General features: G+C 48.8%; 1 protein-coding gene across 1 annotated transcript; it reads left to right on the top strand.

Annotated features, from left to right (window-relative positions):
* Positions 1–26,224: 26,224 nt before the first annotated feature.
* On the top strand, positions 26,225–49,904 carry LOC146198607 (uncharacterized). The gene is made up of 8 exons (XM_084591941.1): positions 26,225–26,236; positions 26,908–27,084; positions 27,590–27,766; positions 32,217–32,372; positions 36,994–37,170; positions 42,090–42,215; positions 42,734–42,901; positions 49,580–49,904. Exons 1-8 carry the CDS (start codon positions 26,225–26,227, stop codon positions 49,847–49,849), a joined length of 1,263 nt encoding a protein of 420 aa, XP_084448067.1. The 3' UTR covers positions 49,850–49,904.
* Positions 49,905–72,089: the final 22,185 nt, after the last annotated feature.

Raw genomic sequence — 72,089 nt, 5'->3', positions numbered from 1 at the left:
TCCTCAAAATGAAAAGGCAATACTTGATAATGCTAATTAAGAAAATTTAATGTGTGTAATTGATCGATTATTAATTGAAATGATTGAAACGAAATGCAAAATGCGTTCGAAGGCGTAAAACTGCTCAGAATGGAAAGCTAGGCTTCGCTGATGCTTAGTATCGGTGTATAAAGTATTAAAAGAAAGTGAAGAAATATAATCTGCGCGTGTAAAGCGCCAGCGCGTCATACCCTTAACGGTGTAGCTTGTGTCCCCCTACTTTTTCTCAGTTACTAGTTTATCCTCTTCGTGCTTAGAGTGGTTGGTTTTGGTTTTGCAATGAGGGAGGGGCTCAGTAACTCTCACATCTGAGGTGCACTCGTCTGTCGGTGCTCTGCTGAGGTGTAGGAGGCGTTCTACCTGAAGACAGGAGGGAACTAAACAAATGAGCAGTGTTTCAACCAAGGTTAAACTGAGTTGAAGTTGTGAAAGCATGATTTAATTCGCTTTAGCTGCTGATCGGTATTTGCTTTTTTTTTTAACTCTTTTTTGCTACTTTGTGGGATGGGCAAACATTGGGCAATGTGTTCACTTTTACGGCGTTTTTCTCGCTGCAACTCAGCCCGCCAGACATGGCATGTTTCTTCGGCTGAGGCAGTAGAAGAACCTGCGGCACTCGCCACCCTGGCGTGTTCTAACGTGCTGTAGTGATTCACGTGACGTCATTGTAGCTTCACTGGCAACTGATTAAAAAAAAAACTGATTTATTTATAGGAAGGGAAAGGCGAGGTAACTGTCTCACTTGTTTTCTGTGGACACCGCAACCACGCCGTAAGTGAAGGGAGGAAGGTGGGAGTGAAAGTGGAAAGAGAGAAAGAGGAGCCGTAGTGGAGGGCTACGGAGTAATTTCGACCACCTGGGGATCGTGCGCTGACATCGCACAGCACACGGACGCCTCTTCGTTTCGCCTCCATCGAAACGCAGCCGCCGAGGTCGGGTTCGAACCCGGGTACTCCGGCACAGTAGTCGGGCGTCTTACCACTGCACCACCCCGGCGGGGCTCACTGGTTGGTTGGTTCATAGGAAGGGAAAGGCGCAGTATCTGTCACACTTGCTCTGTGGACACCTGAACCGCGCCGTAAGGGAAAGGATGAAGGTGGGAGTGAAAGTGGATAGAGAGAAAGGGGAGCCGTAGTGGAGGGCTACGGAGTAATTTCGACCACCTGGGGATCTTTAACGTGCGCTGACATCGCACAGCACACGGACGCCACTTCGTTTCGCCTCCATCGAAACGCAGCCGCCGAGGCCGGGATTCGATCCCGGGAACTCCGGCACAGTAGTCGGGCGTCTTACCACTGCACCACCCCGGCGGGGCGGGCTCACTGGCAACCGTTGCATGCACAACGCAACTTTGGAGAGGGGGAAAGAAAGAGAGAGAGGGTCTACGGCGAATCATGGCACGGCGTCTGTGAAATCCGAGCTCTGGTTGGACGGCGTTGAAAACGGCGTCTCAAGTGTTCGACAAATGAACGGCGCGCAGCGGAGAGGACGCCGGTAGACCGGCGCCGACGCGTCGGAAACATTTTTTGTGTGCTTTTAGTTTCAATATGGCGTCTCCACAATACAGGGTTGCCACAACTTCCGCCTGCTAAACCTCATAGTGAATAGGGTCTATGGAGCTTATTCACGTGATGTCATTGCAGCTATACTGGCAACCATATTACGCACAACGCAACGGCGGAGAGGGAAAAAGAAAGAGAGAGAGAGGGTCTACGGCGAATCATGACCCGACGTATGTGAAATCCGAGCTTTGGTTGGACGGCGTTGCAAACGGCGTCTCAAGTGTCCGACAAATGAACGGCGCGCAGCAGGGAGGACGCCGGTAGACCGGCGCCGAAACGCGTCCGAAACATTTTTTCTGTGCTTTTTAGTCTCGAACCTCCCAACGTTATGGCGTCTCCACATTTACAGGGTTGCCACAACTGCCGCCTGCTAAACCTGATTGGGAATAGGGTCTATAACTTTCAAGAAAAGAAATCTGGGGTCTAAGCATGTGTCATGTACTCTGTGTGTTCCTCCAAGCACCAGGAGTACGAACGATCGGTTTTTGTGTGTTTGTGTATGCCGTACGCCCCGCTAAGCATTGGCGGAGCTAACACATTCCCGAAAGCAGATCAGCGACGCGGCGGTGGGGACCGGAGAATCGGCGCCGAGAGGACGGCGATAATAAATAATTGGTTCGCAGAAGGGAAAGGACACCTTAGCACCAAGGCGGCTTGGAGTCTTCTTAGATGTTTGATAGAGCCTTCCAAGACCGTTTTATTCGCAACAACCCGCAAGACCAGCGACAGCTGTTCTGGCGGGCCTGCAGGATTGAGGCAGCACATGGAGCCCTGGACTGAGGGCTCCACTCAGGAAGAAAAGGAAGTTTATATAATAAATGTTTTTCCTCCTCCTCCTCTTCCAAGTCGCGTGAGGATCAACAACGTAACCTCAAGAGAGCCCTACATGGCTTCGCAGCCACGGACCAGTAACTGGTTGCAGCCCTGGCCATGAGGAGGGGCAGGTACCAGGGAACGACAGGGTGACGGTGGGATTGCTTGTCAGTCCCAATCGGCAAGCGCTTCAACATCTCACGCAGTACATCAACGAGTGTTGGAAAAGTGGACAGTTACCCGACGCGTGGAAGACGGCTGATGTCAGCTTTATTCCCAAGCTTAGAAAGGAGGGGAACATCAATAACCTGAGGCCAATTTCGCTTACGTCGTGCACAGGGAAACTGATGGAGGAGGCGGTACAAATACGGTTTTCGACGTATATAGAAGACCAAGATATTATGCCTCATACGATGTTTGGGTTCAGGGCACACTTGTCAACCCAAAACGTGCTACTGCAGCTGAAGATGGAGGTTGTGTGTATGCGTACTGAGGCGGTTCGTCAGAGCGCTGGTGGACGCGCTGTGCCGATGGGGTGAGTGCGGCAGAGATAGCAGCACTCACTTAATGGCCTGCCGTCATAAAGGGAGTTTCCCGGCCGCGGCGGTAGCTTTTCGATTGAGACGAAAAGCAAGGTGCCCGTGTGGTGCGCGATATCAGTGCATGTTAAAGAACTCCAGGTTCTCGAAGTTTCCGGAGCCCTCCACTTCGGCCTCTTTCATATCCTGAGTCGCATTGGGAGGTTAAACCCCCCAAACTTAACAAACTAATATATTCCTACTAGCACCTGTCTGACCTCACAGCGCGTTTGATGCGTCCACCAGGAACAGATTAAATCTCTAACAAGTCTCTCAGTAACCTGGACGCCTCATCCGTGAAAGCCACTACTGACCTCTTTGATAAACATTGGCACGAAGGCAATATGCCTTCAGAGTGGGCCCACACTAAGGTAACATTTATCCCAAAGCCTGGTAAACTCACAGACATCCAAAATCTCCACACCCTATTTCCCATCGCTTGCAGAACTTTCTCCAGGACAACCATCTTTTCCCCGATTGATGCACGATTTTCGCCCATTCCTATCTACCGAGGACGTCATGCTACAGCTCTTCGAAGAGGTCCTTCATCCTCCACGCCACGCGCACTCGTGCGATCTACTATAGTCGCCGCCTGCTGCAGGCTGGCCTCAATGTCTCCAAGTGAGCCCTGTGTAGCCCACAGGGTGATGTCGTCGGCGTACAGAGCATGCTGCACGCTCTCGACAGCACCCAGCTGGGCCGGCAGGCGCATCATGGCCAAATTGAATAGCAGGGGAGAAAGCACTGCGCCTTGCGGCGTTCCCCTGGTACCTAGGGGGAAGGGGCCGTGTTCGTTATCCTGAATGCGGATGTAAGATTGGCGGTCTGTGAGGAATTGGCGGATATATTGGAAGGCACGGTGGTCACAGTTGGTTTGACTTAAATGAATGAGAATAATATCATGCGTTACATTGTCGAAAGCCCCCTTAAGATCCAGGGCGAGTACCCACTGGGGTCCCGAACTAGGGACCTCCACCTAGTGTTTGTGAGGGTTGGCCCCTTCAGGGTCAGCTCACGCATAACCTCCTGTATTTGTCCTATATAAATGTTTTCTACCACCACCACCACCACCACTCGTGCGATCATGGCACTGGACTTGACGAAAGCCTTTGGCAACGTCTTCTAACCGCCATCCTAGACGCCCTTTCCATCCTTAACATGGGTTCCCTGCACCATGGTTACATCACGGCTTTAATTGCCCGTCGCACGGCTGAGATCTCATTCGCCCCCCTCCCCTTCTCCCGTTTTGTCCCTCTTGGAAATAAATCGAGGTACTCCACAAGGTTCTGTTCTCTTTCCCCTTCTCTTCAACATTGCCCTTTTCCTATGGCACCTGCTTTAGCTACCATCCCTAACCTCTCCTATGCTTTTCGCGCTGATGATGTCACCCTCTTGGTGACTACCGGCATCCTTGGAGAGATGGCGCTGATGATGTCACCCTCTGGGTGACTGCCGGCATCCTTGGAGAGATGGAAGCCATCCTCCAGGCGGGCGCGGACGCAGTCGCCGACCATGCTCGCGCAGTTGGGCTGGTGTGCTCCAAGTCGGAGCTCCTGCTCCTCCTTGCTTGAGGAATGGCTCCCACCTCATCCCCACCCTTAACGTCACTATGGACACAAATCCCGTCCCCTCTGTATTCTGCATCCGTATTCTCGGTCTCCTTCTATAGTCCGATGGCAAATATACTGCTGTCACTACCACCGTTCAGCAGACCGTGCGACTGATCCGGCGGGTCCCTAACAGGCACCACGGCATGCTCGAGCACGACCTCCGTCGTGGAAAAAAAGCCCTTATTGTACCGTTCTTGAAGCCTGGCAAACCGCCAACTTCGGCCAGCAGTTATAGGCCAATATCATTATCTAGCTGTCTGGCTAAATCATTTGAGAGTATTCTTAATATTAGATTATTGTTTATCCTAGAATCCCAAGAGCTTCTTGACATTCATCAGTGTGGTTTTAAGAAGGCACGTTGTACAAATGACCATCTTGTTTGTCTGCAAAATACCGTCAGAGAAGCATTCATACACAGACAGCACTGTCTAGTGGTCTTCTTCATCTTGAAAAGGCATACGACACAACTTGGAGGTTCGGAATATTGCGTGACCTTGCAGACTTTTGAGTGACTTCCTCTCTAACCGTTCATTTAATGTTCGTCTAGGCACAACTATGTCAAAACATTTATCCAAGAGAATGGCGTACCACAGAGATGTATTTTAAGCACTACATTGTTTGTTGTAAAAATGAATAGTATAGGTAAAACAATCCCAAAGTCTGTTAGGTATTCACTTTACGTTGATGACTTGCAAATTGCCTGTACATCATCCAGCATATCATCCTGTGAGAGGCAAATACAGATAACATTGAATAAGTTAGCTAGATGGGCAGACAAGAATGGGTTTAAATTCTCCCCTCAAAAAACAGTAGCTGTTCTTTTTTCACTTAAAAGAGGCCTACAGACGGATCCAAGTTTATACCTAAACGAGGCTGAACTGCCAGTGAAAACTGAACATAAATTTTTAGGTATAACTTTTGATAAAAAATTAACATTCCTGCCTCACATAACTAACCTTAAAAAGAAAGCTTCTAAGTCCCTCAACATACTCAAAGCTCTCTCAAAGAAGCATTGGGGATCCGATCGAACATGCCTTTTACACATCTACCGCTCTGTTGTACGCTGCAGCTTAGATTACGGTTGTATTGTGTCTCTGCGAGGTCATCATATCTAAAGCGATTAGACCCAATACATAACCTCGGCTTACGGCTTTCTAGTGGTGCATATAGAACATCCCCCATTAAAAGCATCTATGTAGAAACAAATGAACCACCCCTTACCGACAGGAGGAGCATGCTTACATGTGCATACATACTCAGGATAAGATCTTTACCAAAATATCTCTGTTTCCCCTTAGTTACAAAGTGCTCTTCCAGAACACTGTTCATAAACAATCCCCATTCTATCAAGCCTTTACTACTACGCTTCGAAGAAATATGCCAAGATTTAGGAATACTGGATGCACTTCCAATTGTAGCCCAGAAACAGTATCCATTTCCGCCCTGGTACAGCCTTCCCTCTACATGTGACCTCACACTGACAGTCTTCCGAAAAAAAAAATCAAATAGCACAGAAACACATATTACAAGAATACCTAGCATACGAGAGAAGTACATGAACTTCACCAAATTTTTTACAGATGGATCAAAAACAGCAAATTATGTTGAATGTGCTGTTGTGCAAGGCAACCGAGAAAAAGTAGTAAGGCTACCTAACAGTGCCTCAATATTTACTGAAGAATGTTCCGCTGTCTATGTAGCTGTAAATAAAATTATGCAACATAACTGTAAAAAGAGCATAATCTATACCGATTCTTTAAGTGTGCTTACGGCATTACATTCTAAAAATGCAGTTGAGCCTACAGTAGGAAACATCATTCACGGCATAAAAAAAAATCACAACGCAAGGCCAAACCATATTATTTTGCTGGGTTCCTAGCCATGTCGGGATAGATGGTAACGAAATAGCCGACTCATGTGCTGCACAAGCTCGAAATAAGGAAATATAGAAAATGCAAATCCCTTACAAGGATTGTATCAGGTTAGTACAAAGAAGCCTGATAGATTAAATGGCAGAAAAAAAAAATGGAATAATGAAGAGTGAAATAAGCTACACACAGTAAAACCCATAGTAGGATAATGGAAATCATGTACACAGAAGGAACGCTTCACTGAGGTGATTTTGTGCCGTCTTCGAATTGGACATACACACTTGACACACAATTTCTTACTGAGAAAATAGCAAAACCATTATGCGAAAAATGTGGAGGTGAGCTCACCGTGAACCACATTTTGATCTCGTGCACAGAACTTGAACAGTTAAGAAAAAAATATTTTACTCCATTCTATAATGAACGCATCCCATTCCACCCCTGTTTACTATTAGGAGACAACCCACTTGTTGAAATTTCATCTGTTTTTAGTTTTCTTAAAGAGTTAGGGAATCTAAATAAGCTGTAATTTTATATTCACTCATAAAGAAGCTCAGAAACCTCGTGTTTGGCGCATGGTGGCCTTAGTTGCTTATGTGCCAAAAAACCCAACACAACACAACACAAATCGTCTTGTGCAGGCCTTTGTCCCCAGCCGCTTGTCTACTCCCTCCCCTATCTCTATCTCCTGCCGAGGAAAGTAAGGTGAATCGCTTTATCCGCCAAGCTTACAAGTCGGCTCTCGGGTTCTCCACTTCCACCTCTACTTCTCGTCTGCTGGAAATGGGCGTCCATAATAAATACTCTTTCAGAACTTGTGGAGGCCAATCGCATGGCACACAACGATTGTCTATTTCGTACGACCCCTTACTGACTCCTTCTTGCTTCACTTCGTTTGACCCCTGCCTCCCCATGTCTGCGTCACCCATCTCTTACCCTTCTCTATCTTCTCTATGCTCACTGTCAACCCCCTTCACAAGAACATGCATCCTGAGCATCACGCGCCGTTCGCCGATTTTCCCGCGCCTGCACCCTCTGGTGCGAGCATGGTACACGGTCCGACGCTGTGTATGTTGATGCGGCACTATACCTGTGGCACCCCGCCTATACCGTGGCCACTGTTCTTAATACACGATCCCCCCTCTCCGTCGCCACTATCCCTGCTCTCACTCTAGTGCCGCAGAGGAAGCAGCCATCGCCCACGCCATTGCCAACACACAGCCTTTTCGATCGAACATAAATCGTGGCACCATTTACAGGCCCACAATTTCCTCTCCCTAGCTCGCCTTGCCCTTATTCACCCCGGTGACTTCTCGCCCAAATGCACGCTATGCACCTCTTCCCGAGCAGACTATGCTTGCATTCTGTACACATGTCCGGCGCACTTTCCGCTCGTCTGCTGGCGATTAAACAGCCCGCAGCTTGGGAGGCTTCTTTGGCCAGCTCGGAGCCGCCAGACGTGACATGAAGGCCATGACAGCAGAGCCCACCCATGGATCGGCGGCAAATTAATTTTTTTGGCCTTCACTAAATAAAGTTTTCACCACCGCCAACGCCTTAACCACTGAGCCACCGCGGCGGGGGTTTGATCCCGACCGCCGGCGGCTGCGTTTCGATGGAGGCGAAACGGAGAGGCGTCCGGGTTCTGTGCGATGTCAGTGCACATTAAAGATCCCCGGGTGGTCGAAATTACTTTAGAAACTCCTCCATACCCCGAGTATGAGATAGTTTTGCGCCTTACAGCATTGTGCCTCGAAATAATGGCTTCACAGTAAGGGAAAGCGCAGTATCTGTCACACTTGTTTCTGTGGACACCTGAACCGCGCCGTAAGGGAGGAAGGTGGGATTGAAAGAGGAGCCGTAGTGGAGGGCTGCGGAGTTATTTTAGACCCCCTGGTGATCTTTAACGTGCGCTGACATCGCACAACACTCGGGCGCCTCTTTGGTTCGCCTCCATCGAAACGCAGCCGCCGAGGTCGGGTTCGAACCCGAGTACTCCGGCACAGTAGTCGGGCACTGCACCACCCTGGCGGAGCTAAGTATAACCTTTTTGAGCCAGAGTTTCTAAGCCGGAGATCCTTCATCCGCTGGTATAGAAATCCTAGGAGGCAGTTTGGACCACTAAACTGCAATAATGAGGCGAAAGCCGCTATTGCGTGGTGGTCCGAAGCCCTCCTTTACGGCCCCTCTTTTCTCTTGATTTTTTTTTCACTCCCACCCCATCCATTTCCTAACGGCTCCGTTAAGGTGTTCACAGAGAATCGACAGATACTACTACTACTAATAACAATTGGTTCACAGGAAGGGAAAGGCGCAGTATCTGTCACACTTGTGTCTGTGGACACCTGAACCGCGCCGTAAGGGAAGGGAGGAAGGTGGGAGTTAAAGTGGAAAGAGAGAAAGAGGAGCCGTAGTGGAGGGTTGTAGAGTAATTTCGACCACCTGGGGACCTTTAACGGGCGCTGACATCGCACAGCACACGGACGCCTCTTCGTTTCGCCTCCATCGAAACGCAGCCGCCGAGGTCGGGTTCGAACCGGACCGCGGCGGCTGCGTTTCTGTAATGGCTTTCGCCTCATCGCACTATAGTGGTCCAAAGCAACGTTGGTCCAAGTGCCCTTTAGATACGTTTTTTTCAGACCGATTACCTCTCTTTTTGCACACTTTCTAACCATTCTCACCAATTTGTGCACGCAAATCAGACCCTTTCCCGCTTGTTCACATTCAAACGTTTCAAATTTCCGGCCACCGAACTTAGGCATACATCACCAAAAGTCGAGTACCACGTAGCGAACGCCATCTAGAATTTTCGTTTCGGTGCACTGATGTTCATGTTTCGGTGCCCGGATGAAGGAGAACTATGTCCGTCAATTGACTGAAAATCAGGGTCCAGATCTAGGCTGTCGGTATTATTTCCGCCTTCTCTTATAGTGGGAAACTATGGATTAGGCAACACCTAGCTTTGTATGCTGGTCCGGTCGAATTTTGAAAGAGCGAGCACTTGTTAAATCGCGTTTGATGCCCGGATGAGTGGAAAACGGTTCCGGTATCATCAGGCCTATTTCGACGTCGCCAATGTCGCGACACGAGAGGTAAACTTATTTCTTTGCAAAAATGGCAGCAGTCCGGCAGCCCGCAAAATTTAGCGTCGACTGTCCGCACGCACAGTGTGGCTAGCTGGCCCACCTAATCTGGCGATCACCTGCGCTTCCCTCTTCTTATTTGAATTTAAGCAGCCTAAAAAGGACTACTTTATAAAAGCTTATTGCTACCGACAGTCACTACTGCGTTTTCTGCGGTGTTTTCTTTGAGACGAAAGGTCTCCGATGTCGCACACCCGCCACTTGCTATCAACACATGTGCATATATGTACATTACCTATGTGGCACTGTTTGGTACGTGTGCAGCCGTGCATGGCAGCTCACAACGAGATTCTTATGTAATCGCACTTCCATAGCTAGCGATAGTTAGGTGTGCGCCATGTTTGTTCTTATATAGCGCAGAACTACTGTGAACACTGGTATGTGCATTATGTTGCACCATAGCCTACTAGATTTTCCATGCCTGATCGCTCAGGTTCTCCCACAAGTGGAGCGGCCGTCATGTCTAGTTCGTATACTCTTTCTGCACAGAGTGCCACATTCTCAGGGTAGTTGCAGAACACCTTCTCATCAAGGAGTCAAAGCTTCAGCACTTTTCGCGAAATTGTTTTTGATGAAACAAAAAAAATCTTTACGTCGTCATTTGTATTCGTTTTTTATCGTAACGAAATTCACGAAAACAAGGCGAAGAAACTGTAGGTCCATCATCTTCTAGCGGTTGGTGCAGTTCAGATCGCATCAGCACCTCACGTTCTGACAGCTCTTCAGTTGCGTTGCTCACGGCCGTTTTGAACGTACGTAATATTCCTTTGCTTTTCCAAGACCACCTCGATTACTTTTAAAACAGTACATCAAATGTAGCATGTGGCTGGATGGGTAACATGACTCCTGCCTATCCTGGTATCTGATAATCGCGTCTGATGCGAAAGGCACCTTGTCTTGCATCCTTTTCATAACCGTGTATATTTAAATGTCGACTGCACACCGCTGTGCAGATGGACGTGAAATTTCAGGGTCAGATTGTGCCTCGAAATTGTTTGAAACGACTTTTCACATGTCTCTCAATCGCAACGAATGTTATGGAGGCATATAATAAATAACAACAATGCCGTTTTGAGAATGGTGCCTTTTCTTCCCCCTTGTTCTGACCACTCAAGCTATACAGAGATGAACGACGTACTTCTAGAGGTTTCAGCGACGCCAGCTTAGCAAAATAAGGGATTGGGGAAAAATCCACGGGATGCTGAAGAGTAGGCGACGCGAATATTTCCCTGCTTTATTCGGGGTGGAGAAAAAAACGCCTTGTTTTGAGTTGCCATGAGGTCCAGGATGCCGCACTTCCCTGCTGCCATCGTGGCTCGGCGTACGAGAAATCATTAACACTTCTTTTTGGGCGAGTTGGTTCATTTTTGGAAAACTTTGAAAGAGCGCAAACACACACGACCATTAAGGACAAGAGACAGCCTCTCGTCTCTTGTCCTTATTGGTCGTGTGTGTTTGCGCTCTTTCAAAGTTTTCAAAAAAAAAAGAGAAATCATTGCGGTTCCTCGTCCTCGTTGACCAGCAAGGGCTCCCACTGCGTCACATTCGGGTTGTCTATGCAGGTGTAGGAGCATGTGAGGTGCTGTAATGCTGGCTTATGCTAACACCACGTACTAATTCGTCTGATATTGCATAGGGAAAATCTTGTGTAGTGTGTGTAGGTAGCGACTTATCTTCGGGGCAGGGCGGCGTTTCCGTTGGCCCGCGTAGCATATCTGAGTACGTGAGTGTAACAGGCTCAAAGGTGTCCGTGCTGCAGAGTATTGAGTCCTTCTCGGTAGACTCATACTATATAGTACGCTCAGTGTTATATTTTTTCTCCTCGTTTGTAGAATACGATTGGCGATTTTGTCGATCCTGTCCCTTGTGTAGTTTCTGCACGCTTAAGAGTCCGCCACTTTAGTGAGATTTTTTGCTGTTGCGTTGCCATGCGCTATTGCCCGAGCGACAGCAGGCTCCTTCAGCTGCCTCCGTATGCTTTTGTTGTTTATCGTTGCGCTGTTCACCTATTTCCCTACCTCATCCTTAGCCACCGCAATCGTTTTGTTTTAGTATCTGTACTCTGCTGCGTCCGTGTAGGCTACACTGGTGCAGTTCCTGAATTCCGTTTTGAGTGCTCGGACTCTGGCTTGTCTTCTCTCACGGTGCATCATGTCTTTGGGCATGAGTCCTGCCCAAATGTTTTTCGTCATCCTTAATTTACTACTTGTGACTTGGTGCGCCAACTGGTATCCTTGAATTCGCCACCAGGTGCTTTCTCGTTGTTGTTTGCATCAGTGTGCGCAATTGCGCGCCACGTTGCGCTTTTCGTAGTTCGTCGAAGCTTTCCGATGTACACAGTGCCATTTCCTTTTCGGTTGCTGCTGACATGGGAAGTCTGAGCGTCGTTTCATATGTTTTGCGTAGTGCAGTGCTGATTTGCAGGATCTGTTGCTTGTTCCATTCACTCTAAACACAAATAAGCCTATAAGGAAGTAAGAAGGGAGTATCATGTCATGTAGTGCACTATATCAGAATCGGTGTAGGCTGGCCAAGGCCTGGCGTACGTTTCCACCACCAAAAATGCGAAAAGGCTATGATATTTAGATCTCCCGTGATTGCTAACCTCAAGATTTCTAGTGCTGAATAATAATATGAAAGTAATAATTGGTTCACAGGAAGGGAAAGGCGCAGTATCTGTCACACTTGTTTTTTTTTTTTGGACACCTGAACCACTCTGTAAGGGAAGGGAGAAAGGTGGGAGTGAAAGTGGAAAGAGAGAAAGAGGAGCCGTAGTGGAGGGCTACGGAGTAATTTCGACCACCAGCGGATCTTTAACGTGCGCTGACATCGCACAGCACACGGACGCCTCATTGTTTCGCCTCCATCGAAACGCAGCCGCCGCTGTCGTGATCGAACCCATTAGATGAAACGGCAGCTCCCAAATAATAACCCGGCTGTGTAAAACGACCACACGTTTCTGCTGCTGCCTAATCGTTTTTTCATACAACTATCCTTAGACACCGCTAATAAATTGGAGGATAATAAATTAGCGGTATACCAATACCCGCGTACTCCGGCACAGTAGTCGGAGATCTTACCACAGCACCACCGCAGCGGGGTTAAATGTCTTGGGATCCGAGGAGGTGAAGGGTGGCTGTTCCTGGCCCTACGGGGATGGGACGGTGGGTCAACGCCGCTTGCGGCGGAGCTAGCCAACCACCAAACTTTCATCTTTTATAGGCCGTCATTGCACCCGCCACCGCTTCGGTATAGCGCGCTTCGGTCGTGGACGACGGTTGTTGTTGCGGCGCGCGTCTTTCACTCCCTCTTCTTTTCCTTTCTTCTCTATTTTCTCTTCTGTCCACACAAGGCAGCGGAGGAGGCTCAGCTACAGAGCCAGTAGCAGGCCCGTGCACTTTTTATGCGAAGCATACTAGCCGCACAACCGAGCTCTTCCTTGCTGCGCCGGGCGCGGCCGCGTAGCTACCACTTGACCTATGCGGCTCGCCAGACCGCAAAGCGCAAGTTACAAACAGCCACGGAAACGGGAGAAGAACGAGAAGTACGGCTTGCCAAGCGACGTGCACAGTATGCAGCTAGACGGCAGCGTTCGACAACCGATGCCGAGGTGAAGGATGAAGCTTCGAGTACTACTACTCGGTTCGAGCGGCGAAATGCTACCAAACGGAAAATGCGCGCTGAAGACTGATCATCATAGTGTATTTATTGGTTTGAGAAAAATAAAGGAAGAAGCAGAGTAACACATGAGTTGTTCTTGTCTATGAAATGGCTAACCAGGTATAGCCAGGTAATGTCTTGTCTATGAATGGCTAACCAGGTATAGCCAGGTAATGTTTAATTTTTTAGGCTAGTATGCTTCGCATCCTAGGCCTAACCATAAGCTAAGCCAGACCAATCTTTTTTTCCTTCTTCCTACAGCCACAACAACAACAACTTTCTTCTGTAATGGCTAATTACATCAAATTAATGTTATTTATGGTGGGAATATGCCTCTGTTCCAACAGTATATAATTGTGTAGATTTGGTGTGCGAAAATCTACTTCGAGATTTGAAAAGAATACCTTGCTTCTACACGGAGCTTGCATGAAGCGATGCATGCTGGATAATCTGCCATGATGTTTTCGTTGGCAGCAGAGGACGCAGCACGGCGCTGCCACATAGCCTCGTCTACATGGTCGCGTAGTGCGCGCAGACGATGCTGGCGCGATCGGACAGACCTACTGTGGGCTCTTCACGATTCAGAAAATACGTCTGCTCTAGGGCGAGTCGGCAAGGGATTCCTCTAGCGACGCCGACGCGAATGGCTCGCACGGGCCAACACACGTGAGACCGATGCCAATCCGGGCAAGTATCATACTTGCCCTCAGGAACCTTTATGAAGGGCAAGAGGCCACAGTCAGAACTGGGCATGGTCTTACTGATTGGTTTCCGATTGAGAAAGGGGTGAGGCAAGGCTGCATACTGTCGCCCTGCCTATTTAACCTATATGCAGAGTGCATCATGAGGAAGGCCAGTCTGGACGAGTCTTCAGCTGGAGTGAAGATTGCTGGAAAACGTATCAACAACCTTAGATATGCGGATGATACCACTTTAATGGCAGAAAGTGAAGTGGAACTCAAGAGACTTCTGATGCGCGTACAAGAAGAGAGTGAGAAGTTTGGGCTTAAACTGAACATTAAAAAGACGAAGATCATGGCGTCTTGCCCTATCAAGTCCTGGAGCATCAATGGACAAGAAGTGGAAGCTGTGACAGATTTTCTGTTCTTGGGCACCAAGATTACCTCGGAAGGAGACTGCAGCCATGAAATTAGGAGACGCCTGCTTCTGGGAAAGAGAGCAATGGTTAGCCTTGACCGCCTAGTAAAGAGCAGAGACATTAGTCTGCCAACCAAGATCCGTATAACCCGTGCTATGGTCTTTCCAGTTGTGATGTATGGATGCGAGAGTTGGACTGTGAAAAAGGCTGACCGCCGAAGAATTGACGCGTTTGAATTGTGGTGCTGGCGAAGACTCTTAAGAGTCCCTTGGACTGCCAGAAGATCAAATCAGTCGATATTGTCGACCATAAACCCTGACTGCTCATTGGAGGGTCAAATTCTAAAGTTAAAGCTCAGCTACTTTGGTCATCTGATGAGAAGAGAGGAGTCGCTGGAGAAAGATTTGATGTTGGGAAAGGTTGAGGGTCGCCGGAGAAGGGGTAGGCAGCGAACGCGATGGTTAGATGGCATTCTCGAGGCATTGCAGATGAAGCTATGTGATGTTAAGAAGATAGTGAGAGACCGGAAAGCGTGGCGTGACATGGTCCATAGGGTCACGAAGAGTCGGACACGACTGAACGCCTGAACTGAACTGATCATACTTGCCAGAACTAGATGATGATGCTGATGCGGCCATTCCCCTTTGTATCGGGGGATCACAAAGTTCTGGATCAGGCCAGGAGAAACGGGTGGAAAAAATTGAGGAGTGAGAGAAAATTCTATGCTAAATGTTCAGTCAAATAGTCCGAAGAAGTAAGAAAGAGAGAGAAAGAAGAAATTTAACAGGCTTCTCTGTTGCGCACCAGTCCTCGAGGCGGCGTTTTGTCATCTCCACTGCCCTCATGTTGGCGATGTCGATGGGCGGCCAGGTCCAGACGCATAGTGCAGTTTGTCGCTCTCGCGTAGCTTGAACAGGTCCCCGTCGCACTGATTTGCACTTATTCATAGCGCGCCCGATTTTGCGGGCACAGCGTCGACGCGTGTGTTCTTCAGGAATCTGCCGACAATTGCACGCACGTAAGGGCACCGCACGAAAAGCCGCGTATTTACTCGGTAGACCGTCAAAAACGACTTGCTCAATTCAGTCTGGCTGCGCTGCCCACCATCTGCTGCCAGCGGCATCATCATTGCGGATTACCCAGCATGCATCGCTTCATGCAAGCTCCCTATATATAGGGAGTGCGCTAGAGAACATGTTACTCTATTTTTACTTCCTTATATGGGTATTAATGCTTAAAATGTTAGTAAGAACAAAGCAACATGTCTGCATACCTCTGGATGTATTCCTCTGTGTGTGACCAGAGCTGATATCATTATCATGAGCATGATTCATGCACGTCCTACTCGATGGACACTCACGGTAACTTGAGATTTCACTAACAAGGCTGCGATGCCGTATCCCACCTTTAAATTTCTATCTTTACAGGTCTGGTTTGGCACTGTCTCCCGTCTGCGCATTTTGCGGTGAACAAGAAACATTAGATCACTTTTTATTGTTTTGCCGCCGCTTTACTACGCTGAGAAAGCAGTTGATGGAAAGGCCATTGCAACAGCTTGGCCTTAGTTTAAGCAGCCCGACATTGTTATCATTTGGCGCCACCATCCTTGGGCACAGTCACAGGTCTGTGTTTACCGCCATGCAAAATTTTTTACTGGACTCAAATCGTTTGCCTTGCTAAATATTTAAACATCACTTGTTCTACAATTGTAGTGTCAATCTCCCGTGAGTGTTACCACTTTTCATTTTATATTTCACTTATTCCCCGTTTTGTTTCCTTTGCTCTACCCCTCAAATCATTTTTTTTATGCAAGTATATTAAAAAAAAAAAATCTTTGCTACCCAATTCTTGGCCGATCCCCCTCTGTGGGTATGTGCCATAAGTTATTTGGACAACAACAACAACAACAACGACGGCCAGGAGTGGCACTTCGAATTACAATCATGCGCATATCTACATTTTCGTTTCCGATTGCGCCATTGTACGCGACGTTAACAACAAGCGAGAGATAGGAGGTTTGCGACATAGATGTTAATCGGAAATTATTGCTGCTCTTTGCGGAGTGAGATAGTTTCAGTGCGAACTCGGTGCCACCTCTGCGAAAATGTTTTTTTTTTTTTTTTTTTTTTTTTTTTTTTTTTTTTTTTTTTAAGCGCATTTGTGAGGAGAGACCGAATTCGCGGAGTGCATAATAAGAACATGCATATAGTTGCCGCTGGCGCACCTGGATATAGCACCAACTTCTCTCTCCCCGCAGTGCCAGACCTGGTGGCGAAGATTCAAGAGCTGCGCGACCAATATGCCATGGAAATCAAAAAGAAAAAACGGAGACATTCCAAGCGGCACTTTGTGTACACCTGGGTGCATCTGAGGAGCATGCAATTTCTGCGAAGAGTCGTAGGTGCAGACGAGCGTATGCAGGCTCCTGTCACCGTGCCGCAACGGGTGAGTAGTGTAAGCCATGTCGGACACCTTGCTTGTTAGCGTATTTTATTGCAAGTGAGAGAGAAAGAGAGAGAGAGAGAGAGAGAGAGATGAGACGCGTGAAAATCGACTAGGTAATTATTCGCAGTTATCGTCATTGCTACATGTTATGTTTGCGTTTCATGGCCCTCTTGCCTGAGCCACTTGGGCCTGCAGAACTGTGAAATGAATGAATGAATGAATGAATGAATGAATGAATGAATGAATGAATGAATGAATGAATGAATGAATGAATGAATGAATGAATGTCCGATTGGCTGTACCCTACCTTTGGGAAGGGGAAACAAAGGAGCGAGGAAAAGAGCACACTGCTTCGTTCTGCAATGGAGAAGCTTTTTGGCCTCTTGTGGCCAGTAGAAACACAATGTACTCAGTGTGCCTGTGTATTCATGCATGCAGTCCTTAAAAGCCCATAATAATGGTGTAACGGTTACGCTGCGCTAGATGAGCAAGGTAAAAAATCAGGGGCACAGTTCGAGCACCCGTCCCACGCCCTTGCTTTGTTGGGGTCTTTTTGCCGCATTATGTACTCCTTACTGCTTTTGATTGGCCTGCTTTTGATTGGCAAGACCTAACCTCTGGCACCTGGTTGGCACCTAGAATGTATTATGTGTCGAATGCCATGGCGATGGCCCCAGAAAATTTGCCTATGTTAGGGGACGGGGGATTTTGTAGGCGAAGACTTGTAAACGCCTGCAGCACGTTTCTTTGCAACAAATCCATGCGGCCATGCATGCGTTTTTACCTGCATGCATGCGTGAAAGAACTGTTCTAGCCGCTTCCTTGAAGCGTTTGGAAAGGGGCCTCTGTCGGAGGAACTGCTGCTGGGCGCTTAGCAGGACAAGGGGAAGGGTGTCCAGGCAGTGCGGGCTCTGCCGTTTTATTTATTTTTTTTTTTGTGCGCCACCGGACTCGATTCGCGCTTGTAAAGCGAACTGTCGTGCCTGTATATATATATATATTTTTCATATGCCTTCTCCTACATTGTCACCCATCATGATCTTCCGGGCAGGATAAAAGAATGTGGGCAAGGGTGGCCTTGGAGTGGGAGCACAAAGTGCGTATGGAGGATCTTCTTCCCTTCCCCAGTGCAGAGTAGCAGGCTAGATTTTAATTATTCTGGCCAACCTCTCTGCCTTCCCTTTCAATAAATCCATTTACCTCACTAAGTCCGGTCCCTATATCAGGGCCCCATCCATTTGGGTCTGCACTCTCATTTTTTTCTATTAAGAACTTCCACCCCCCCCCCCCCCCATCACCATTACCACCATACCTCTACTACTACTACTACTGCTACTACTACTACTACCAGAAAAGAAAAAGAAAAAAAAATTATTGCTTGGGAAGTCGCGACAATACACTCACTGCGCTCTTAGAACGATCGCGCATCTCACAAAACTACACCTCGACTAAAGAAAGTGCTCTACAAAGTAGTGCTTCAAGGCAGTTTTGATGGAATCTAACGTTGGAATAGAGTGTAGTCAAGAAATTGGCGTTTTTGCATTTTATACCTCTATAAACGGGTCCCTTTCGCTGCCCAGGTCAACTTTACCATCTTCATGATGCACAGCAAATGACATTAAACTTAGGAAAGTGATCTTGCTTCACCTCGTCTGCTCTGCCTTATGCGCTAGCAGGGTATAGAGAACCCAAGCTCAAGTTTCGCCGCACGACGGCAGCGCCGCATTCCTGGCGTGGTGGCGAAATGTGAAACGGTGGGGCTTAGCCGGAGCAGACGCTCCGGTAGCTTCCTGTGCACGCGCGGCGATCGCGTTGCGCCTGACGGTTATTTGGCGATACAAAAACGCTTCCGCTGATGCGAAACGGATGTACTAAGTAGCATTATTGTGTCATGGGAAGCCACAATAGTAGGCGAAGCGCCAAAAGACGAGGCTCACGTGTGAAACTTTGCAGATTCCTTTGGAAGCGTGTCCGCAAGACCTGGGCCGGCTTGCACGATAAAGTCCGAGCTAAGTCCAGACTTAAATGGTGTCTTTAGAAAGACCAAGCTTATTTAAGACGGCTCGTGTTCCGAACGTCGAACGCTTCGGGTTCATGTTCACCAGAGTGGCTTCCCAGAACGGCCTCAGCAACCACTTGGGGCATTTTTCCTCGTAACACAATCTTAAGCCGCAAAAAGCAATGGCACGGATTTTACACAACGCAAAATTGACGGAATGTGTACATCTTACAGCAGGGACAGTGCCAGCGCATCCCTGTATTTCCCTAATTTCTCTACTTAGACACCTGGCGTCCTTGTGTCTTAACCAAGACAGCACTAGAGTCGTAATCATACAAGCGACTTATTCAAGTCAGGACTGAAGCCCAGTACTACTCCAGTCTTAAGCCGCCATGCTAGTGGCCTATTCTTTAGACTCCAGTTAAGTCTGGACTTAGCTAAGACAGTTTTAAGATTGTTTTGTGCAAGCGGGCCCTGTTTTCCAACCGCATGACAGCGTTCTGAGAAGTCTCGCGTTCTTTGTGGAAACGAAAAGAGCCAATTTCCCCTTTCTTCGTAAACTCAGAAATGTTGACAGTTGACAAAGACGCCGCTTGGAGAGGCATCAAAAACGTACAGTGCTTTAACACCATACATAAAAAGTGAAGAGGATGGAAGATTATCCTACTCTCAGCTCCCCGCGTGTCTAGTTTTGCCGAATTTTTGTGCTCTCTCCCTGCTTTGTGAGCGCACTGAAACCAACCAAATCAACAGATGCGACGTCTGCGATCGAGACTGATGTGTGAATGTGCCCTAACTGTCCAAAGCTGCCTTTTCATTTTTAGATTGACCAAGAAAATATCTAGGAACGAGGCCTTTTCTTTTTCGGGGGTGGGGGCGGGGTTGGAAAACATGCCTTGCTGAGGTGCTTTTTACATATTTACAAATTGACCAATAAGTGAACCAATTATTATTATTATTATTATTATTATTATTATTATTATTATTATTATTATTATTATTGTTATTATTATTATTATTATTATTATTATTATTATTATTATTATTATTATTATTATTATTATTATTATTATTATTATTATTATTATTATTATTATATAACGAAGATATGTCGGAAGTGCAGTACAAAAGGGATCTAGCTATGGCTCGACTGACACTACTCGCACGGAGCACCCCATTCGCGTCACAGGGTTCGGGACTGCAAACCAAATATTATCATAAATGAAGCAAAACCATTTAATAAGAACCGAAATAAAACACTATGTAGTACAAGCTTGGATTTCACCTGCCTTTCGAGCCAGCGAGCCGGTTATGTCGCGTGCAGCGCACGAAGCACGCATGATATTGCTAGCGTTCTTGTCTTTGAAGAAACACCTCCTTCGGACTATATACTTATTCTTGTACTGCAAGATTTCCTTTGGTAACGCCGTAATAATAAAAAAACAAATCCGTATATAGATCACATGCTACATGCCAAAACGACGGTCAAAGAGCGGGCCACTTTATTTCACAGTACTGATGATACTTTAGCAGTTTTTAAACATATAATGTATGCGACAATACATTTACATAGCGGACTTACCTCGAGATGCACTTCGTACGTTTTGCTAACGTGGGACGCATTCACAATCAATATTTACTCATCCCCGTCTGTTGCCTGCTCTACAATGCAGACGTGAATAAAAAGTTTCCCGCCTATGATTAAGTATCCTTCATGAAAATACGCGTCAGGTTGCCCAATCAAGACGGAATGCAGGTGGCATGTCGCGGGGCGCCTGCTGGGGCGCGTCAAGGCGCGTGCTGGTGCGAGAGAAAGCACACGGCGCACGCCGTGAAGGCAAGCGAGCTGAGCCGGCGGCGTCCAGTGTGTGCTTTTCTGTCCGCGCGACAAAGCAGCGCGAGACGTCTGCACGTGCGCGGAAGCGAGCGAGCGAAAGGATAAAACTTGCGGTGCCGCCGCGCGTATCCCCAGTTTCTATTAGCAGCGCCGCTCGACGGTGCTTTGGAAGCAGTGCGCCAAACTGTCACTTCAGGACAGGCTCAGCGCGAGGAATTGGGGTTAATAATTATTTGGTCCTTGAGATGGAAAGCTTAAGAACCGTAGGCAAACTGAAAACATCGCGGACAAACCTGGATGGAATTGCAGGCGGGAGACAAGGACAATGTTGACTGAAAATTGGCGCTTGTTCTCGTCTCTCATCACTCGTCCTGTCTTCGCTTCCGCGCTGTTCCGGCGTTGTCGACGTCGGCGTTTTCAGAGAGAGCTTACGACCATGCCTTTTACAGAGGCAGGCACTGATTGGTCGGCGAGTTATTTGACGTCATGAGATCACATGACAAAGGAGCTGCAAACTTGGGCGGCTCTTTGAGATAGGGTATGAGATGGGAATAGAACCCGACTAGTATACACTAACCACTACGCTGCGCAGGTACATTCATATATGACCTGGTCGATGCGGGCATTATAAACCAATACCGATCTGCGGCATAAGCAACGTACTGCGGCGCTGCTGTCACCAGGTTGGGCCGACGGGGGGTGAAAAGAAGGCTTAGCGCCTACATGAAACCAAACAAATTCAAAGCAGTTTTCCAATTTCACAGTGCGCCTGTGATGTCATTCGATGCATAGCAACTATGAATATTGTTTAACATGTTGTGCAACTATAGGCAAAATATTTTGTAGCCTCCTCGTCGCCACTCCGAACGCCAAGATGCGGAGCAGCCTAGATGCCCGAACAAAAAGATAGGATAGGATAGGATAAACTTTATTGCTCGACTTTACAGATATTGCCGAAAGAGTTCCCCATCTTCATTGCGTCGATGGCGTGGCTCCGTCTTACAGGGTTGGCGCCCCTATTCCAGGGCTCCACTGAGTTTTGCTGCTCGCTGGGAATGGATGACCATCTCTTCTTTGGAGGATTGGGTTGCCGCTGGAGAGCATACTCTCCCACTGTTCCGCACTCAGATTTTCTAGTTTGTGGAAAGCTTTCTTTCTATCGCATTCCCAATTGTGATGTGATATAGGGTGGGTATAGCACCACACCATGGAAAAACGTCCCTGTAATGGTTCGGGAACATTTTGATTGGAAGGTTCCAGTTTGCAGTTTCCGCAAGTAGACTGCTTTTTGTTGATTTAAGATGCTGTGGGTAGGAGCATATTTTATTCTCGTCACCTTATAATAATTTAGGATATCAGAATACGTCGGTATTACCCTCATGAAGATATCCGGGTCCGCGTTGTGAAGCGCTCGGTTCGTGTGCTCGCGAGCTACTTCGTCGGCCCTTTGGTTATTCTCAGTCTCGCTGTGTCCCGGTATCCAGAAAATGGTGCGTGTAATTGGCTCTCTAGGTAGGCCCGTTCGAAGGAGAATTTGGAGCGCTTGTGGCCTATTCTGCCGTTGGTGAAGTTACTGTAGGCCTCTCTCGAATCTGTGAGAACAGTCGAGGCTTTGTATGCCCGGTAGCGCTCCGCGGCTGTTAGAACAGCCATTTCTTCTCCTTCGGTTACCGTGCAGTCCCGTAATAACGCGCTAGTGATTTCCTCGAGGTCCGAGCCTACAACTGTCTCTACGGCTTTGTATGTATCTGTCTACATTGTTTTGTATGGGTTGTTGCTAAGTATTTTTCTACGTATTTTGATCGGGCCTACAGCCTGGCCACATGTAAGCTTGGATCCATGTTCCTTTGAGGAACTCAAACAAGCGCAACTGGAAGCGCAAAAAGCGAGACTCCAGCAGACTACAACCGGCCGATCGCTCCTCAAAAGAGTGGGGTATCGGGAAGTTAAAGAGCTAGAACAGAAAACGGCGAGGATACCTGACAATAACCGAAGAACACCTTGCCAAGCGGAGAGACCAAGATACAGAGCGCAACAGCAATATTTGCGGCGCAATTGATGAGCACTTACAGATCAGATATTCCTAAGTCTCATCTGGATGTCCGCACCTTATGTATACCTTGCAGTTGGTCTTATTTCGATTGCAGGATGAAGGACAAGGCGAGTCTAGCGAATGCCCGGAGGTTCTCAGTGATGAACCGAACACCAGAACCCCTCAGCCGCCGAACGTCTCGCCGCGAGTCGGTGAATCCAACCATTCGCCGCAGCGGTACCTCTCAACGCCTCAGCTGATCTCAAGCACGGTGAAGCAGGAGCTTGAGGAGGTAAGTCCTCATGCCGGACGCGCTGAAAATGTTTGCGATAATTTGTGTTTTCATGTGCTGCAATGGGTTGCCCTCCCAAATCACAGTTCCATTACGTTTAGCGGTGTCTTAAAGATACTGCGCCCTTGAAATGGCGTTTCATGCTTGCATATTCTGTTCTAGGATGTTCATGTTTGCCTTGAACCAACATACTTCATATGCGCCTCGTGAAATGAGAAACCTGCTCTGAAACTTTCGCTTCCATGTATTCCTACAGGCAATAAGCCTGCGTTTCACCCCAAGTCTGCTTCGGCACCACGAGCGCCCTCTTTGTAGCCCGATGTTGGTCTATCCAAGTCGAGCACTTTTTAACATAACCTGCCAGCATAAGACTGCATGCGACAGAGTAGGTGCGGCACAATAAAGGTGCAAATTTAAGCGCATTGCAAACTGTATAGATCCGCAAAAGGAACGGCAGACTGGAGCCTTTAACGTTTACCATTGCAGTTGGTCTTATCTCGAATGCAGGATGAAGGACAAGGCGAGTATAGAGAAAGCCCGAATTGTCTCAGAGATGAACCGAACACCAGAACCCAGCAGCCGCCGAACCTCTCGCCGCGAGTCGGTGAATTCATCCGTTCACCGCAACGGTACCTCTCAACGTCTCAGTTGATCTCAAATACGGTGAAGCAGGAGCCTGGGGAGGTAAGTCCTATTGCCGGACGCGCTGAAAATGTTTGCGATAATTTGTGTTTTCATGTACTGCTATGGGTCGCCCTCCCAAATCACAGCTCTATTACGTTTAGCGGTGTCTTAAAGATACTGCGCCCTTGAAATGGCGTTTCATGCTTGCATATTCAGTTCTAGGATGTTCATGGTTGCATAGCACCAACATACTTCATATGTGCCCCGTGAAATGAGAAACCTGCTTTGAAACTTTCGCTTCCATGTATTCCTACAGGCATTAAGCCTACGTTTCACCCCAAGTCTGCTTCGGCACCACGAGCGCCCTCTTTGTAGCCCGATGTTGGTCTATCCAAGTCGAGCACTTTTTAACATAACCTGCCAGCATAAGACTGCATGCGACAGAGTAGGTGCGGCACAATAAAGGTGCAAAATTAAGCGCATTGCAAACTGTATAGATCTGCAAAAGGAGCGGCAGACTGGAGCCTTTAACGTTTACCATTGCAGTTGGTCTTATCTCGAATGCAGAATGAAGGACAAGGCGAGTATAGCGAATGCCCGAATTGTCTCAGACATGAACCGAACACCAGAACTCCGCAGCCGCCGAACCTCTCGCCGCGAGTCGGTGATTTCATCCGTTCGCCGCAACGGTACCTCTCAACGTCTCAGTTGATCTCAAACACGGTGAAGCAGGAGCCTGAGGAGGTAAGTCCTATTGCCGGACGCGCTGATAATGTTTGTGATAATTTGTGTTTTCATGTGCTGCTATGGGTCGCCCTTCCAAATCACAGCTCCATTACGTTTAGCGGTGTCTTAAAGATACTGCGCTCTTGAAATGGTGTTTCATGCTTGCAAATTTTGTTGTAGGATGTTCATGTTTGCCTTGCACCAACATACTTCATATGTGCCCCGTGAAATGAGAAACTTGCTTTGAAACTTTCGCTTCCATATATTCCTACAGGCACTAAGCCTGCGTTTCACCCCAAGTCTGCTTCGGCACCACGAGCGCCCTCTTTGTAGCCCGGTGTTGGTCTATCCAAGTCGAGCACTTTTTAACATAACCTGCCAGCATAAGGCTGCATGCGACAGAGTAGGTGCGGCACAATAAAGGTGCAAAATTAAGCGCATTGCAAACTGTATAGATCCGCAGAAGCAGGCGCAGACTGAGGCCTTTAGCGTTTACCATCGCAGTTGGTCTTATCTCGAATGCAGGATGAAGGACAAGGCGAGTCTAGCGAATGCCCGCATTCTCTCAGAGATGAACCGAACACCAGAACCCCGCAGCCGCCGAACCGCTCGCCGCGAGTCGGTGAATCCATCCGTTCGTCGCAACGGTACCTTTCAACGTCTCAGTTGATCTTAAACACGGTGAAGCAGGAGCCTGAGGAGGTAAGTCCTATTGCCGGACGCGCTGATAATGTTTGCGATAATTTGTGTTTTCATGTGCTGCTATGGGTCGCCCTTCCAAATCACAGCTCCATTACGTTTAGCGGTGTCTTAAAGATACTGCGCTCTTGAAATGGTGTTTCATGCTTGCAAATTTTGTTGTAGGATGTTCATGTTTGCCTTGCACCAACATACTTCATATGTGCCCCGTGAAATGAGAAACCTGCTTTGAAACTTTCGCTTCCATGTATTCCTACAGGCACTAAGCCTGCGTTTCACCCCAAGTCGGCTTCGGAACCACGAGCGCCCTCTTTGCAGCCCGGTGTTGGTCTATCCAAGTCGAGCACTTTTTAACATAACCTGCCAGCATAAGACTGCATGCGACAGAGTAGGTGCGGCACAATAAAGGTGCAAAATTAGGCGCATTGCAAACTCTATAGATCTGCAAAAGGAGCGGCAGACTGGAGCCTTTAACGTTTACCATTGCAGTTGGTCTTATCTCGAATGCAGGATGAAGGACAAAGCGAGTATAGCGAAAGCCCGGATTGTCTCGGAGATGAACCGAACACCGGAACCCCGCAGCCGCCGAATCTCTCGCCGCGAGTCGGTGAATACATCCGCTCGCCGCAACGGTACCTTTCAACGTCTCAGTTGATCTTAAACACGGTGAAGCAGGAGCCTGAGGAGGTAAGTCCTATTGCCGGACGCGCTGATAATGTTTGTGATAATTTGTGTTTTCATGTGCTGCTATGGGTCGCCCTTCCAAATCACAGCTCCATTACGTTTAGCGGTGTCTTAAAGATACTGCGCTCTTGAAATGGTGTTTCATGCTTGCAAATTTTGTTGTAGGATGTTCATGTTTGCCTTGCACCAACATACTTCATATGTGCCCCGTGAAATGAGAAACTTGCTTTGAAACTTTCGCTTCCATATATTCCTACAGGCACTAAGCCTGCGTTTCACCCCAAGTCTGCTTCGGCACCACGAGCGCCGTCTTTGTAGCCCGGTGTTGGTCTATCCAAGTCGAGCACTTTTTAACATAACCTGCCAGCATAAGACTGCATGCGATAGAGTAGGTGCGGCACAATAAAGGTGCAAAATTAAGCGCATTGCAAACTGTATAGATCCGCAGAAGCAGGCGCAGACTGAGGCCTTTAGCGTTTACCATCGCAGTTGGTCTTATCTCGAATGCAGGATGAAGGACAAGGCGAGTCTAGCGAATGCCCGCATTCTCTCAGAGATGAACCGAACACCAGAACCCCGCAGCCGCCGAACCGCTCGCCGCGAGTCGGTGAATCCATCCGTTCGTCGCAACGGTACCTTTCAACGTCTCAGTTGATCTTAAACACGGTGAAGCAGGAGCCTGAGGAGGTAAGTCCTATTGCCGGACGCGCTGATAATGTTTGCGATAATTTGTGTTTTCATGTGCTGCTATGGGTCGCCCTTCCAAATCACAGCTCCATTACGTTTAGCGGTGTCTTAAAGATACTGCGCTCTTGAAATGGTGTTTCATGCTTGCAAATTTTGTTGTAGGATGTTCATGTTTGCCTTGCACCAACATACTTCATATGTGCCCCGTGAAATGAGAAACCTGCTTTGAAACTTTCGCTTCCATGTATTCCTACAGGCACTAAGCCTGCGTTTCACCCCAAGTCGGCTTCGGAACCACGAGCGCCCTCTTTGCAGCCCGGTGTTGGTCTATCCAAGTCGAGCACTTTTTAACATAACCTGCCAGCATAAGACTGCATGCGACAGAGTAGGTGCGGCACAATAAAGGTGCAAAATTAGGCGCATTGCAAACTCTATAGATCTGCAAAAGGAGCGGCAGACTGGAGCCTTTAACGTTTACCATTGCAGTTGGTCTTATCTCGAATGCAGGATGAAGGACAAAGCGAGTATAGCGAAAGCCCGGATTGTCTCGGAGATGAACCGAACACCGGAACCCCGCAGCCGCCGAATCTCTCGCCGCGAGTCGGTGAATACATCCGCTCGCCGCAACGGTACCTTTCAACGTCTCAGTTGATCTTAAACACGGTGAAGCAGGAGCCTGAGGAGGTAAGTCCTATTGCCGGACGCGCTGATAATGTTTGTGATAATTTGTGTTTTCATGTGCTGCTATGGGTCGCCCTTCCAAATCACAGCTCCATTACGTTTAGCGGTGTCTTAAAGATACTGCGCTCTTGAAATGGTGTTTCATGCTTGCAAATTTTGTTGTAGGATGTTCATGTTTGCCTTGCACCAACATACTTCATATGTGCCCCGTGAAATGAGAAACTTGCTTTGAAACTTTCGCTTCCATATATTCCTACAGGCACTAAGCCTGCGTTTCACCCCAAGTCTGCTTCGGCACCACGAGCGCCGTCTTTGTAGCCCGGTGTTGGTCTATCCAAGTCGAGCACTTTTTAACATAACCTGCCAGCATAAGATCATGCGATAGAGTAGGTGCGGCACAATAAAGGTGCAAAATTAAGCGCATTGCATACTGTATAGATCGGCAAAAGGAGCGGCAGACTGGAGCCTTTAACGTTTACCATTGCAGTTGGTCTTATCTCGAATGCAGGATGAGGGACAAGGCGAGTATAGCGAAAGCCCGGATTGTCTCAGAGATGAACCGAACACCAGAACCCCGCATCCGCCGAACCTCTCGCCGCGAGTCGGTGAATTCATCCGTTCGCCTCAGCGGTACCTCTCATCGTCTCAGTTGATCTCAAACACGGTGAAGCATGAGCCTGAAGAGGTAAGTCCTATTGCCGGACACGATGAAAATATCCCATCGGTTCGAATGACTTATGCGCAAAGGCTAACTTGAAATGCTCTCAGCATGCCAGAGTCAATGGTGTTCATGTAAGAAGGCGGTTGTTTGTGTTGTATTCTACATAGACTCGAAACTCGGCTGCATGTTCGCTCGAAGAATATGCAACTTTTCAATTGATCAATCATGAGTATTTACCGAAAGATACATCAATTCGATTCTTACATGACTATTTTCGAGCAGAGTGGTGAGAAAGAGGAAGCAATCCTTGGTTTGCGAACAATGTCGTCTCCTTCTGTGGCGCCTTCTTTTCCTGAAGTCACCCGCTAAATTCGTAGTGAGTTTTTAAATCTCTTTTACGTGGATGATTGCCTATAAATGAATGATGCCAGTTTGATTGCTCACGTAATCGCTCGTCCATCTTTTCTTCCTGCCCTATGGTAAACACACATATATTGACGCGACTGTCATATAACCTGTAGTATCTCTGTGCTATAGCACTGCCAACTACTTAGAGGTCAAAGAGTGTGTTGATGTCTGCTCGTATTGTTATGTGCTGAGTCCTGTTATCGAGAGTCTACTCTGGACCTTTGTGAATTAGTCATCCAGCGTATTCGGTATCTCCATCGGACACACGCATACTCACACGCACACACACGCACCCACATATGCAGACACACACGTGCGCGCACACACACTGAGACAAAGACAGGCGCGTGCATGTAGCAACACCATGCTATATATATATATATATTACGTGGTGCTTATGCCTAATTGCTTTATCGATAATTTTTCGTAATTTAATACAAATTTCGAGAGCGAATTGCAAGAGTAGAAGGGGAACTGGTGGGAGCGTGAGCTTGGTCGGCCTGCCAGTATTGTTTCAATTTCAGCCATTGTCTGAGCCACAGCGTTTCCTGAGGTTATACATTTGTTTGAGCATGGTGACGTCATTCCCGACGTTCTGCATGGTGTCGAATCTTGTTGTGATCCAAGTGATGCAGCTGAGACAAGATCCATCCGTGATCCGGGCCTCGTCGGCGTGGCAATCGGTGATGAATCGTCTTGCACGGTGGCCGTCGGTAGTAGGGGCGGGCGGTTTGATGACGGGCAGGTCTGGTTCTTTGGTGTGGGATCTCCTGTTGTTGTAATGGATGGTTGGGCGGCGGCTGGACGTGCAGTGGAATGCGGTGATCTTGGAGTTGGCAGCAGAGCTTCGTAAGGAGCTGTAGCTGTCTTCGTAAGTGCGGTGTGACCTGAAAATCTTGGTGGTAGGTTCGGCGAGGTACGGCGACATTTCAACCCAGATGTTCGTCCTTGGTTGTCTATGTGCTCTGCTTCTTCGATCAATAGCCAGGAAATCTGGTGCTACGGGTGGACTGGCATCTTCATTGTTTTCGTATGCGACCGCAAAACAGCTGGCAACGATTTGGGTGCTGTGCTCAAGGTGGGCTTGTGGGTCTTATCTGATGTTGGGAGGTGCTCTTGCCATGGGGCCATGTAGTGCCGTCGAGCACTGAAAAGCAGGTGGAAGATAGTCCAGGCGAGCACCGAAACACCTCCAAAACTTGGCTGCACTCCAGCAGCAGCCAAGACCATGACCCTGGCCGCGGGAAAGGCCTCCACGGAGTAGTAGAGGTAGAAAAAGTTTTCACTTTGTGCCCAAAATTCAACGAGTCCGTTGATGAACTTCATGGCGCGTTGATCAAGTTTATCTACCATTTGCCAATTCCCGGAACCTCGTCGGCGGTAAAGGGCCCGCGGTAGCACCAAAGTAGTATACTACTTAGATTTCAGACCGTGCGTTAGGAATCCAGGAATCCAGGAACACTTAGGAATCCAGATATGAAATTTCACAGTCATGGATGTTTACTGGAGTTGATGCTTACCTACGTGTTGTTATTCTTGTATATTGCCGAAAACCATTCAAACCTTCATTTCTTCTTTTTTCGACAGCCTGCAGCATGCGGCCTTATCGCTTTGATTCTGGCGCGCGTATCAATTCTATGTTCTTTGATTGTGCTCGTTGTCGCCAGACGCAGCTTTATCAGTTTCTTTGTCGCGGAAGATGCGCAGAGATGTGTCTCGAACATTCCGGCTACTCGCATATGCTTCTGCAATGTTTTAGTTTGTGCTAGTCACCGTTCGTGGCTTTATCTAGATGTTTCCTCGCCTTCTATAAATTGAGCGTTTGTCGGTATGACGGAGTTAGTATATCGATGACTGTTGAGCATGATTGTTGCTATCGCCGCCGCCGATTCTCTTAGTTTTTTTTTTTTCGTTCTTTTTTTTGCGATCGCAAGTCAGCCCTGTGAAGATCAAGTCTCATTTGTTGCTGACGGCACCCCTGCGTGACAATATATAGTAGGCTTCACACAATTCCCTTGTCAATTAATATTGTTGTCGGAACATAACCTTAGCTCAGCGAAGAGAAGTGCGTGCTTTTTTTGTTTGACACCGTTAGATACACTTGGTTTGCTCCTTCTTTGTCCCCTGTAGCAGTCCTGCTAAAATTTTCAGGCTCTCGAGGTAGATCCCAATCAAACGCGGAATTTATCCAACGAACAGTGATTGAATGCAAAGATTTTGGTTAATACAGGAGGAGGTCCCAAAGTCAATGGCTGCACAGGGGATCGACCTCAGGTTACAAGCATGCAAAACAAAAATGATTGTGTTCAAATAACAGCGGATGAAAACAGCAGCTGATGTGATATAAATGTAGAACACGCCGAAGTACAGGGTCGCGTAAGTATAAACAGAACATAATTTGCTAACATGTTATATAAATGTAAGACAGAGGAGAACAATTGAATGTGTGATATGTATTTCTTATCAGTGAAAGAAAATTATTTAGCGTGATAGCAGAAAAGTATGAAAACTACGCTTGAAAGCATGGATGTTAGACTATTGCTGTCAGAGTGTCCCAGGCACTTTTATTCCCGTCTGAAATGTGCTGCCCGTGTTGGCAGGCCCTGAAAGTTCGTGTATGACATGTGGTCTCATGGTATCACACAAGCAGGCGACCAGTGGGTGCCCTGCCATGCTGCCTGCCTACTAGCCCCTGCCAGACATGCTTGTGAGAAGGACTGTATAGACAGATGAATAGACATGCCACCTGCAAGCCTGCAATCTATATTGTCGGACAAATGGTTGTGATTTTTTATCGTTTTCATATGCACCGCAGAATTCTGTAGAATTGCGGGGTACGCTTTTGCGTTACAAAAGGCTGGTAACCTTCAATTAGGTGCATATTTCATTTGCGGTCGCACATGGCCCATGTGTATGCCCTATGCACTCATGCGGGATAGATTTATAGGTTTAGCGTTAAGTGGCCAAGTTCTACATAAAATGATGCGTCGTCGTTGTGAGCTCAAAATTGCGGACATGGCTCTGAGCGATTGCATTTAGTAGGTGACACGGTCGTGTTCTAACTAGTCGTTGGGTCGTGCGACGACAAGTAACCACATGACATGATCGAGTTGACAGGAGCTGCCAACTCCATTGAGATGAAAGAATGAGGGGAAGCGAACCCCATAAATATCGCTCGATCCCGAGGCGGGCCCATTACTATATATCTAGGCCACACAGGCATATTCGTGCATGCATTCACACGAACGAGGATCCGCCGAGGGAGCCGTAGACGGCAGCCATTAATGCCTTTGCGTCACAGAGCTTCAGTTCAGTTCAGTCGTTCAGTCGTGTCCGACTCTTCGTGACCCTATGGACCATGTCACGCCACGCTTTCCGGTCTCTCACTATCTTCCTAACATCACATAACTTCATCTGCAGTGCCTCGAGGATGCCATCTAACCATCGCGTTCGCTGCCTACCCCTTCTCCGGCGACCCTCAACCTTTCCCAACATCAAATCTTTCTCCAGCGACTCCTCTCTTCTCATCAGATGACCAAAGTAGCTGAGCTTTAACTTTAGAATTTGACCCTCCAATGAGTAGTCAGGGTTTATGGTCGACAATATTGACTGATTTGATCTTCTGGCAGTCCAAGGAACTCACAGGAGTCTTCGCCAGCACCACAATTCAAACGCGTCAATTCTTCGGCGGTCAGCCTTTTTCACAGTCCAACTCTCGCATCCATACATCACAACTGGAAAGACCATATCACGAGTTATACGGATCTTGGTTGGCAGACTAATGTCTCTGCTCTTTACTAGGCGGTCAAGGCTATCCATGGCTCTCTTTCCAAGAAGCAGGCGTCTCCTAATTTCATAGCTGCAGTCTCCTTCCGAGGTAATCTTGGAGCCCAAGAAGAGAAAATCTGTCACAGCTTCCACTTCTTGTCCCTTGATGCTCTAGGACTTGATAGGGCAAGACGCCATGATCTTTGTCTTTTTAATGTTCAGTAAAAGCCCAAACTTCTCACTCTCTTCTTGTACGCGCTTAAGCGTTCCCAAATTTTTGGTTACGTCATGAATGCAGGAGGCGGGACAGGATGAGTGGGGTAGGTTTCCAAACATTCCGGACGGTGATGGAGAGAGCCCGACCCACTCCCTGGATTCAAGTTCTTCGTCACACGTGGCAGAGACTGCGTCCACGTCGCAGCCATTCTCTACGCCTCTACGATATCGAGATCAGGTAGGTGGGCTGAGTTCGCTAGAACTTTCCACCCCTTCTGGTTTCACTGGAAACCTGCACAGTCGTAATTTGCCAGGAAATTTCGATCCTGGGGAAAAACAAAACTACTGGCCTTGACTGCCGTAGGAGATGTATTTGTTCGGTGTAGAGGTTTTTACGCAAAAGCCTTATCTGGCTCGAGTGGCGTAAGGGGAGCCCTTCGGCGGAGCGCTTCGGCAGATTGCCGGTCGACTTTGTGGACAGAGCTTGTCAGCAAGGGGCCACTACATGAACTGTAATGATCCACTGCATTGTAATTGATTAAATATGGCCAAATTAGGTATTAATCTAATCAGTATGTGAAATATGACAGAATTTGGCTAAAATCGATGTCGACCTTTATTCGAGTATGGCCGATTCAGTGGCCACCTACCTTCAAATTTTAATCGATCACCCCTAGAATTTGGCCCCCTAGACCTCTGAAATTTCAATCTCGTCAGAATTTGACCATTATTGAAGCGAAACCAGATTCGAGTATGGAGTATTCAGTGGTCATCTCGAAAATGGGATGGGCCGACCGCAAACTCTGTCCCCCCGATCACGGAAGGTCCACCTCGTTGAAATTTGATCAAACTCGATCTCTTAATAAAATTAGAATATGGCCAATGCGGTGGTGACCTCTAAAGGTAGGGTGTCCGCTCCCGAAATTTGCACTCTTTGGATCCCACTGTGGTGTGGGGGAAGACTCATGATGTATCATATAACATGGGCGTGCCAAAAATTTGGCGTGCTACAAGTCATACAAGACCCTAGCGCGGACCAGTGGGATGCAGTGCTGGCCAGCGACCGCTGTGAAGACCAACGAGGTCTGATACAGCGTGCTCTACGGGCGGCGAAAGAAAGTGCAGCCCTGAAATCGAGACACCAACCAGCGCTGTAGGCTCCACAAAAGGAGCAACTGCGAAGAATATCTTCATTAAATAGAGTTATTCAATCAATCAACCTTTGGATTCAATACATATGACTTCGGAATTTTACCAAAATTGCCGTCAAACTAATCTGAGTATGGTTAACTCAGTTGAGACTTGCAAATTTAGGTGGACATCCCCTAAAGTTTGGTTCCTCGACCCAAAAATTTAACTTCGTCCGAATTTGATGCATTAAATACGGGATAACGGTAATATAGGCCTGGTACTCTTAATAATTCCACTTTCTGCCTGCATATAAGCCGAGATTAGAGCTCCCTGTAATTTTTGGTAGTGAATGATTGTATTGATCGGGCTCTTACCTCGCTTCATTTGGCTTGTGCCTATCGCATTCCTTCTCGCCTGTGTCCTGGAAATAAAACTCATGGCCTTTCATGCTTGGTACCAGCGAGTATGTAACAAAATGCTCACTTTTCGAAACATTCAGTCATGGGCAATCGCTAAACTGACTTGAAACTTGTCTCAGCTTGGTTAAGGCAGCGCTTACGTAGATAATGTATCTATGGGATTACAAACATTCCAGCAAGCTCTGCTCGAGCAATCTGGAGTTCACTATTCCACTCGATGGTTTCCAACTCTTCATCAGTACCTGTGAAAAAAAGGCCTTTATCTAATATTTAGTGGCTGCCAGCGTCAAAAGCTGACGAATTGTTCGGAATCGGTAACAAAGTGGTCCTGCCGAAACGCAAGAACATTGCAATGGTCTGGAGAACAGTTTCTTAGAGACATGTAAGTGTGTTGCTCATGTGCACATGCCTTCAGAAAATTCCTATGATATACACTATTTCGCTTTAAAATTTACGCATAGTTAAATAAAACGGGTTTCCTATACTACATTGACACTCTGCGCACATACTAATTAAAAGGAAGAAATCCTTATCAGAAACAAATACCACAAAGTGCACATTCTGTTAGGAGCTTCAGAAGGCACTATCACGGAGAGCGGAAGAATCTTGATGAAGCGACCTATCGAAACGTAGCTGTCAGATTTTATACAGCGATTTTTATGCAGACCCGTTAGTCACGCCCAGTTGGCAAAATGCAGGGTAAACAAAAACACTAGCTTAAGATAACGTTATGTACCTTCGCGCGGAACTATCTATGCAGACGGATGCTCTTTTTAGGGCAAACCTGTGGATGCGTTGCCGAATCCGTAGAGGCCTTCGATTTCTGACAATCAGCGATTTCCAAGATTCTCTTCTGGTGATGATAAGGAAGAGTTGCATATGGGCATCTTTCGAAATCTAGATGTATCATCTTACGCCTGTTTGAAGCACACCGAATGACACTGAATAAAACCACTTCGTGAAACACACAGACAGCTGCAACGGAAGCGCTTCGCCCACTAGCTTCTCGAGTGGACCATCCATGCCGGCGTCAGATCACGTGATCGTAAAGGCCTATGTGTGGCACGGCGGCTAAGCTAAAACATCTGGCGTATACTTTCAGAATTTCAGTAACTTCCTGCGGTGGTGCTGCTCTGACAGATGCCTCTCCGCTCCTTCTCTTCTTCCTTTGACGGCGCCCACTCCACTTTACCTCCTCTTAAAACCACCGGTTGACTGACTAGGTTACGTTGTGAAGTGAGGTAATCATATCCCCCAATTGAATACACATATGTCGGTTCAAACCGCGCCCGCTAACTATATATACTAGTAGGTGTATTCCAATTATTACGCGAAACGATGTGACACCACGCGGAAGGCTACGTGAACATTTGCGCCGCAACTTTGGCATGAAAAAGTACAATTTGGTCTTCCAGTGAAGGCGCGTTAGTGATGGTTCATTGGACCAATTGGCGCGCCAGTGGCGACAAAGAGGAGACAAGCAGGAGCAGCCGTTGTGCATGCCGCTGTGACACCAATCGCTTCGGTGGCTCGACAACAGCTAGCATGACGCAAGCGAGCCACGACAGATGGGGAGCGAGGAACGGCGTGATGTACGCTGCTTATTAACCATGACGACATTCTGCGTCCTTATCTATTTTATGCCTAATTACCACAATAATAATATCACTTAATACGTTACGTCCCGTCACGTATTCGTTGGTACCACTACTTCCGTCGTTATGTTCTTCGTTGCGTGATGAGGAGGATGATGATGATGAAAAACATTTATTTTTTTTATATATATACAGGGAGGGTACGGGAGCGGTCCTTAAGAGGCCGCCCCTTGCAATTACTACAGGGTCTCTCTCTTACGAAAGCCCAATGGCGTCGGCCGCGGCACGAGCCCGCTCGACCAAGGCTCGTTGCTCCGTCGCAGCCGAGTAGGGCCGCGTCCCAGTCCTCCCGGGAAATGTTGGGTAGGAGGGTAGGAGGTACGATTGGGTTTTTTTTTTTTTTTACATGTCTACACTATGTGCAAAATGTCCGAGGACTTTTCCTCACAGTGTGGGCATTTCCCCGTGCAAGCGGGGTCAAAGTATTTTAATGCTGACGGGCGCAGTAAAGTTTCGACGTAAAGGCGAATGAGAATGCGCCCCTTGCAAGTGTAGGCGGGATTCGGTTCGGAGTCCGGATCGGTGGGAGACGAGGTCGGTGCCCGGAAAGTGAGCGCGCGGTCGGTAGCATCGGTCGTTTCGCGTCCCTCGAGGCCAGTGTGACACTTAAAGTTTAACCTGAAAAACAAATGGGGGGATTTAGCTAGCTTATACCAAGATATTGAATGATATACTTAATGTCTGTTGAATGCAAATGAGAATAGAAGATATTGTAAATGCGGAGCTCCATTTCTTAGCCCCCCGGGAACTACCCCCGATAAGTTCGCTCGGTCAACAAAACGAAATCGTTGCTCTGCGCTGGGTGAAGTGAAAAATGCGGACGCAATGTTTGGCCTCATTATGCACTGTGTGAGAATGCTACAAAGCGTGTGCCAACCAGGCCGGTGTCAACCTTGCTCTTGTTATTTTTCTTAACTGAGCGCGAACGTTAAATTCCACCTGACGCACGCAAGATATCATGTGTAAACGCGGTGTACAATTCAGATCGTTGACTCCTGCGCTGTTGCAGGTCTTTCGGTTTAAACGTATGACACATATTATGTTATTTGTTATAGAAAAATTAAAGGATGCTAAACTGAACGTTTATTATAACTCTGTGGCGGAGAATACTTGCCAGATCGCATGTAAACACACTGAAACGTCTTTTTTGTTTTTGTTTTTTTTCAACCGGCGTCCGCCGGTACTGATTATGTTTGCAGTGCGCGCGCTCAAAAACTGTTTTCACTAATTTACTGAAAACGGGCCCATATATTCTTAGTGCGCTCCACAATCCTCGATCACTCATGCCGGGAGCTACTAATATGGAGACTTGGGTCAACATGGCAATTGAGCCCGTGTGAGTACGTTGCCCCTAAGACACGCAGGCACATTGGTACGGGTTGGTTAAAGCGCGCCTTTGTATGTCGTGTGCTTTTAGACATAAATGTGGCAGCATGCGACTGAATGTGACTATGTGAGACATAACGAAGGCGGAAAATAAGAACATGTTGACAAAGCGCATAGCAAACTGCATGAACCCAAACAAGGATCCGTAAAACGAGCCACGGGCTGGCGCCGTTAATGTGACGTTAAGATATTCAGGCGATAGCCTTGTGTTCTTCATGGCGGAGCTTCAAATTGCTTAATTTTACAGATGGCCTTATTTTGAATGCAGAGGGCAAAACAAGGCTGGTGCAGATACTTCCAGGAGGTACCCGGTGATGACCATGACACCACAACACCACAGTCGGTGAATCTCTCGCTGCGGATCGAAGAATCCAGCAGTTCGCCGCAGCAACACCTCTCAACGTCTGCGCTGAAGCTGAACGCAGTGAAGCAGGAGCCCGAGGAGGTAAGTGCACACGTCTTACGCGCGGAAATGTACTATACCACTTCGAATCGCTTATGCGCAAAGGCTACTTTTAAATATTTTCGGAATGCCAGAATCGACTGTACTTCGCTGGGATGGCAGTTGTTTGTACTGAATCTTGCGTAGACCCAAAACTGGGAGGCATATGTATTTTTCCAGCCATAAGTGATCTGTCATGGCGAATTGGAGTGGGAGAGAAGGTGCACTCGAGAGTCCTTCAGAAGTGCTCTCAGACAAGCGGGCGCCCTCCAGTGGGAGAGCAGGAGTAGAATCACTGGCTTCCAATCGTCGAGGAGGAGGACCTTTCCTACGCTGAGAGCAGCCAAGTGCACTACCGGCTGCTCTCTCGTCTAAACTGAGTGTAGGGGAAGTCACATGGCATAAAGCGTCATATCCGCGCCATCTTTTTTTTTTCATCTCTTGAGTAGGCTGCGCTCAAAATGGCGGCTGCAAAGCGTCGGCGCTCTCGACGAGCTCTTCGGAATCAAGCGAATTTGCGTCAGGAGCTGAAAGCATTGCTGAGGTGCTGTATGTAGGTTAGAGAGTCGCTACTGGCATCAGAAGGGGCAAGGGAGACAAATCGCCGTGCTGTGAGAACAAAGGCATACAAAACAAGCGATTCTTCACGGAGCGTTGGCCTCTCCTCGGGTTGCAACTGCGATAATGCAGGGATGAGAAGTTCGGTCACGTGGTCGTGGCGTGCTGCTCTCGACACGCAGAGAGCGTTTCCGTGGGAATACAGTTACACCCTCGCTCAACGTGCTCCTGAACTGCTCTGCAATACTCCGCGTCTCTGCCCTCGTCCCCCCAACCGAATGCGCCATCAGGTTCCTCATAAGCCTTTGTTGCGATATATTTAAGGTACGATAATTTGATGTTCACATGGGTACGTGTTTTCGAGCGCAGTGGTGAGACATGGGAAGCAACCTTGGTTCCGGAAAGTTATGTCTGTTTCTGTGGCCCCTTCTTTTTCTGAAAGCACCCTCTAAATTCGTGCCGAATTTTCACGTTTCTTTTTGCGCGATGACAGCCAAAAATCAATGTCAAAGTTTGATTTCATACGTTATCGTTCGTCCGCCGTTTTCGCTGACGTCTGTGAATAGTCTAACGTAAGTGTATGAACACAAATAGGGGATGTATTTACGGATATTTACGTGGGGATAACTGACAGCAGCTCAGCCGAACAACTCCAGGCCAGCGGCGCCCGGCACGAACAACACACTTAGTCGTTTTCGCGTTCCACGCATGATCACAGCACTTTACCTTCCTCGTTGACCTTTGACATAATCCCCAACGGCGGAAGCCCTGTGGAAGAGAGCGGGCTTGAGGCGAACTATGTGAACAACGTCATGGAAGGTGGATGACGTTGGAGAATCGAGGGGGACTATCTCATATGTTAGTCGATCATATGACGGAGTACGGGCCGTTGTACTGACGCTGACGAAGTAGATTCTCGGAAAGACCGGCATGCGGAAGTGGAGACCAAACGAGGACAAGTGACTCTGGTGCGTAGTGTAATGAGCGATGTAGGCAGTAACAACCTGACTTCTGGTAGGTCTAGGAGGCGGTCGCGGTTGATTTCGCGGTCCATATAGTTGCTTGGGCAATGGCGTCACGTACGTGCTCCATGGCCGAAGCCGAAGAAAGCGGCAGGCGAGTGTCTAAAGACAATTAAGCATGCCGACCACACAGAAGATAAAGGTGCGCACTCCACTCCTGTGGTCTCATGCCGCGAATAATTATATGCAAAGGTTGCATGAGGCAAGGCAAAGTCACAATCCCGATGGTTGGGTGCGACGTACATAGCATGTCAGTATGGGTACTGTTCAGCCGCCCTGTAAGTTTGTTCGAGCAGGTAAGCTGCAGTGAGCTCATGCTGCGTGGAACAGGACCAGAGTTTGTCATCAACTACCCAGCGGCTGCGGTCCGTCAGCAGTTGCTATGGAGCACCGTGAAGGATGACATTTTGCAACAAGAAATCTGGGACATCGCTGGTCCAACTGGTGGGTAATGCACGCTTGTAGCTTATCGAGTGGCACCGTCAGTCGCGACAGCGATCTAACGGTTGCCGAGGATGGACATCGGAAAAGGACCGAGCAGGTCTAGTCTTATATGATCCAAGGGTTCCATGAATACGTCGACAGGCTACAGAAGGCCAGCATGCAAAGTGGATGGCCATTTCCTGCGTTGACAGAGGCCGCAACTTGCAACTTAGTTCCGAACGTAAGGGCCGTCGTCGGACTCGATCGTACGTTCGGAAGGCACCGTGGGGGCCTGTGGTTGGCAGGTCATGTAGTTCTGTTAGGATAGACGAGCAGGAGCGCAGATTCGTCAGGGCGAAGGTCGCTGTTATAAGGTTGCTGTTGTTTAGGATGTCATTCTGAAAGCAAAAAGGTGGAGTGAAGGATCTGGGTTCGCATCGGTGATGCTATCGATGAGTGGATGCAAGGTGGAGTTTTGCCGCTGATCGTCTGCGATGTTAATGAGATAGGAATATCTAACAAGCATAGATTGAGGTCATTGTCTTCAGGAACTCACGGCTCCACAGGGTGACGCGACAGGGATTCAGCCTCTTGACTTAAACACCCTGGCGTGTAGACAACGGTGTAATAATAATCTTGGAGGCGCAATGTCCAGCGACCAAGACGGCCTGTAGGGCCCTTCAATGAAGAAGTCGAACAAAGGACGTGGTGGTCAGTCACGACTCAGAACCGAGAAAGAAAGGCCAAACAGTTAAGAGTCGAAATTCAGACATGGCCCGAAGGCTAAGGGCTAGCACCCCGTTATGCAATAAATGTGCTCAGCGGTTGAAAGAAGGCGGCTGGCATATGAGATGATATGGCCTTGACCTTGATAACGTTAGGCGAGCACGGCGCTGATATCATATCCTCTGGCTTCTGTGGTGACCCTAGTTAAAGCCGACGGGTCGAAAGGAGTCAATACAACAGGGGGGAGAGCGATGAGTAAGTGGATCAGTGAAGAAAAGGGCTTTCCTTGGGCAGAGTTCCGAGCAGAAAAGGTATCTCTCAAGGAGCTCGGTGAGGGGACTGGAGACGTTAGCAAAAGATTTGATGAAACGTAGTAAATAGAAGCACAGGCTGACAAAGCTGCGCATATCCGTAGACGGTCCAGGAAGAAGGAAGTCTGACGGCTTTAATTTGAGCAGAAGCTGGGCGGTCACCTGAAGAATCAACCAGATGTCTGAGGATTGTGAGTTCGCAACGAGCGAATTAACATTTAGACGAGTTGAGCTGCAACCTGGCTGTACAGAAGGCAGTACACCCGTCAGTCTTTCGAGGTGTGTGATAACTGTGGGCGCAAATACTACAACGTTGTCAAGGTAAAAGAGGCATGTAAAATATTTAATGCCTCGAAGTAAGGAGACCATCATTCGCTCGAAGGTAGCTGGGCATTGCTCAGACCGAACGGCATGACTTTTGTCATAGAGTGAGGCTTTGGCAAGTCACCAATCACCACAGAGCGGCAGCGAGCTTGGAAGGGCCAACAGCTGAACGTCAGAACTTGGGCTTCCGCGCCTTCTGCGTCGTCGCGGCGTCGTTTAGAGATGCGCTGCTCACGTTCTTCTGGCGTTTCGGCTGCTCTGCTCACATTTCTCCAGGCGAAACTCATGCAGACCTGAACGCTGTCTCCCGGATCACCACAAGCAGCCAGTATCATGCGGTACGCCTTGCGGCGGTTAACGCCTTTCTCATCGTCCGGCTCCATGATGTGGCTCTCGCCGAGCACCAGCAGAACTTATTCATGCGACCGGCGAATGCGATGGCGGCAGACGATTTCCCGCTTCACTCGGTCACACTGTGACATCACGAACAGAGCGCTCAGGCCTAATGGGTCTAGGAGGCTTTGGTACACCTTCTACACCTGGGGTGCCTCTTTCTTCCTGATTGATTGATTTAATTGATTGATTTATAGGGAGGGAAAGGCGCGGCAACTGTCTCACTTGTTTTCTGTGGACACCTCAACCGCACCGTAATGGAAGGGAGGAAGGTGGGAGTGAAAGTGGAAAGAGAGAAAGTAGTGGAGGCTACGGAGTAATTTCGACTACCTGGGGATCTTTAACGTGCGCTGACATCGCACAGCACAAGGGCGCCTCTTCGTTTCGCCTCCATCGAAACGAAGAGGCGTCCGTGTGCTGTGCGATGTCAGCGCACGTTAAACCGGCGACGGCGGCAGAGCATGCATAGAAGGCATACAGTATTTTTGTTACTATATGAACAGAGCGCGGCTGATTTGTTGGAGCCCTCCGCTGAGACACGCGCATGCGCAGTGCGGCAACTATCACCGTCGTCCTCTCCGCGGAGGCGTATCTGCGCTGGGATACCGCTGCCATCTTCCTTCTCTCAGCTGCGTGCGCGGCGTGACTACCTTGCACTCCTCTCCACAGCAGTTGGCGCGCTCTCTCAAGCTGATGGGACACACACGATAAACACCATACACACAGCGATACTCGGCTTTAGCTTTTGGAATGCAGATATCGCTTTAAAAGAAAGAAAGAAAGAGGTCCCGGACCACCGCGCGATAGAGGATTTCACCTCATCGCAGTTTAATGATCCAAAGTTCCCCTAGAATTTTTTCCAAGCACTCTTATAGTTTCTCGGTGTCAACTTCCGTTTCGTGTCGTACTACATTAGGTATAGGGCCAAGAAAACTGTGTGTGTGCTCGATCTCTGTTTTGCCAGACACGCAGAAATGTGCGCGAGATCCTAGACACGCAGAAATGTGCGAGATCCAATGGTGGCCTTCAGTTCATCACGGTGGAAAGCAGCGCTACGGCGGTTAGTCTGAAACGCGCTTTTCATCAGCCGGCAACGTGGAGCTGGAAACAATGCAGACTACGCGCGGGATAAGGGCTAATGATTTTGAGCCTATCGCATGTGCAGGAGATGGAGCTGGACGGACTTGGCGGAAACAGTTCTGCTTCCGAGGATCAAGGGACAGACACCACCGTCTCCATGCCGGACATGTCGTCTAGGCTCACGTACGTGCAGAGGTGGAACACCAAGCAGGTGGGTGGATGTTCTGAGAGGTCTGAAAGTTTTGCCTGCTTAGCGTGGTTTCGCTGAAATACGCTGTCGTAATAGGACCCTGTCAGATTTTACCACTGAAAGATGCACTGCTAACGGCTGTCGAAAGTGGCCTTACATTTATGGTCGTCTCATGTGAGGTCAAAAGACCACATGCGATATCCGAGTTGGCTGCCAGCTCAGGTGGAAACATTAGGGGATCTCTCCAGGATCATTCCATCCCGTGTCCGGAGCGCCACACTTATAGACCACGGTAGCACATTCGTACCGCTCGGTTAAGCGGAGCTTGATGCTTATGTGAGGTTGTGTTTGACGTAGCATGATAGCTTATGGCTATGTCCGATTAGGTACCGCGATGATACAAATGCGCAAAATTTGTTAGTGATTGAGCTAAAAGAACGTACTTTTAAGGGAACGACAGTCTTTAATGCAATCACGTCATTACTTTCAATACAGACCTTGAATGTGCTACAAAACGTTTGATCCTGTCATGGACGCAGGAGATGCTGGATGTGCGTCGAGTGTCCCCAAGCACTTCCGATAGTGACGGAGAAAGCACGACCGACTCCATGGATTCAAACCCCTCGTCGCATGATGGGGAGGCTACGTGCGCATTTCGGTCATCCTTGCTTGCATCGGCGTACGGGCAGGAGAGGGTGTCAGATCAGGTAGGTGATTGGGCATAGCTCATCGGAGCTGCTCACCCCTCCCGGTTTTATAGAGATCCTGCATGACCGCAACATGCCACTTTTCCCTCCTATAAAATCTAACACCAATGGCCGCTGAAGGAGATGCATTTGTTCACTCATCGAGGTTTTGGCTCCGAATGATTAATATAATAATTGGTTCACAGGAAAGGAAAGGCGCTGTATCTGTTTCACTTGTTTTCTATGGACACCTGAACCGCGCCGTAGGGGAAGGGAGGAAGGTGGCAGTTAAAGTGGAAAGAGAACTGGGAGCCGTAGTGGGGTGCTACGGAGTAATTTTGACCACCTGGGAATCTTTGACATGCGCTGACATCGCACAGCACACGGACGCCTCTTCTGGTCTGGTTCTGGTCGGACAGCCGCCATGGTCTGGTTCGAGCCCGAGCACTCCGGCACAGTAGTCGGGTGTCTTACCACTGCACTATCCCGGCGGGGCTTTTAAGTTCTTTTTTCGAAAGGCACTGACACTTTGCACTGCCACGTGACGCACAGCTGACCTGAAAGACGGCGATGTTGAGCTCCCTTCGTTGGGCATGTTTCTATGGCGTTCCATCTGGCCTCTTATATTCGCTATTAAACCTCCTGATTTTTCATGTCTTACGCTAAATAGCAACGAATATGTGAGAAAATGTCAGACTTTCGACGCATTCTATTATGAACAGTAGCTGAGTAGACCAAGCTCGTTTTCAGGCCGGTGAAACTAGCACAAACCGGACGAAGGTCACTTCGTCTCACATAAAGCGAATAACCATGGTTAGATCTCTTCATTACAATGAACAGAGAGGCGCCGTAAATGCGTCCCGCTGACAAAAAGTACGAGTATCATGCCAACGCTAAGAATAAACATTTTAGGGGCTTTTGGACCACTAAACTACAGTGAGGCGACAGCCGCTATTCCGCGGTGGTCCGAAGTCTTCCACTGCGGCAAATCTTTCTCTTTTTTAGACCGCAGCTCTTTGGCGCCCGTCCCTGTGTTTCGCGGCGTTGCCGTCGGTGTTGTCCCTCATAACGAGGTCCTGACACATGCCTGCGCGCACCGCCGTGAAGGGCTGGTCAAGTGGAGCAGGAAAGCGTCTGCCGACATCGCATGCTCCCAGCATGAAATTGGATCGTGGAACGCCGGTGAACTTTGATGTGTTCAACGAAACGCAGGTTGTGGTCGGTGCAACGCTCGGTAACCCGCACCGCCCAAGCCGAAACGCATAGCCGCCGCCGTTCGACACTGCGAACCACCTGCCTGTATAAATAGTTAATTTTCTGCCAGTTCTTTTTAAGCCATGAGCGAGCGAAGCAAACGGTGGAAGTCCGTCTGCCGCTGCTTGCACAGTTACTCTGCCTGGTGCCATCGCCGCATTGCAGTTTTAGCGCAGGCCATATAGACCATATTCACTATCAAGCTTAACAGGCGGCAGATGTGGCAACCCTGTATTGTGGAGACGCCATAGTATTGGGCGGTTCGAAATTAAAAAGCACACAAAATAGGCTTCCGACGCATCAGCGTCGGTCTACCGGCGTACTCCTTGCTGCGCGCCGCTCATTTGTCGGACACTTGAGACGCCGTTTGCAACGCCGTCCAACCAGAGCTCGGATTTCTCCGACATAGTGTCCTGATTCGCCGTGTACCCTGTCTCTCTTTTACTCCCTCTCCGATGTTACGTTTTGAGTGCCATGTATGGCAGTAAAGCTGCGCCCCGCCGGGGTGGTGCAGTGGTAAGACGCCCGACTACTGTGCCGGAGTACCCGGGTTGGAACCCGACCTCGGCGGCTGCGTTTCGATGGAGGCGAAATGAAGAGGCGTCCCTATGCTGTGCGATGTCAGCGCAGGTTAAAGATCCCCAGGTGGTCGAAATTACTCCGTAGCCCTCCACTACGGCTCCTCTTTCTCTTTCCATTTTCACTCCCACCTTCCTCCCTTCCCTTACGGCGCGGTGACCTAAGCAAGCTTCTCTTAAGGGAAGGTTGTTAGGTTACAGGTGGCAGCTCTGGCACGATTACCTCGGAAACGTCAGGTACTCCAGGCCTCTGATCACGGCGGTATTTCTTCTGTATGTTAAACGTTCTTTTCAGTGTTTTCTCTTAGCATAATTCACTGCTGCCTGAAGTGTTCCTATGTACCGTATATTCTAATTCGACATGACCGTAGCCGTGGTCTTTGTGAGTATTCGAGGGATATTTAAATGTTCTGCATATGCCCCCTAGTTTAAAAAAAAATTAGAGGGTCTCTTAGATATCTCTTAAGAGGAGAATGGTGAAAGCCTAACCTTCCTATCCTATAATTTGCCTCCCATCGTTAGTCTCTTATCGTCATTCGTTGCAGTGCTACATATAATTATAATTGGTTTACAGGAGAGGAAAGGTTCAGTATATATTACACTTTCTCCGGCAAGTGTGAGTTTGGACGGTACACCATCGGCGGCCACCTGCGTGGAAGAGTACGTCCTGGCACGGAGGCTGTCATGCTCGACAGAAAAGTCGGAGCTAATAAGAATCTGGAGAGGCAGCGAAAGAAAAGAGCAGAACGCAGCAGAACCGAGTCTCAAGATACTGCTGCACGGGGCAGAAATACCAGAAAAGAAAATGGTGCGGATATTGGGGGATGTGGATACAGTCGAACCAGCGCAGTGCCCACACCCTATAGCGCTGCTAAAAACGACGATCGTCACAGGTAGCGAAAATAATAAGAAGAGTAACCGGGAAAAGACATGAGCTAGGGAAGGAAGACACCCTCAGGCTGATCGGGAGTCTGGTAGTAAGCAGAGTGACCTACAGCTTGCCCTACCAGGCTCTCAACCAGTCTGAAACTATCCAAGCGGAGGCCATGATAAGGTTGGCGTATAAAACGGCGCTATGCCTCCCCGAAACTACGTCAACGGAGAAGCTCTTAGCTCTGGGGCTTCATAACACTTTTGAAGAAAATAAGGAAGCCCTGCTGCACATGCAGAAAATACGACTCATCCAGACAACGACTGGAAGGGCCCTCCTAAAAAGGTTAGGGTACCAGGGGCAGTTGCAGGATGTTGAAGGAATGTGCAACATTCCAGATGAGACACGCATGATGATAAGGGTAGCCCCGATGCCAAGAAACATGGACCCTCGGCTCCACATGGACAGACACGAGGCAAGGGTGAAAGCATTGGAAAGAATTCTCGAGAAGAAGAAAGGAATGATGTATGTGGACGCAGCCACGTACGAAAAGGACAGACAGAAGGCAGTTGCGACGGTGGTCAACTCCAGACACAAGGAGGTTGCAAGCGCATCGATCAGAGACTGCTCTGTAACGGAAGCGGAAGAAGTCGCCGTGGCTCTAGCGGTGGCGGAAGGCTTTCCTAAAAGACTGTCACTAATAATTCTAACCGACTGTCAAATGGCTTGCCGGAATTTTATAGACGGCAGGGTGCACAAGGCCGCCATGCGCATACTCCTTGAGGCGACTTGTGATGAAATAAAAAACGCTTAATGAGTGATCAGACTTATACAGCACAGTATCATATGGGTGCTGGGACACGCAGGAATGGCGGGGATTCAAGAGGCGAGCTCCCGGACCATCCGATCTCGAAGAATTAATAATAAATTGGTTCACAGGAAGGGAAAGGCGCAGTAACTGTCACACTTGCTCTGTGGACACCCGACCCGCGCCGTAAGGAAAGGGAGGAGGGTGGGAATGAAAGTGGAAAGAGAGAAAGAGGAGCCGTAGTGGAGGGCTACGGAGAAATTTCGACAACCTGGGGATCTTTAACGTGCGCTGACATCGCACAGCACACGACGCCTCTTCGTTTCGCCTCCATCGAAACGCAGCCGCCGCGGTCGGGTTCGAACCCGGGAACTCCGGCACAGTAGTCGGGCGTCTTACCACTGCACCACCCCGGCGGGGCTCGAAGAATTCCCTACACCGGTGCCTTGCGAGCACTCGGCGATACTTGCATATTATAGGGGGGTGAGACGTAGATACGCGCCACCACATAAAGACTTCAACAAAGAAGAGGCGGGTATATGGCGTAAACTACAGACAGGGACGTTCTCGAATCTGTACGTACGAAACATTATTAACCCCACAGCATACCCGCCCTTATGCTCGTGGTGTGGTGAAAAACCCACGATGTATCATATAACATGGGCGTGCCAAAAGAATGACGCGGTAAACGTCATACAAGACCCTATAGTGCGGAGAAATGGGATGCAATGCTGGCCAGCGACCACTGTGAAGACCAACGAGGTCCTACGGGCGGCGGAAGCAAGTGGAGCCCTAGAATAAGGACACCAACCAGTGCTGAAGGCTCCACAAAAGGAGCAACCGCGAAGAGTACCCTCATCAAATAAAGGTAGAACGATAGGAAGAAGATGGTTTGCACGGTATAAAAAAGAAGAACCGAACAAGGGTAAATAGGGTACGCCTCAGGTCGCAGATGAGCCAACGTTTCGACAAGTGGACTTGTCTTCGTCTGGGCCCAGACGAAGACAAGTCCACTTGTCGAAACGTTGGCTCATCTGCGACCTGACTCATCAAATAAAGTTATTCAATCAATTCACTACAAAACAATGGCTTTGAGGAAAAGTTTAATGATCGAGTGGCCCTTTTACTAAAACTCCTCACTGGTCACTAACAAAGTGCTGTCCGCTGTGGCTTCGATGCTAAGCAATATAGGCCTAGCGATGGTTAGGAAAACGTAGATGGCCTCAGCGCCAGCGGGCGGCACTGTTGCTATAAGTTTGCGGCATCCGATGCTGTAAGCCTGACAACTTTATCGGCTACTTTCATGATGTTGGTGGAGCCAGACTTTGGTCTGAAAACGAGCAGCGTAAACGATGCTGCTAAGGCAGTACGGGGTATTCGGTGCCTCGATGTAGCGCGCCGCGCCCTATGCTGCTGTGCTGTCTGGTGGTACTCGAGTATTTTACAAACGTGCCGTCGGACAGCACTCTATGCACGTTTTATGTGTAGTTTTTGATACATGTTTCAGTCCACAGTGTGTACGTTGCTGGAGCAGGCCACCTGACGCGCCTTTCGTACTCGAGCGCCCCGACGTACTCATGAATTTTGCCCACGGACGCCGTTATCGCCCAAGTTAAAGGCGTCAACAAAGATTGATAAGCTGCGTTTGGGGTAACCGCGGTCAGCGGCATGACTGCTGTTTGGTCCCCGCATCGGCTTATCGCGGCTTAACCTAACCGCATTTGACGCTGCTCGTGCACAGAACACGCAGCAGTCGACGCGGCTTCCGTTTATGTCGTCACCGGCTACACCTGCTATAGGCACTATACACCTGCTATAGATCAACAAGCTATTCACGAAGAAACAAAAACGCTAGTTTCAAAAATATATGCAGCTCCGATGGAGCTGAAACTTTAACGTTTAGTTGACTGGCACATCAGGAATAAGATGCAATGAACAATTTATTTCCAAAATTGGTGTCCTGACCCCTTTAAGTATTCGCGATAAATATGGGTGCTTCTTGGTGCCACAAAGAATGTAATAAATCCACGTGGTAGTCGCCTTCGGCGTCAGTAAACAAGCAATATGTGTCCTTCCGGTAATGTCATATAAGTGCTTCATGCGCGAACGGAATGCTTCGAAAGAAAGCTGCAACGATAATGAACGCATTACAGATGACATTTTCTCGGGACAGTTCCTTCATGTGGTGGCGGCGATAAGCTTTTACTTAGAATTAGAGATGTGTGGACCCCGTAGGGATGAAGGGGACTAGCAACAGGCTAGCCCTTTTACATTTTCCGTGCCCTAGCGCATTAGTAGGCAAACGAAACTGAGTGCATGCTCGATCGCTGCTGTGCCAGTCATCGCAGAAATGTGCGCAAAATTTAACGATAACCTTTAGTCTTTAAAGGTGAAAATCACTGTTGCACGGCCGCTTGACGAAAGCAAGCTTTTCATCAGCTGACAACCTACAGAGCTTGAGGCGACTCCGCACTGGATCAGTGCTAATGATTTTTGGCCTGTCGCATGTGTAGGAGGTGGACCGGAATGTGTTTACCGGAAGTAGTTACGCTTCCGATGATGAAAGGACAGACCCCGCTGTCTCCGTACCGAATATGTCGTGGTGCGTCGGATTGCATTCTGGCAAGCCCAAGCAATTGTTTTCAAGATCTGGGATGTCTTACGTGCAGAGGTGGGAGACCAAGCAGGTGGATGAATACGCTGAGAGGTCTGAAATTTCTTGCTTGCTTAGAATGGTTTAGCTCAAAGGCGCTGCCATAATAGCGGCTTGTCAGGAGATTTTGCCGCTGAAAAATGCACTGTTTACGGCTGGCAAAAGTGGCCTGTCTATTCTTGTCATTGTCTCGTGTGACGTTAAGCGGCCACCTGACATAGCCGCGTTGACTCGGGCTTATCACTTGAGATGGGACTTTTAGGGGAATCGAGCTATCCAGGATCACTCCTTCCCGAGTTCGGCACACTGCTACGCTAGAGTACTAGTAAGGCTGGGTAAATGGGGCTCAATATTTATTTAAGGTTGTGTTTCACGTAGCATAATGCCTTATGACTGTGTCCGATTCGGTAACGAGGATACAAATACGGAAATTTCTTAGTGATTGAGATAAAAGGAACGTGCATTTACGGTAACGACAACCTTTAATGCAATCACGTCATGACTTTTAATACAGAGCTCATTGTCATCGATGCAGGGGATGCTGCAGGATTGGCGTTGTGTGTGCCCAAACTTTTCCGGTAGTTACGGGGAGAGCACGAACCACTCCCTGTATTCAAACCCGTCGTCGCACGGCGGATATTCTGCGTTCTCGTCGCAGCCATTCTTCTTCTTGCCTGCATCGACGTTCGCGACGAGGGAGCCAGGTCAAGTAGGTGATCGTGCACAGCTCGTGGGAGCTTCCCACCACTCCCGGCTTCATAGAGATCCTGCACAACGAAAACTTGCCCGGAAGTTTCTCTCCTAGAGAAATTACAGCAATGGCTTCAGTAGAAGATGCATTTGTTCAGTAAAGTTTCAGCTCCGTATGATTGTGTTGAACTCTTTACGCAAAAGGTGCATACTGGCACTTTGTGCTGCCAGGTGGCGCACAACTGACCTGAAAGGCGACGATAGTGCGCTTGCTTCTTCGGGCATGTTCCTATGTGGCGTTCCAGCTGGTCTTTCAGTCGCTATTTAAGCCTCCCTGCTTTTCATGTTTGGCGCCAGGTAGCAACGAGTACGTGATCGCTTTTTCGAAGCATTTACTGATGGACAGTAGCTAAATGGAATTTCCAATTTTTCTGGCTGGTGAAAGCTATAGCACCGACGTGGCGAAGGCGCCTCTCGGTTCTTGGGCAACAAGCACTGCCATTTTAGTATGTGGTCAAAATGTGTAATAAGAATATACACTTCTCGGATAAAACGAATAAACAAGGTTTTATCGCTCTATTGTAATGAACGGGAGGCGCCGTCAAAGCGCCCCGCTTAGAAAAAGTGCGCGTATTCTACGAACGCGAAAACTAGAAAGTACCTACGAGTCCCGGTTATTGTGCCCTTTCTCAAAATACAGCATAACTTGATAAACTTCTTCAGAACCCTTGCGTGTATGGAGGGGAGTGCTCGCTAGTACTGCGACACCGGTTTCAAACGCTTCCTAAAGTCACAGGAACTCTTTCACCATCGCTGAAATCAATGGGCAGCGTGCCGCAAATGTTTTGTGTCATTGTCAGAATGGTCTAGCGCGGTGAGTGCGTCGTCTGCTGGGCAGAGAAATCGTCGACAGTGTGTGTTTGTGTGTATGCCAATAGGCGCGTTGATCGTTGTTTAGAGAGAAGAGCAGATAAAAGTATTTATGAGGCAATCTGACAGCTGATTAATATGAGGAGCTGCGGGACAGTTACGCAATTTGTAGCTTTTTTTTTTTTTTGGGGGGGGGGGGTGGGGGGGGGTGGAGCGTGCTCATAAACGGGTTTCACAACGTATTAATCAGGCTGCCACTAACTTGTACATTTCTTGCTTCAATGAGAGTAGTGCGAACGGAGTCGCCTGAGTTCGTCTTTAAATGCCGTCTTGATATCAAGAACGCTAGGGCGCTGGGCGACCGCTCTAATTACGGGTAGAGGTGCTTCAGACCAGTCAACCCAGTGAAGTACGTGTGTCGCCGTGTGATTGAGGAATAAGTTCAAGAAAGTCACTTTCTTTTACAAGCAATTTAATATATATAGATAGTAGTCTAAAAGTTCAAGAAAGTCACTTTCTTGTAAAACAATTGAATATTTATTGATAGTAGTCCAAATTACACTGCACAATAATAAAAATAAAAAAAAAATTAAAACGCTACGACACGATACCGATAAAAGGCGAATCGGTAAATGACAAGAGGAAAAACCCGACAATGAACCAAACACTACGATAAAAGAAGACTATAAAGATAACAAAGCAAGTATTCCAGATATAATGCGATAAAAGAAGACTATAAAGATAGCAAAGCAAGTATTCCAAATATAATAAGTAGGGGCAGGAGTTACACAGAAAACACAGTGAAAAAAATAAATACTAAACCAGATCAAGGTTTAAACAAATGCGAACACAATATTCAACTAACTGACATTCTGTGGCAAAAAGGAATTCTCATGGCTTTCTTTTTTGATGAGGCGTCGTAGTCGCAGAGTTGATCAGTAGCTGCGGCCGTACACGATGAGGAAAAAAACGATGAGTTGATCACGATCTCGGTGAAAAACAAAATACACTTTCACAGAGCAAGCGGCCGCGAGAGGCGCCCGGAAGGCTGAACCTTCCCAGAGCGCACTGCTGTGGGCGTGCTGCGGTCTGCCTTTTTATACTCTCGGCTGGTTGCGCTGCGGCCCATCCTCAAGGACGCGCGCTTGCCGGTCGCTGCCCCGGAGAATCATGTCGAAGCATGCTCGGAGGAGCGGGGAGATCGCGTAAGTTCCGCTCTATATGTGAGGCAGCTTATGACATGCATTTCAGAGCGTTAGTTCTAGTGCGTTCATATGCGAGTTTCACACTATTCCCCGTTATTTATGGAACTAGCACCCCATGAGTTATACATATGGCGCAACCTAGTGCACCGTGCACTGTTTCATATCGCGCTGTACTGCAAACATCGTCTTCACCGTTCTGTTTAGCCTACCACGCCTCGTATAAAATTCAGGGAGCACTTTGGCTCACTAAAGTGCTTCAAGGCGGAAGCTGTAACCTGTAGACCCAATTCTGTAAGTGTAAACTTTCACTAATTGACTACAACCAATATTGCCTAAAAGCAAGAACATTAATTAGCTAATCGAGCATCACTAATTAGCGAATGAGTGGGCATTGTACTTCAGTCAATTACCAGTACAAGGCATACTTATCAGTAAACCTTAGTTCATGTTCAGCAAGCGGAAACTAGCACTAATTGCCTAATTAGCACTACTATGCTTATTATCTAATTAGCGTAATTTACTATCACTTCGTTAATTGTAAGTAGACCCTCGCTTGACTACGTCCACATTAAGAAAACTTTTATTAGGCTAATTGGTTTAAGCTCAGTCCCACTTGGAGCATTACTTACCATCCCTTTAATTTGTTGCATGGTTATTGGACTACATGGACTACAATTGGCCCCGTGTGAAATTCGCGCATGATAATTAGTCACACAATTAGTGTAATTGACTATCACATTGTTCAATTGTAGGTAGACCCTCGCTTTACTACGTCCCCATTTATTAATGTAATAATTGATTAATTTGACTAATTGATTAATTAGGTAATTAACTAAGGTTAGTTCCACTTGGAGCAGCTCTATACCATCCCTTTAATTGGTTGCATGGTTACTAGCTCAAGTTCAAGATAACTTTATTGCCGTCCATATACAGGCCCCTCTGCTCCCTCAGTAGGACCGGGCATCCAAGGAAGAGGGAGCCTCGCAGGGGGACGTCTTTCGCAAAGCGTCCCGTGCCAGATGGATTGCTCGAGCTTGCTGCTCCGGAGCCCGGCTCCGGAGGAGGGCATCCCAGGTTTCTTTCTCCCTGATTCCATCAATATGCCTGGGAGCATTGGGGCATTCCCAAATGGGAGGATCTTATCCCGCATCTGGTGCAGAACTTTGGAGATTCCTCTCCCAAAGTACAAAGCGTGGTATTTCTGTTGACAACTCCTGCTTACAACGATGAGGCATTAAAGGCTTCCGTTTAAAACTGCAACGCGCTCTCGAGCTAAGCTGTAAACGTCGTCGTCTCCATCAAGTTCCATCTGCAAATAGTCTCGCACTGTGCACTGAACTTCGTCGCCTTCATTATAACCTAGGCAAATCCGCGATTCACATATTCCATCTCGATAAAGACAGACTGATCGCAGCCGTGCTAGGCAGGGTGCCGAAACTACCGAACAACGAGAAGGCATCCTAGCCCGTTGCCGGGAAGCTTATCAAACGCGCAGGCGAGGCAAGAGAAAGGCGGCAGTAGTGACTGTGGCTGCGGCCGATGGCTAAAGCGCGTGAAACTTGCTTCGAGTAGTTGAACCTCCACAATTTTAGTGCGTGACACTACTAGTCGCAATCACGGATTTCGCCGATCTCTGTACGATGCCGGTCACTCTCTCTTTTCGTGAGCTTGAAGTGGATAAAGAGAAGGTAGCGACGCGCGCGTCGCGCGGCTCAGTATTGGGGAGGCGGAGCAGTCGCACAGCTGCTGCAGAAGCCGCTCTCTCTCTCTCTCCCTCTCTCTCTCTCTCTCTCTCTCTGTCCATCCGTCTCTCCGTGAACTTGAAGAGGAGGAAGAGAAAGTGACGACACCCGCATCGCGCAACTTAGCACTTAGGGGACGGAGCGCCCGCATAGATGCACCCAGTGAGAGTAAGAAGAGTGAGAGAGGGCTGTGTCTGTTTCGGGCTTGACAGCCGTCAGTGGGCAGCGTTGCACAAGTGTGTGTTACTCCGGAGTGAGCAGTCGTGCGTCGCTCGCGCGTCCTCAACTTCGGCATCTCTACCCTTGCATCAGTCATTCCTCAGCCTTCACAGACAGCAGACGTTCACGTGCAGTGCTCCCTTGATCTCGGCTCCGAGCCGCTCGCCGCGTCATAAAGCACCTTGTGCTCACCTTCGTGCCTTACTTGGAGCTTGCCTTCAAGCTCATTTCTCTCTCTCTTCTCTCTTCCTCTCCCCCTATGATCCCACCCCAGACCTTTCGACCGCAGAGCAGTGCATTGTAAAGGAGTACATTATGCCTGCTTTCGTTCATTTCTGAAAATGGTTTAAGGAAAGCTGAAAACGCGGCTGCGCCGCGCGTTTGCTTCGCGTCGCAATGGATAAAGCCGTCTTGCACTGCGGCGCAGGCTCGCCGTGCTGAAGTAAAACTTTTACGAGGGCAGCGGGATTGTGAGTCTACTGATTCTGATATTGCAGCTAAACGGTGAAAGAATCTAGTACAAAGAATGAGGAAACGTGCCGAGCGTGCTCAGGAAACAGCTCAAGACACTGAGCGCCGTCGTGAAACGGATTCCAAAACGAAGAGGAACAAACGGGTGGTAGAAACTCCAGGGCAACGGGCTGAACGACAGCAAGCGATGGAAAGGCAAAGCAGGGATAAGCAGTGTGTTATGCACCTGCTTCGCTTTTGATTAGCTATGCAAATCGGCCGTAATTTTTTTAACCTTTCCAATTTGCTTTTATTCTATTCATCATTTTTATATTTTTTTCCGTCAATTATCATTATAGTGTCCTTATGCCAGATAAGGAGAGTTATGGACACGTTCGCAGGAAGTCCGAACACAACAGTCACGACAGTCATGTTAGCCACGTCTTGAAGGTAAATAAATAAAAAAAAGTCTGCCGATAGAAATGATGCTGGAGTACCAACGACATGATAATAGTTCTGAGTTTTCATGGTCATTGGAGGACAAGAATGGAGGTCGTTCACGCCGATTAAAATGTTCTCCCCTACGCGTGAAGATTTCATTGAGAGTGTCAATATGTTTGGGACGTTTCCAGCACTCGGCTTGAGCGGCCCGAATTGCTGATCCGATTCGATAATTTCGTTGCATTGAGGAAGTTTTTGCATGATGTGGAAACACATGTTTGGGGCGTAAAAGTTTTAAACTGCTTTGGACAGTATTCTTCACATTGCCCCGCCGGGGTGATGCAGTGGTAAGATGCCCGACTACTTTGCCGGAGTACCCGGGTTCGATCACGACAGCGGCGGTTTCGATGGAGGCGAAAAGAAGAGGCGTCCGTGTGCTGTGCAATAATCAGAGCACGTTAAAGATCTCCAGGTGGTCGAAATTACTCCGCAGCCCTCCTCTACATCTCCTCTATCTCTATATCTCTCTTTCCACTTTCACTCCCACCTTCCTCCCTTCCCCTGCGGTGCGGTCTAGGTGTCCACAGAAACAAGTGTGACAGATACTGCGCCTTTCCATTCCTATGGACTAATTATTAAGGCGGGAGCCTTTAATGGCTCATGCTGTCATGGACAAAGGGTGTCTCGCTTTTGCGGCGTTCTGATTGGCCGGGGTGGGATGCGTCCCTGACATCTGCAATGCCACACTTGAACGCGCGCCAAGGAACGCCGCGCGACAGGAGGGATGGTGTACCGTCCAAACTCACACTTGCCGGAGAGAGTGTGATAGATACTGCGTCTTTCCTTTCCTCTAAACCAATTATAATTATATGTAGCAGTGCAACGAACGCCGACAAAAGAAGTCTAATCTTGTCTAGCGTTCCTGTCATCTGCAATCCCACACGTGAACGCGCGTCAAGGAACGCCACGCGATAGCGGCGATGGTGTACAGTCCAATTGGCAGAGAAAGTGTGATAGATACTGCGCCTTTCCTTTCCTGTAAACCAATTATAATTATATGTAGCACTGCAACAAATGCCGACAAGAGGTTAACGATGGGAGGCAAATGATAGGATAGGAAGGGTAGGCTTTCCCCATTCTCCTCTTATATGAGACATCTAAGAGACCGTCTAATTATTATTATAATCTGTCACATTTCTCTGTAGACTCATAAACCGCGCCATAAATCTAGGGAGAAAGGTGGGATTCAGAGAAGAGTAAAAAGGATTGGAGGGCTGCGGAATAATTTCGACTATGCGTTGACGTCGCGCAACTTTCCGTTTCATCTCCATCGAAACGCGGCCGGCGGTCAGATTCGAACCTTGGTCATTTTAGTGACCTAGCGTCGTCACCACTGAGCCACCGCGGGTGTGTATGGCCCGTCCCTGTGACCCGTTTTGGTTGTATAGAGTATTTATGTTAAAGCGAGTGATTTGGAAAACGGTCGGTCAGACTAGGACTTGGCGACCGGTGGGGACACGAATGAATGGTCTTTCGAATCCTGGCGTTGACAAGATTTTTTATATTAATGATTGATAATTACACTAATTGGTAACATGTCCTGAAGAGGTCATTGACCAGGCAAGAAATGATTTCGCATTAATAAACGAAGCAATAAGGTGCACCACACGGCTAACACGACTGACCTGTAGTGGCGCAGCGAATGGGGCCTGCGCACCGTCGCCGTCAGTGACGTCACTTTGCAGAAACTTCATGCGCACCAGGTGGGCCCAGCGGTAGTTATAGAACCGCTTGTAAAATCTCCCTTTGTCGAATTTCCTGGAGTACTGGTCGCGTAGCTCTTGGATCTTCACTAATTCTTGCACTGCAGGAGGAGAGGAGTTGAGTGTACGCCCGGGTGTGCCATACGCCTGCATATATCGCTGGCCCCACCGGGGTGGCGCAGTGGTTACGGCGCTCGACTACTCTTCCCAAGGACTCAGGATCGAATCCCGGCCTCGGCGGCAGCGTTTCGATGGAGGCGAAAAGCAAGGCGCCCGTGTGCTGTGCGATGTCAGTGCACGTTAAAGAACCCCAGGTGGTCGAAATTTCCGAAGTCCTCCACTACGGCGTCTCTCATAGCCTGAGTCGCTTTGGGACGTTAAACCCCACAAACCAACCAACCAACCGACTTCTGACGTGGGACTTATCACAAGAGGCGGAAGAACAAAATGTTGCCATATGCAGAGACGCTTAGTTACAAAAAGGTAAAGCGTGCTTGACTTTTGACATTACGCTACTTTCGATAATCCCTACGAGTGGGTTGTGCTGTATAGAACAAACGCCGTGACAAATTATTGGAAAGATTACCCTCCCTTCTACTTATAATAACTAACGGTGAATTTGCAGCCCCAAAAAATTCCTTTTATCATTGATGGAAGTTAAAGAAATAATACGTTGGGTTAGGGATAATTCGCACATTACCTTGAGATGCCGAGATAAGCTCAAAAGCTGGTTTCCTTGTCCACACAGTTTCTTGTCGCAGTGAATGCATACCACGTTTACAGTGGTTTTGATTTCTTTTGCGTGGCTATTGTAACGGAAATGGCCTTCGATGTGTTTCTCAATTCGACAGCTGCGCGCGCACACATCATAATGGGTATATTTAGATTTTTTCGCTATATCTGCTGTTGTAGCCGCGGCGAGCGAAGCAGAGGCAGAGCGACTAAGCAACATGTTTATTCGGCATGCTGGGCCGTACAGATTAAGAGACCCGCACGAGCGATCTCCGCGCTGACTTCTTAACAAGTGCCACGCTCCCCCTCTCGGCGTTGCCATTCACACACGTCACAGCATCACGTGACACTACATACCAATCGCGCACAATGCGATCACATGATACTTCATTCCCTTTTCCCCTAACTGTTTTAAACCAGCTCTATGGGGTATAACGATCAGGAGGCTTCCGAGAACGAGCACTGCGCCGAAGAGGTGGCGTGTCCGGAGGTGGCGCATGCTCCCGGAGCAGTGGTGCAGGCAGCGTGGACCTTGCAGGCGAACTGGCGTTCTGTCCCCGCAACGTAGATGCTTGGGCAGGCTGTGGTGCTGAGGAATCCTGTGGCTCAGACGTATCTAAGGAAGGGGTCTTAGTAGACGACTCTTCCGGTACAGAATCGGGCATTGAACTAGGCACAGAAGGATACACAGTTGGCCCGGATTCAACACTTTGAAACGAACACGGACGTAGGTTGTCAGCATGCACAAACCTCTGTTCCTGCCCTATTCTAACATTGTAGGTGGATGCACTGCACCGCTGTTCTATAACGCCTCGCAACCACTTCGATTCCCCAGGACGTAGTCCTTGGACGAGCACATGGTCGCCTTCCTCAAATGATCTCCATGACCGCCCTCTCTCGTTAGCCTTCTCTTTCGTCTGGTAGAACCTGTCGTCCATACGTTTTTCCAAGTTCGGTTGGAGAAAGGTCAGGCGCGTGCGCGGCTTCCATGACAGAAACAATTCCGCGGGTGTCAGCCCCGTGGTTGCGGTTGGTGTGTTTCGGTACGTGAACAGAAATTGGTCAACCCGATGTTGCAAGGTTTTCTTGATCACATGTTCTTCTCTCGTCGAGAACCTGTCGCAAAAGGTCCCGCTTAATGGTCTGTACGTACCGCTCTGCGCTTCCATTTGATGCGGGGTGGTACGGTGGCGTCCTGGTATGCCGCACCCCATTCCTGCGGAGAAAGTCTGCGAAATTCTTGGCACAGAACTGTGGACCATTGTCCGTAACTACTTCTTCTGGCAGGCCGTAGGACGCAAAGACACTCCGCAGCTTTTCAATGGTCTTCTCGGTAGAGGTGGATGGCATGACGAACACTTCTGTCCACTTGGAATGCACATCCACTAGGACTAGGAGCCACTGGTTATCGGTAAAAGCAAAGTCCAGATGGATTCTTTGCCATCTGCGAGTTGGCCAACCCCAAGTTATCAGTGGAATACGTGGCGGCGCATTTTGTGTTAACTGACACGTGTCACAGCTTTTCACAATCTGCTCAATGTCCTCCGTGAGCTGAGGCCACCACACAAAGCTACGGGCGAGCATTTTCATGCGCGTCATCCCGGGGTGTCCTTCGTGCAAAAGATGCAACACCTGTTTGCGCTACCCACGAGGTATAATCACTCGATTTCCCCATGTAACACACTGCTGATCTACAGATGAAATAAGGCATTAACTCATCATCTTTAACATGCGGCGGCCAACCACTCATAGTATAGCACAGCACTTTCGACAATACTCTGTCCGTTCGAGTGCACTTCTGAATTTCAACAGCAGACAATGGCACTTCATCAACAACTGAAAAGAAATGTGCATAATCCGAGACATCATTGCGATTTGCAAGTGGTAACCTTGAAAGACCGTCAGCATTTCCAACCTCTCGACCTTTGCGGTAAACCCAACGATAATCGTACGCTGCAAGCAGTAAAGCCCAGCGCTGCATGCGGGCTGCTGTCATCACTGGTACGGGCTTACCATGAGCGAGCAAGCCTACCAATGGCTGATGGTCGGAGTAAATCTCAAAGCGATGCCCGAACAGATATTTGTGGAACTTTTTCAGCCCAAAAACAACAGCCAACGCTTCTTTTTCGATGTGAGCATACCCCTGCTCTGCTTTACTTAACGTTCTGGAAGCATAGGCAATTGGCCTTTCGTCGCTTCCAATCTTATGAAAAAGAATGGCTCCTACAAGCCGAAGCGTCGCACACTAGTCCTATCGGCTTTTTCTGGTCGTAGTATGTCAGCACATTGCTTTGTGTCAACCAGCTCTTACTTTATTGAAACGCTTGCTCAGCTTCCTGTGACCACTGAAATCCCTTTTCTTTTTTTAGAGCATTATACAGAGGCTTAAGCTTAGCTGACATGTTCGGTACAAACTTCCCGTAGAAGTTAATCAAGCCCAGGTAAGCTCGCAACTGTGCCGCATCTTTTGGACTTGGTGCCTCTTTTATCGCTTTCACCTTTTCTCATCTGATGGCCGAACGCCCTTGTCGTCCAGAATGTGGCCTAGGTAAGAGACAGATGTCTGAAAGAATTTACACTTTTCCTTTTGCAATCACATGCCTCTTTCCAGAAAACGTGCCAACACCCTTTCCACTCGATGAAAACATTCGTCAAATGTTGAACCTGCGATAAGCACATCATCCAAGTAGCAGCTTACCCGCTCAAGCCCTTTTAACACATCATCCATGACAGACTGGAAAATAGCAGGTGCACTTGTGATACCATAGGGCAAGCGCGTGTACTTGAAAAGCCCCAGGTGTGTATTGACAACCACCATTGATTGTGCCTCCGGATGCAGTTCCAGCTGTTGGTACGCTGTCGACAAATCAAGCACTGTGAAATACTTGCATCCTGACAACTTTGCAAACAAATCTTCCATCACGGGAAGTGGATAATGGTCAGTTCGCAGGCACGGATTCAATGTAACCTTGAAGTCCCCACACACTCTGACTTTGTTGTTCGCCTTAGGCACAACAACTAGGGGCGTCGCCCAGTCGCTTTTCTGTACAGGGACTAACACTCCCCTGTTCACAAGAAACTGCAATTCAAGTGACACGGTTTCCCTCAAAGAAAATGGCACCTGTCGCGCTTTGCAAAATACGGGGTTGCTCCCCTCCTTCAAAACCAGCCTGACTGGACTACCTTTGATCAGCCCCAGAGTGGGCTCGAACACCTTTGCGTACTTCTCAAGTAGCGCCGCAACTTTGTCTAAACACACGCCATGCACACTTGACCAGTCTAGCTTAAGAGCCTCCAGCCAGTCACGCCCTAGCAACGCAATGTCGCTATTGTTGTCGGTTTTAACGACAATGAGCGGAAGTTGCTTGCACTGACCATTATGTTCGACTGGAACCGTCAACTTCCCTGAGACTGTTAGCGGCGACCCACCGTATGTCCTCAGCTTTATGTGGCAAGGCTCTTTAGGTAGACTGGGCCACAATTTCCTGTATAGCGTTTCTGGCACAATGGAAACAGACGCACCCGTGTCTATTTGCATGTTAACATCCTTCTTGGCTACCTTGAGACAGATTTCATAATGCCCTGGGCGTTCTGCACAAGAATAGACATTGTACAACAACACTTGGTCACAATCCGCGTCCTCCACAGCTACCGAATTAGCCGCGTCTCTAGACTTGCACATTTTCGCCAAGTGTCCGTAACGCTTGCATGCACGACAACGATACTTGCGAAATTTGCAGTTCGATGCTTCGTGCGCTGAGCCACACCGAAAACAGACCGGCGATTCAGACACTCGGTCCCTTGCTAGTCCTGCACCGGTTGAACGCTGCTGCTGGCGTTTCCCACCGCCTGGCTTATGACGTACGGCGTCGACTGTACCTTGCGTCCCGGTCGGTTGAAATTCCCGACTTTCCTTCCGCGCTAGCTCGATGCTTTTCGCAACGTCGCAGGCGTCCGAAAACGTCAACTTGCTTCTCTTCAGCAACTCTGCTTGCGATGCGCTGTCGCAGAGGCCCACTACAAAGCGGTCTCGAAGAGCCTCATCGAGGAATTCCCCGAATTCGCATGAAGCTGCCAAACGCCTCAACTCCACTGCATATGCTGCTATGGACTCTCCCTGATGCTGGTACCGCCGATTAAACTTGAATCGTTCTGCGATGACCATGGGCTTTGGGGTGAAATGACTTCCCAGCACTTCTACGAGTTCCGCATAAGTCTTGTCCTCTGGCGTTTTAGGCTCTAGCAAAGTCTTCAGCGTCTTGTAAGCCCTCTTGCCTATTGCCGTAATAAACATCGAGACCTTGAGGTCGTCGCTCACCTGGGAGGCCTTCAGGAAGTGCTCGAACCTTTCCACGTAGGACCCAAAATCCTCGTCTCCGTGCTCGACGAACTGGTCGAAACTTCCAAGCGTTGCCATCCCTGTGCCTCGCCCAAACGCTCTCCACGAACGCCGGTGCTTCCACGCACGCCGCGATGAGTTTCACGCAGTACAGCAGGATCACGAACGCCGCGATGCGTTTTACGTAGTCCAGCGGGATTACGAACGCCGCGATGCGTTTTACGTAGTCCAGCGGGATCCCATCCTCGTCGCCAATTATGTTGTAGCCGCGGCGAGCGAAGCAGAGGCAGAGCGACTAAGCAACATGTTTATTCGGCATGCTGGGCCGTACAGATTGAGAGACCCGCCCGAGCGATCTCCGCGCTGACTTCTTAACAAGTGCCACGCTCCCCCTCTCGGCGTTGCCATTCACACACGTCACAGCATCACGTGACACTACATACCAATCGCGCACAATGCGATCACATGATACTTCATCTGCCATAATCACACCTGCCATAACCGCAACCATGTCATGCACCCTCGACGCCGAACGCAACAATGCGATAGGCCTTGAAGAAGAAGGGCGGACCTCAGCTGGAAAGGGCAGAAGCGTCCGTCATAAATTACAGCAAGTCGCCGACCACGGCCATATGGCTGCGTGTCTTATTATGTCTTCGCGTGTCTTCGCTTGAAAAAGAAGGTTACGGTAAATGGCGAAGAACACAGTATGTTGTTTAGATTCTTCCTTTTTTTTTCTTTTTGCCGATTTCGGGCGGCTCACCGACGCCGTTTGGGGGCGACTTCCAAGCAGACGTTCCAGGAACGATTGGTGTCGATGTGAACGTGGGGCTGAGCCACCAGCTTCTAGTCGCGACGAGAGAACCACGCCCACTGGGAGAATGAAGCGCGAACACTTAACCCATGCTACGGGAGTTGTTTCGTTTTTCTTCAACTGCACAATATCCGTCAAGAGAGGAAGACTGGCGGGTGGTGAGCAGGGTGGCAACGCGTCTACACGGAGGAAGAGCAGAGTTTGAACACTGACTAGCGTGTCCCTCCTGCGAAACGATGAGACGCCTGCATAGTCGACAAGCGACAGAAGTCCGCGCAGCCGCCGCGGTGTTCCGAGAAGCGAGAAGGGCCTGTCTTTATATTTGTTTAGACCAACAGGAATACGCCAGTCGGATGTATAGCGCACAACCAAAAGCTAAAGAAGCAAAAAAAAAAAGAAAGAAATGTTGCGAGAGGAAGAATCTGAGAATTGTCTTCTGACTTTTTTTTTCTTAGGCGGAGGGGGGGGGGGGGGGAGGGTGACGATTGGCCGTACCGCAGAAAAGCGGCCGGTTGTGAGTAAACGCGGGTGCACAAACGCGAGAGGGGGCACTGGTAAGTGACGACACAAAACGAAAATAAGAAGTGAGGAAAAATAGGTGTGGTGCAACTGTACTGAAAAACTAAAGAGAAGAGGAGATGCAGATCACTCGCGCATTCACACGCTCAAGCACAGCGCACACATCTCGCTCTCTCGCCCACACTGCCACTGTCCTTGTAACTCTCGGCCCCGTTGAGAGAAATGCACTTAAATATACCTAAAACTCACAAACTCCCACAGGCGCGCGTATGTGCAGTGGCTTACTTTCCAAGAAATGCCGAGGGGTTCCCGGGTCCGCGCTTTGTCCGCTAGTTGAGATCGGACACCGGCAGCGGAGCCGAAAGAGCAGAAGCCAGCTTACGAACAAAAGGCGCGCCCGCCACTTTGGCTGCAAGCTGTACAACGGAGGGGAGGCCCTCGATAAACAAACATGTACATGAAAAAGGTGCAAGCTCACGTAGGGTATAAGAAAGAAATGACTGCAAGCAGTCGCCAGTCACCTGTTTGTTCTTCAATGATTTTTCGAGAAGGGCACATTAAATTTATCTTTTTATGTAAGGGTTAATTTAATGTTTAGTGACTAATAATAATAATAATAATAATAATAAAAGAGTGGATTGCACAAATACAACTACGATCTACCGTCCTACTGCTTTCTTTCGTTTTAACTCGTACCATATACAATAGCAAAAACATTTTATTTACTAAAATACAGTCTTCGTGGGGTGACTTCTCGTCAAGCCATTTATCTCTCGTCTCTTCTGCGTCCTTGTTCTTTCCGTATGCCTCTCTGAAACCTCCTCTCTCGTACCATCCTCCTCAAGCAATTCCTTGGTTGCTGGATCTTGCGCTTCCCTCTTTTTCACTATTCTAGCGTTGTTTTCTTTTTTCCGTGAAGTCGACACACCCACGTAGGTCTGGAAACCATTCGAGTTTGCGCTGACTTTCTTTACTTCCCAAACTCGCTCGGAATGGTGGTGGGATCTTGTTTCACTTTCTTTCGAGTCTGCGTCCGACCCCACTCGTTTGGATCCCCACACCAAAACTATTCTAAGCGACTCAAAAAGCGCCGTTCAAAATTTCGCCAAAAATTCTGTAAGCGCACTCGCGGCGCGAATTCTGCGCAACCGATCTCTCAATCACAACATCAATCTCGTATGGGTTCCGGCTCACGCGGGTAACTCCGGAAACGAAGGGGTCGACCGTCTAGCCCGAGGCTTAACCAACCGGGAGACGGGAGATCTATCGGGAACGGACGCGCCTGTGGAGGCACCGCGCACATACGCGGAGGTAACAAACTTTTATCGCGAGCTAAGATGCACGTACCCCGCCCCTCACCCCGACCTCGACCGGGCGCAAGCCACGACACTCAGACGCCTACAAACAAAGGCCATTCTTAGCCCCTACCGACTATCGTTAATTACAAACGGAGAATTCAACCCTGCATGCCGGCACTGCGGTGACGGGACGCAGGCCACTCAAGACCATATACTGTGGGAATGCGCCAGCAATCCCCCTCCAAAGACACTCTTGCCAGCTCCCTCAGCGGAGGAATGGGACAAGCTGTTGGCCAGCCCAAGGAAAACTACGCAACTGGCCCTCGTCACGCGAGCTCAAGAGGTCGCTCCCGACTGGAGGCCACCCTAGACTCGCCCCAGCCCGAAATAATTCCTTTCATTTCGTGGCAATAAAAGTTGTTACCACCTTGCCGCGCTCCACTTTACGCCCCCCCCCCCCCTCCTTTTTTTATGACGCACGCAAACGCACAGACGCAAACTGTTGGTTACGTGCGCGTTGGTAGCCAAAAGAGTGTACACGACAGGCATTATGAAAGGTGTTTTGCCGGCTATTTTATCGCTGTGGGAAACAATAATTTCGACCTCACAAGCCGACCTCATTAAGTTACGACCTCACTCAACCTCAAACTCTCGCATGAGGTTGAGGTCTCATTTGCTGACCTCACTCAAAAATATTTCAGGTGTTGCCGACCTCCCCTCAACCTTACCTCACTCCGTGAGGTTGAGGTTATTTTGAGGTTGAGGTTGACCTCACGAGGTCGAAACCTCATGAGGTTGCCCATCTCTGCATACCATAACGTAATACGTTGCGCTGACAAGCTCCGATTCCCTGCTGTCGAAACTTTCCGTATCAATAACCTCTTTAGTACAAGTTAACCACCGGCGGCCTGATACTATAATCTCATTTGATGACACCCTCCCAGGGAACGCTAAGCATTTGTCTGCCAATGTATTAAATGCCCTTATAGAGGATTACCTAGACAATTTTCCGAGCCATATTGGCATTTGTACAGATGCCTGTCAGCAGTATGAAAAAGCAGCTATTGGCATATACTCCCATGCTCTTGACTTGCAAAGAAATTGAATCCATAGATCATTTTTTTCTCTTCTGCCGGAGGTTCTCATCTCCCCGCAAAATTTACTTAGTGACTCCCCTTTCGAGATTAGACCTTCCACTAATCATTCCAGTTCTCCTCTCGTTCGGGCAAGCGTCAAGGGATATGCCTTCAAACCAGAGTGCGATTCTATTCATGCTTACATAAGCTCAACAGGTAGATTCCTATGCTAGGTATGAATTCATTACTTTTTTTTCTTTTTTCCAAATTCTAGTTAAACATTCATATTTATCTGAATACTCCAGTCCTTGAATATATATATATATATAGTATTTCGGTGTTCCTAGCTCGTATTTCATAGACCGGCGTTCGTAAACCACCGACGTTTGGTAAAGAAACGTTGTGTGCATCGTATAAAGTACTGTCTGTCTCGGGAAGCCGATGGGTAGTGATAAACCTTGACAGGCCAAGATAAACCATGAAAGGCTGAGATGAGCTAAGATAAACTAGGGAAAAGCCGGGACAAGCCAAGATAAACCAAGCTACGTATATCGTGGTATAGCAGAGCTAAGTCACGTGCGCGTCTAGCGTTCCTGTCATCATATTCGGCATGCCGTAACTTCACTAATGGAAGAATAGGCCACAAAGCGCTCCAAATTCTCCTTCGCGCGGTCCTATCTAGATAACCAATTACATACACCATTTTCTGGATACCGGAACACACCGGGATTGAGGGTAACCAAAGGGCCGACGATGTAGCTCGTGAGCACACCCCGAGTACTTCACCACGCAGATATCTTCATGAGGGTAATTTCGACGTATTCTGATATCCTAAATTATTATAAAGGGACGAGAATAAAATACCCTCGACCCCACAACGTCTGAAATCAACAGGAATCAGTCTACTGGCGGAAGCAGTAAACGGGAACCTTATTTACACATTTTAAGCAAACATTTCCCGAACCAATACAGGGACGTTTTTTTCATGGTGCGGTGCTATACCCACCCTATATCACATCACTTGGGAATGCGATGGAAACAAAGCTTTCCACAAAAAAGAACATCCGAGCGCGGACCAGTGGGAGAGTATGGTCTCCAGCGGCAACCCAATCCGACGAGGACTGGTCATCCATGTCCAGCGACCAGCAAAACTCAGTGGTGCCCATTCCAGGGGGGAGCCAACCCTGTGAGACGGAGCCAAGCCATCGACGAAAACAAGATGGAAGAACTCTGTCGGCAATAATATCTGTAAAGTAGAGCAATAAAGTTTATCCTGTCCTATCCAGCCATCCGCAATCCCACACTTGAACGCGCACCAATGAACGCCGCGCGAGAAGAGCGATGGCGTACCGTTTAAACACTTTTCGTAGAATGAGGCTGACAATGTGCCTTTCCTTTCTTGTAAACCGATTATAAAAATTACGTAGGACTTTGGCGACTAAAGTAGTGAAAGGCGAAAGCCTCAGGTCTCTTCTTGTCTAGCGTTCCTGCAATCTGCAATTCCACACTTGAACGCGCGCCAAGGAACGCCATGCGACAGGAGCGCTGGCGTACCATCCAAACGCACACTTATCGAAGAAAGTGTACTGCGCCTTTCCTTCAGAAATCTCATTTCCTGTAGCGTTCCTGCCATCTGCAATCCCACATTTGAAAGCGCGCCAAGGAACGCCACGCGACAGCCGTCGCAAAATTCGGTGGCAGTCTAGCCCCCACCGCAAGCGGCGTTCACCTCCCAGTCCTCTTTCACAGAGCGCGCGTTCAAGTGTGGCATTGCAGATCGCAGGGACGCATCCCGCCTTAGCCAATCAGAACGCACCCCGTTTCGGTCAATCAGAATGCCTCAAAAGCGGGATACACTTTGTCCACGACAGCATGAGCCATTAAAATATATCGCCTTAATATATGTAACACTGCAACGATCGTCATAAGAGGCATACGATGAGAGGCAAATGATAAGATTGCAAGGGTAGGCTTTCGGCATTTTCCTCTTGAGACATCTGATACCCTCTAATTTTTTCGCCTCCATTGAAAAGCGGCCGCCGCGACCGGGATTCAATCCGGCAGCCTAAGGCGCCGCCGTAGAGCGCCCTAATAACTGGACCAACGCAGTAGGATTTCGGGCTTTTTTTAAATTGGTTCACAGGAAGGGAAAGGCGTAGTATCTGTCACACTCGTTTCTGTGGACACCTGAACCGCGCCGTAAGGACTGTGGGAGGGAAAGTGGATAGAAATAGGAGCCGTAGTGGAGGGCTGCGGAGTAATTTCAACCACCTGGGGATCTTTAACATGCGCTGACATCGCACAGCAGACGGACGCCTCTTCGTTCCGCCTCCATCGAAACGCAGCCGCCGCAGTCGGGATCGTCATTTTGCTTTGGCGTCAGCTCATGGCGTTTCGCTGCTTAGCACACGCTCGGCAGCATTCGAATGCACTGCTTTCCTGCATTGTTAAGCTGGCGTCTATGTGCGGCCTCAGACGCTTATGCTTCATTCTGCGCTTCAATCTGAGCCAGCAGTAAGCACTTAGAGCTGATTGGAAGCGTCATACTGAAACCGATCGGCTGCTGGCAACGTGCTATGCTGTCAATCATTATCTAGTCTTGACTATGATGAAGGGTTGAAATAGTACTTTTGAAGCGAAATCTTCACTACGCCACTTCGGGGAAAGGGTGTTGGCCAAGGTCAGCTTGGGCTAGCATTGATCTTCAAGGTGCCAGAGGACTATATATTGCTATGTGGGCAGGTGTCAACGGAGAAAATGTGAGAAATACTGCCCCGTTCCTTTCCTATAAACCAATTTACAATGTCAGCGTGGGAGGCAAATGACGTTCAAAACGCCGGAGGACAGTGCTGCGCCTTTAATAATAATTGGTTACAGGAAGTGGAAGGCACAGCGTCTGTCATAATTGGTTACAGGAAGTGGAAGGCACAGCGTCTGTCATACTCGTTTCTTGGGGCCCTGATTGACTTTATCACTTGTTTTCTGTGGACACCTCAACCGCGCCATAAGGGAAGGGAGGAAGGTGGGAGTGAAAGTGGAAAGAGAGAAAGAGGAGCCGTTGTGGAGGGCTACGAAGTAATTTCAACCACCTGGGGATCTTTAACGTGCGCTGACATGTCGTGGCTGTAGGAAGAAGGAAAAGAAAATGCACGGGCCTGCTACTGGCTCTGTAGCTGAGCCACCTCCGCTGCCTCGTGCAGACAGAATAGAAAATAAAGAAAGAAAAGGCAGAGGGAAAGAAAGACGTGGACCGCTACAACAGCCGTCGTCCACCACTGGAACGGTGGCGGGTGCAATGAAGGCCTACAACAGGTCAAAATTCGGTGGCAGGCTAGCCCCCGCCGTAAGCGGCGGTGACTTGCCTGTCCCAGCGCACGGAACACGGACGCCTCTTCGTTTCGCCTCCATCGAAACGCAGCCGCCGAGGTCAGGTTCGAACCCGGGTACTCTGCGGGCCCTGAATCCAAAATTCTTAGATAACTTGAACCGCAAGGGAGGAAGGCGGGAGTGCAAATGCAAAGAGAGAAATAGGAGCCCTAGTGGAGGGCTACGGAGTAATTTCGACCGGGGGGGGGGGGGGGGGGGGGGGGTCTTTAACGTGCACTGACATCGCACAGCGCACGGACGCCACTTCGTTTCACCTCCATTTGAAACGCAGTCGCCGACGGTCGGGATTGAACCCGGGTGCTCTGGCACAGTAGTCGGTCGTCTTACCACTGCACCACCGCGGCGGCCTGGGGTCGAGGAAAGCATGGCTGTTCCTGGCCCTACGGGGCCGGGACGGTATACGTCAACGCCGCTTGCGGCGGGGGCTAGCCAGCCACTGATTTTTATCTGTTGTAGGCCGTCATTGCACCCGCCACCGCTTCGGTGGTGGTGGACGACGGCTGTTGTTGCGGCGCGCGTCTTTCTCTCCCTCTTGTTTTCTTTCTTGTCTATTTTCTTTTCTGTCCGCACGAGGCAGCGGAGGTGGTTCAGCTACAGAGCCAGTAGCAGGCCCGTGCATTTTCTTTTCTTCCTACAGCTACAACAACAACCACCTGTCGCGTGGCGTTCCTTGGCGCGCATTCAAGTGCGTGGCATTGCAGATGCCAGGAACGCTAGACAAGAACAAATCTCGTGGAGTCTCGCGGAACTTGAGAGATCTTGCGCAGAAATCTTGCGCACAACTCTCGCTCACGGGATTTCGTTCTATGAGCCTAGAAAAAACCTTAATAAATCATATCTCCACCGAGAATCGAGCCTCCATTCCTTAGATCCACAGCTTGGTGTTTTAACCATCTGCGCCACGCTCGAAATCGTAAACGCACATTATAATTCTCTTTGTCTACCGTGAGGACGATAGTAGTGATGTTGATGACCATCATCATCATCAGCGTGACTATGCCCACTGCAGGGCGAAGGCCTGGCTTTTCCATATTTCTCCACTTAACTCGGTCTTGTGCTAGCTGCATCCACTTAACCCCTGCGAACTAGTGAGGATAATGACACTGCAATTAGTGGTACTGACAATGATGACATTAGCAATGATAATGATGGCGCATTTATTAGATGATAATGAGAGCAAACGTGATGCACCGAGTGCAACAGCAACGCTTAGGCTTTTGTATTTTTAGTGTAGATTCCACAGTGCTCTCGGAATGTTCGAGCTCAGCTCTTTGGCGCACGTCCGTGTGCAGTGCGATGTCACCGCACGTTAGATTCCCCGGTGGCAGAAATTACTCCGTAGCCCTCCACTACGGCTCCTCTATGTCTCTTTCCACTTTCACTCCCACCTTCCTCTCTTACCTTATGGCGTTTAAGGTGTCCACAGAAAACAAGTGAGTCAGTTACCGCGCCTTTCCCTTCCTATAAATCAATCAGTTGCTGCGTTTCTCGGCGTCGCTGTTATCGTCGTCGGTGTCCCTCGCAATCAGCTGTGCAGCCAAAAGATTCAGGGGGCATTTTGGACCAACCAACTGCAATGAGGTGAAAGCCGCTATTGCGTGGTCGTCCGAAGCCCTCCACTACGGCACATCTCTCTTTTTAGAGCGCAGCTCTTTGGCGCCCGTTCCTGGGTTTCGCGGCGTCGGCGTTGTCCCTCTTAGCCAGCTACACTTTCAATCCCACCTTGGTTTTCCCTTATGGCGTGATTCAGGTGCCCATATTAAGAAGGGTGACAGATACTGCGCCTTTCCATTGTAACCAGCTCCACTTTTGTTGTTACCCCGCCGGGGTGGCGCAGTGGTTACGGCGCTCGGCTACTGCTCCCAAGGACGCGGGATCGAATCCCGGCCTCGGCGGCCGCTTTTCGGTGGAGGCGAATAGCAAGGCACCCATGTGCTGAGCGATGTCAGTGCACGTTAAAGAACCCCACGTGGTCGAAATTTCCGGAGTCCTCCACTTCGGCGTCTCTCATTGCCTGAGTCGCTATGGGACGTTAAGCCCCACAAACCAAACCCAACTTTTGTTGTTGTTTTTGTTGCAGCTGTAGGAAGAAGGAAAACAAAATGCACGGGCCTGCTACTGGCTCTGTAGTTGAGCCACCTCCGCTGCCTGATTGATTGATGTATATGAATAGAAAGGCACGGCACCTAGCTGTCTCACTTGTTTCTATGGGCACCTCAACCGCGCCGTAAGGGAAGGAAAGAAGGTGGGAGTGAAAGTGGAAAGAGAGAAAGAGGAAACGTAGTGGAGGGCTGCGGATTAATTTTGGCCACCTGGAGATCTTTAACGTGCGCTGACATCGTACAGCACACGGACGCCTCTTCGTTTTGCCTCCATCGAAACGCAGCCGCCGAGGTCGGGTTCGTTTCCGGGTACTCCGGCACAGTAGTCGGCCGTCTTACCACTGCACCACCCCGGCGGTGCTCCGCTGCCTCGCGCGGGCAGGAGAGAAAGTAGAGAAAAAAGAAAAAGAAAAGGGAGAGAAAGACGCGCGCAGGCAACAGCGTCGTCCACCACCTAAACGGTGGCGGGTGCAATAACGGCCTACCACAGATAAAAATTCGTTGGCTGGCTAGCCCTACTGCAAGCGGCGTTGACCTACCGTCTCAGCCCCGTAGGGCCAGGAACAGCCACCCTTCACCACCTCCCCACCTCCTCTCCCACCTTCCTTCCTTCCCTACTGCGCGATTCAGGTGTCCACAGAAACAAGGGTTACAGATACTGCGCCTTTCCATTGTAACCAGTTCCACTTTTACTTCCACCTTCCTTCCTTCCCTTATGGCACGATTCAGGTTACCACAGAAATAAGTGCGACATATACTGCGCCTTTCCATTGTAACCAGCTCCACTTTCAATCCCGCCTTCCTTCCTTCCTTTCCTTACGGCGCAATTCAGGTGTCCACAGAAACAAGTGCGACATATACTGCGCCTTTCCATTGTAACCAGCTCCACTTTTACTTCCACCTTCCTTCCTTCCCTTATGGCACGATTCAGGTTACCACAGAAACAAGTGCAACATATACTGCGCCTTTCCATTGTAACCAGCTCCACTTTCACCCCCTGCGGCACGATTCAGGTTTCCTTCCCTTACTGCATGATTCAGGTGTCCACAGAAGCAAGTGTGACTGATACTGCGCCTTTCCATTCCTGTGAACGAATTATGAAAAGCACGCTTCAGAGATCAAGTGGAAGACGCGACAAAACATGGTACACACTGCTAAGATAATTCATGAATAATGCGAGCGCCCACACCGAACTGCGGGGTGACATGTGCAATAACCGAGAATTCACACACACAAGAAAGCCCCGCCGGGGTGGCGCAGTGGTAAGACGCCCGACTACTGTGCCGGAGTACCCGGGTTCGAACCCGACCTCGGCGGCTGCGTTTCGATGGAGGCGAAACGAAGTGGCGTCCGTGTGCTGTGCGATGTCAGCGCACGTTAAAGATTCCCAGGTGGTCG

The sequence above is a fragment of the Amblyomma maculatum genome, chromosome 2, assembly GCF_055883805.1.
Source record: "Amblyomma maculatum isolate TAMU_Amacu chromosome 2, ASM5588380v1, whole genome shotgun sequence".
NCBI lineage: Eukaryota > Metazoa > Arthropoda > Arachnida > Ixodida > Ixodidae > Amblyomma > Amblyomma maculatum.
Note: the sequence above shows the minus strand (reverse complement) of the source record. Positions and strands in the feature narration are given on the sequence as shown.

What these genes read in the sequence shown, in the direction of transcription:
- LOC146198607 (XM_084591941.1), top strand. An exon ending in TGAAGCATGAGCCTGAAGAG is followed by an intron (nt 27,767 to 32,216) that starts GTAAGTCCTATT and finishes TCATGAATGCAG; the next exon opens with GAGGCGGGACAGGATGAGTG. An exon ending in AGAGGTGGAACACCAAGCAG is followed by an intron (nt 42,216 to 42,733) that starts GTGGGTGGATGT and finishes TCATGGACGCAG; the next exon opens with GAGATGCTGGATGTGCGTCG.